We start from the raw sequence: 72,089 nt of genomic DNA, 5'->3' as shown, positions 1-72,089 counted from the left end.
TGCTCTTACAAACTTTCCTCGCCCCTCTTCCTGAGCCTTGGAGAGACAGAGGTGTGATGATCATGGCAAGATATTGACTTCTTGGGCCTCTCCATCATTCATCTTCAAGACATTGCTGCTGATCGTTCTTGGTGGTTTCTCACCTACTATAAAGGCAAATGGAAGGAAGCAGACAAACATGGGTGCAAATACAAAATCCTAGAAGATATCCCAGCAGGTGTATCTTATTATTCATGTTTGCAGAAGCTTCCCTGCTGGGGCCTATAGCCTTTACTGACACAGGGGGTTGGCCTGGTCTACAGCACCAGATGTGTGTTCCATCCTTAGGAGTGGGCCTTATCCAATTAGAAATTTGTCAGCTGTACATGTTAGTCGAGCTAATATTGCACCAGCAGGCATTACTTGGCATGTCCATAGTGTGCAGCATGCAGGGTCCATCTTTGGGCAGAATCATAGGGGATACTTTTTCCCCAGCCATCTGCATAGTGCCTTCTGGCACTATGAAGGCCATCCATGCATTGGCATGGAGTTTTCAGCTTAGTCTCAGCTCCATCTCTCCTCCCTGAATAAACCCTTTCCTCCCCAAGTTGGTATTGGTCAGATTATTTTGTCACAGCAATGGAGAAACAAACCAGGACAGCCTTGGTTAATTTGAGGACCTCTCTGATCTCTATGGCCAAGAGCTCATAGCAACCCACCCCTGGTACTGTAGTTTTTTTCTTAACAGCTGTGCAGTTTTTGAGCATTTATTTTTATTTTTATATAAGATTACATGTTGTAGGATTTTCCCTACCATTCTGGTGGGTATTACTTGTGTCTTACCCAACCATAAAGCTCCCAAGAATCTTACTGTGATAGCTGGCCTTCTTTTTTCTTCAGGTATACTTGATAACTTTCAAATGGGTCTCACATATGTAAAACACTCAAAGGTTAACATCATATAGTAAGTCAATCATAGCCAAGGTCTAACACAGCATGGAAAGGTTTTATCCATTTACATTAATTGCTTTCTCCATAGATCTCTGTTGGGTACAATAGCATGGGTAAGAGGGATTAGCTTGGTCAGTTCTTTTTTACCTTTAGTTATCCCATTGGAGTCATTCCACATTCTGGGGATTTTATATGGAGTCTCTTTGTAGCTTTTTACTCTTGATACATTTACAGGTGCTGGCTCAAATTGCCTGACCCTGCACTGGGCTAAGGAGGCAGAGGGTCTCTCTTATCCCCATTACACCCGTTGCTAGCTTTAGTTATCCCTTTGGAGTCCTGCATTCTGGGGATTTTACACGGATTCTATTTGTATCTTTTTATCCTTGATATATTTATAGGTGTTGGCTCAAGGTACCTGATCCTGGACCAGCTAAGAAAGAAGGTCTCTCTTGTCCCTGCTGCACCTGTTTGGGGATCCTTAAACACCGCTGGAACAGTTTTTATCCTCTGAATACCTTTTTGTGAACTGTTCTTCAGGTTTTAAAACCTTCTAGCCTTCCAGAAACTCCTTAGTACTGAATTTGGTTTTCTATCAAATTTTTTTTTTTCTTAATTTGGGCTCAACTTATATCTTGCCACATTTCTCTTCGAGTAACCCAAATGGACAATTTCTTCTGTCTGGTCTTTTTTATATCTCTTGTAGGTTGCTCTGTTATTCTACCAGTTTTACACTCTGGTTTGAGTCACTTAGATATGCCAAAGCCTCCCTCACTTTACAAAGATCCTGTCCTATTAAAGGATTTAGCAAAACCATTAAATCTCTGTACCATTCTTGAGGCTGCCAAAGCCTCCCTCACTTTACAAAGATCCTGTCCCATTAAAGGATTTAGCAAAACCATTAAATCTCTGTACCATTCTCGAGGACCCAGTTGAATTAAGCCTTCCTTTATATATCTGGTGAACACAGCCCTATCTGGCCCAATGAACTGGGCATTATATATTGTTTTTCTCATACCTAGTTCTCTCAGTAATGTCTGTCCCTCTTTTATAGTCCTCCAGCCTCTGCTAATCATGGGAGTCTCCATTGGTGATTACCATGTATCTTTAATACCTTACACAAGCCATTCCATTAGGGACTGCTCCCTCTCTCATTGGCCTAGGTTAAACAGCCTATATCTCAAGGCCAGATGGATGCTAAGATGCTTATGAAGGACTTAGACTAACATTATTTGCTCCCATGTCCTATATCCTCCTGAGACACATGGTGAGGAACTGTTTAATTGCTTGTTTGAAAGTCTTTCCTAGTCACAACAGCTCCAGTGTGGAGTATTTTCTCCTAGCTATGATATTGTTGTTAACTTTTTTCTCTTTTTCTATTAAAAGTTGAATCCGAGGGGCCACTTTAGCCACTTTTATTTCTAGGTTGTTTCTTTTCTCATTACTGTCTTCTTTTTTCTGGGTCCTTTGACTCCTGGTCCCCTAACCTTATGCAGTTAAAATGTTCCATTTTTCCTCTCTCTCAAGCTCTAAGGCTGAGACTGAATTTGCCAGTAACGCCTTAGTCTTTTTAGCTTCCCCTGAGGCTGTTGCTTTTGCCTTGCACAAATCATTTATTATGAAAGAAGTGGCCATGCCCCACTCTCTGGGTTCCCCATCTGCTTCCAAGGCTTGTAAAATGTTTTCTAGGTTCTCCATAAGCCTTATGGAATTCTCAGACACACGTGGCAGTGGCCCCCATTTTACAAGTAACAACTATTTTCCCACGTTTGTAGGATGGGTGCAACCTGGAGATTTCCCCCATTGAATCTGTCCATATCTTTGTGGCCCAAGTCATTTTAGTTACATATTTTATGATCCATTGTATAACCCACGTGACCTATGCTAACCACATTGCTTTTCCTGAGTTTCTGTAGTTTGTCTATCCTGCTGTGCTACACCAATTGTTTCACCATATTTTCTTCTCTCCCTTCTTGGGAGGCCTGTGCACTCACACCTGAGATCCCAGGGCTCACAAACCAACAGAATACCTTCTAATTGGGTTTTGCATAGTTTATGACATCTGGAAGGGGGTGACTTACAAAGATATGAAGTACTGCCATCTGCGTGTCCTGCCCCCAGTCTCTCTCAGTTTTTTGAGTGCCCGCTGTTTGCCTTTCCATTCCCCTGTGCTCAATATGGTGGTGGCTCCTCCCTTTCATTCCCACGTTTGCAGGATGGGTGCAACCTGGAGATTTCCCCCATTGAGTCTGTCCATGTCTTTGTGGCCCATGTCATTTTAGTTACATATTTTATGATCCATTGTATAACCCATGTGACCTATGCTAACCACATTGCTTTTCCTGAGTTTCTGTAGTTTGTCTATCCTGCTGTGCTACACCAATTGTTTCACCGTATTTTCTTCTCTCCCTTCTTGGGAGGCCTGTGCACTCACACCTTCTGAGATCCCAAGGCTCACAAACCAACAGAATACCTTCTAATTGGGTTTTGCATAGTTTATGACATCTGGAAGGGGGTGACTTACAAAGATATGAAGTACTGCCATCTGCGTGTCCTGCCCCCAGTCTCTCTCAGTTTTTTGAGTGCCCGCTGTTTGCCTTTCCATTCCCCTGTGCTCAATATGGTGGTGGCTCCTCCCTTTCATGCAACCGATTGGGTGAGAGTGGTGATGGGCTTCTGCCTGCTTGACTCCTTCCTCAGAGCTTGGGAAGGAGGCAGGACAATGGAGGAACTTCAGGTTACAAGGTCTTTGATGTCTTTGGTCAGGTGTATTCCAAGACATTTCTTTTTCAGCTATTGTGAAAGGGAGGGTTTTCCTTTACTCTTTCGTCAATTACTTGTTACTGGTATATAGAAAGGCTACTGAATTTTGTATAACGTAGTCACTTAGAGTTATGAACTTCCTTCTTAGGATTGCTTTTAAAGTGTTCCAGAGGTTTTGTTGTGTTGTATTAACATTTTCATTTAGTTCCAACAATACTGTTATTTCTTTCTTAATTTCTTCTTTGACCCATTCATCATTCTAGAGTGTGTTTTTTAAGCTCCATGAGTTTGTGTAGTTACTCGAGTTTCTTTTGTTCTTGATGATAAGTTTACTAGCACTGTGGTCTGATAGAATGCATGGATTTTTTTCAATTTTTTGTATTTGTTGAGGCTTTTTTGTGTCTCAGCATGTGCTCAATTTTAGAGAAACTTGCAAGAGCTGCTGAGTAGAAAGTGTATTCTTTCATGCTTGGGTGAAATAGTCTGTAGATGTCTGTTAGATCCATTTGATATATGATGTCATTTAATTCAGAGTTTCTCTGTTTATTCTTTTGCCAGTTGACCTGTCCTTTGGAGGTGGTGGAGTACTGAAATCACCTACTATTACTATGTTGAGATTAATCTGTGTTTTATATTCCTGAAATACTGTTCCCATGAAATTGGGTGAACAAGAGTTTGGTGTACATTCACAACTGTAATATCTTCTTGGTCAATTGTTCCTCTGATTAGAATGAAATTACCTTCTTTTTCTCTTCTGATTAGTTTTAATTTGAAGTCTGTTTTTTCAGATATTAAAATTGCAATATCTGTTTGCTTCTTAGTGCCATTTGCTAGGAATATTTTTTTATATGCTTGTACCCTAAAGTAGTGTCTATCCTAGAAGTCAAGATGAGTTTCTTGAAGGCAACCAAAAGATAGATTTTTCTTTCTTAATCCATTCCACTACTCTGTGCCTTTTGACTGGGGAGTTGAAGCCATTGATATTTAGTTATTATTGAAAGATGTGTATTGGTTACTGTAATCTTAATTTGTTTGTATTCCTGGTTCTATTTTGTGTTTCTGTAGTTAAACCTTCTGGTTTTTTTTTTTTCTGTAACCTCTTGGGTATACTCATTCCTATCTTTGGTCCTTTGTATTGCTTTGAGTATTCTCTGTAGGGCTAGCTTGGTGGGAATGATTTCTTTCTGCCTTTTCATGTCATGGAAAATTTTCCATTCCCCTTTGACTATATTAGATAGTTTTGTTGTATAAGGTGTTCAGGGTTGGCATCCATGGTCATTTAGACCTGAGAATACGTTGGTCCAGACTCTTCTGGGTTTCATAGTTTACACTGAGTAGTAGTTGTAATTCTGATAGGTTTTCCTCTATATATAACTTGTTGATTTTTCTCTAGCAGCTTATAGTACCCTCTTTGTTCTGTACATTTGATGTTTTTATTATGACATGCCATGGGGAGTTTTGTTCTGATCATGTCTATTTGGTGTTCTATGTGTTTCTTGAATCCTGATAAGTAAGTCTTTCCTTAATTTAGGGAAGTTTTTGTCTTTACTCCTGTTGAAGATCTGGTCAACGCCGTTGGCCTGAGACTCTTTTCCTTCCTGCATGCCTGTGATGCATAGATTTGGTATTTTCATGTTGTCCAACATTTCGTACATATCCATTTCCTGTGTTTTAAAATTTTACAAAGTCTTTGCTTAAGGAGTTCAGAACTTTCACACAGTCTTGATATTCTGTTTTCTGTTTCATTTATTCTGCTTGTGAGGCTTTCTCTGGTTGTTTCCAATTGACTTTCTGAGTTTTTCAGAACTTTCTTGTTCACTTCAGTTTTGGGTTACTTCAATATTTCTCCCTCTTTTATGAATTCACTTTTCAAGTTCTGCATTGCTTTTGATATTTCATTAAGCTGTATGTTTATATATTCTTGAGCTTCCAACACAATTTAATGCCTGCCCTCTTTGAGTTTTTTGAATTGTTTATCTTTGTTTTCTTTAAGTTCTTTGATCATGTTTATAATTGTTCTCTTAATTCTGTGTTGTGGGATTTCTCGGGGTGATCCTCATTGTAGTATACTTCTGTAGATATTCCATTGGTGGATTTTGTTGGGGACATATTGTGCTAGACAGCTTTATTGTCAACATGACACACCTGGATTGAGGGAGCCTCAGTTGGGGAATTGCCTCCACAGGACTGGCCTGTGGCCATGTCTGTGGGGCATCTTCTTGATAGTTGAGTGATGCGGTAGGGCCCAGCCTACTGTGGGTAGTGCCACCACTGGGCAGGTGGGCCTGTGTTGCATAAGAAAGTAAGCTCAGCATGAGCCAGAGGAGCAAGCCACTAAGCAGAGTTCCTCCATGGCCTGTGCTTCAGTTCCTGACTCCAGGTTCTTGCCCTGAGTTCCTACGTTGGGCTCCCTGAAGAATTGTGACCTGGGAAATGTATGCTGAATAAACCTTTTCTTCCCCAAGTTGGTATTGGTCAGAGTATTTTGTCACAGCAATGGAGAAACAAACTAGGACACATATTCTCTTGGTTTCTCATATTATGTGTGTTTTTGCATTGCCATTTGGACTTATTGATGTTTTTCTTGGTTGTGTGCCTAATATGAAATTCTATTCTTTCTCTGTTTACTTGAGTTTTAGTTCTGTTTATACTGTTGATGTAGCTGGGTTGTTTTTGCTCAGGTATGACAGGTCAGTTGTGTGCATCAGGTTCTCAAAGGATATTAGATTGGTCTCTGTAGTAGGCAAAAACGGTTAGAAGTCTGATCTCAGAAATCCAAGGCAAGGTGAGGTCTGGGACAGCTTGTAGAGGGGCTATCAAACTAGGTAGGGAAGAAGGCTGGTCTCAGGAGTCCAAGGGAAGGTGAGGGTTGGCACAGCCATGATATAAGGCTGCTCTCAGGATTCCAAAGGCAAGGTGGGGGTGGAGACAGCCTGCGAAGGGTCTAACAAACTAGAGTGATAAATTGAGCTGGTCTGAGTACAGGGGATCATGATGCAGTGGACAAGTCTGAACTAACAGGTTAGTCTGGAGATCTGTGATACAAAGAGCAACAGTAGGCCTGTGCCCAAGGCTAGAAGGGGAACAGGGTGTGGAGTCAGGGAATTTGGCATCAAGTGTCTGTGTAACACCTTTTTTTATTTTTAAATTTTTATTTATTTATTTATTTATTTTAATTTTATTATCTTTTATGTCACGGGTCAGTGACCACAATTCAAGCCTGATGGGCTTGGGGGCCCCGAGGTATAGGCACAGAAGAAATCAGAACGCAGGGGATGCAGAGGCGTGTGAACCAGTGCATGCTTTATTCTAAGAATCAACCTTATTTATAGTACAACAAGAGGAAGAGAAAATGTTCTTCTCCAGCCAAATTACCTCATCATGATATTTACAATACTTTTACAATATTTGCAGTACCTTTGTGTTCCCCGGGCTCAGCCCTTTTTGGAATCGTACCTATCCTTCCATGCCTATTAAACATTCTGTTCTTTACTTATAACTTTATTAGTTACACAGCCTTGTTATACAAGCTTACTTATGTACATTTAATAGGGTTCAAGGAACTGTCAGTCTCGTGATAGAAATCACCACAGAAGAACATCCAAGTTCTTAGGGAACTGAGCCTTCCCGGTCCAGATCTGAGTTTACTTCAGGTCAGAACTCACTCTGAATTTACTTCAGATCAGAGCTCGGGCCTTCACAGTGCAATGCCTGAAGAGGTCAGATATGGGCATCAGATCCCCTGGAACTGGAATTATGAATGGTTGTTAGCTGCCATGTGGGTGCTGGGAACCAAACTCAGGCCTACTGCAAGAGCAGCCAGAGCTCTTAACTGCTAAGTCATCTCACCAGCCCTTGTAAAATTTTTAATAGCTGTAGTAAATATGATTAAAATAACTAAATACAGCCTCTAGGAGACTCATGTTTAAAAATCTAAATATAGTTTTCCTAGTAATTTCTTTGAAGATGGTGTTTTGTTACAGAAATTATGCAATTCTCTGTATATAATATCAGACTTATGTCTTATATGTTTTACAATCATTTTAAAATTTATTTTTTAAAATAGTAAAATAAAGAAAATACACAAGAAAGAAGATACAGGTAAAGACTCACATCGATTCCATCATCATTGGACACAGAGAATGAGAAAGTTCACATCCCTGGCCATCTGATCTTTTTCTTTTCCGTGTTGGTTTCCATTTAGATGTGGATTTCAGGACACCTATACTTTGATAGCAAATATGTCAGGAAAGAGCTATTTTCTGAATATTGAATTGTATGAGTTCTTTCTAAATCTTGAATACTGACTCTATATTTCTTATATTATGCACAAATATTTTTCCTTCTGTGTGGAGCACTTTCTCAGTTTTAATTTTTTTATTATTTCATTTTTGATATAGAAGTTTTGGGTTGATGCAGTTCTATTTAGTTATTTATTTTCCATCTGAATTCTGGCCTAATACCAAGGAAGTCATTTCAAAGCTAGTATCCTTTAGGAGTCTTGATGATTTGGGGACATTTTACCCACTTTAAATTAATTTTTGTGTATGATATATAAGAAAGCTTTAACTTCACTTCTTTTATGCAGAAATATAACTTTCCTGGCAACATTTATTGAAGAAACCATCCTTTCTCATTGAATCTTAGACTCCTAGTTGAAAATGATTTCCATGTTCTCTACTTTGTCTCACCTGTCTGTGTGTTCGTTTTTATGCTACTACCGTACTGTTTAATTACCACAACTTTGCAATATACCTTTAAATTTAGCATGTTTTTATTTTTATTTTGTTTTTATTTTTGTTCTTCTTTCACAGAATTATTCTGGCTATTTGCTCCATACTAATTTTAAGATTTATCTTTTTTTTCTATTTTTATGAAGAATGCCTTTGAGCCAGGCGTGGTGGCACACACCTTTAGTCCCAGCACTTGGGAGGCAGAGGCAGGTGGATCTCTGTGAGTTGAAGACAAACCTGGTCTACATAGTAAGTTCAGACCAGCTGGGACTACCGGAGACCCTGTCTCAAAAAGACCAAAAAGAAAAAAATAAATAAATAAATAAAAAAGAAAAGAAAAGAAAAAGAAAAAAGAAAAAAAGGGATGTCTTTGAATCTATATATTTCTTATTTAACAATATTCTTTTGAGTTTTGAGTATTTTGGGGGGGATTCACACTGAAAAAATATGTTAATTTTCGTGCAAAAGTGTTATGCTTTCATTTTTGAATACAAAAATCAGATTATAAAATAATATGGTATTTTTGCAAACAATGTGTAGGGTTTGTTTTGTCTTTTATCGTGCTGGTGATTGAACACAAGGCCTTGTATGTGCAAGACAATCTACCACTGAACTATATGCCCAGATTATAGCACAATATACTTAAAATATAGCATTTTAAAGACTTTGAAGTGTACAGTTCACTGACATGGGATACACTGACATCATTGTGCAACCATTACTACCTCCAAGACCAATGACATATAAGGAGTATTTAAATAGTAACAGAAAAACTAACAGATGCACGCCAAAAGTATTCTTTTGATTCATGAACATGAGATATCTATCCATTTGTGTATCCTTTAATGTCTTTAATGATTTTTTTAGTTTTCAGTGCACAAATTTTTATAGCTTTTAAAACTTTTGTTCATAAGTACCTTAATTGATTCATAAAGTTTTAAAGTTTTAATTTTTGACTCTATGGCAAATGGGATTTTAAAATTTTTTAAGTACGTTGTTGTTTATAAAAATACCATGTTGATTTAATATTTTCCAAATTTACTGAATTCATGTATAACAGCTCACATATTTTTAACTTTTTTATATATAGGATTATATTATCTGCAAATAAAGACCCTTTTGCTGGGCGTACTGGCTTACACCGTTAATCTCAGCATTGAGGAGGCAGAAGCAGGGGAATCTCTGAGAGATGGAGACTAGCCTGTTCCAGGCCAGCTGTGGCTATAGCGAGACCCTGTCTCAAAAATCAAAGCCAGCTGGGCGTGGTGGTGCACGCCTTTAATCACAGCACTGGGGAGGCAGAGGCAGGTGATCTTTGTGAGTTCAAGGCCAGCCTGGTCTATATAGTGAGTTCCAGGCCAGCTGTGACTATAGCGAGAGCCTGTCTCAAAAATCAAAGCCAACAACAACAACAAAAAGACCATCTTACTTCTTCCTTTCAAATGTGTGCCCCTTTTTTTCTCCTATTTCATAGACTTGTTCTCAGTACTCCCAGTGCTGTGTAGAGGAGGAGCGGCAAGAGAGCTACGGCCTCCATTAGTTCCTGGAGGACACATTCCATTTCTCCCATTGATGTGATGCTAGGCATGGAATTTCCCTTTGCTGTCTAAACTACTTGAGATTTTTCAAATGAGTGTTGAATTGTGTTGGTTTTCTGAATCAGTTAATGTGATCACAGTTTTGTCTTTCTGTTCATGTGCCATAACACACCAATTGATTCTCAGGTATTAATCTAACATACTGAGGATGAATCCTGCTTGATTGTGATTCATCAGCTTTTCAATATATTGCTCTTTCTATTTACTAACATTTTACTGAAGTTCACCTGAGATATTGGTCTATCGTTTTCTTCTTTTGCTTTCAGTAGTACTTTGTTCATAACTTTGCTGTCTTGTTTAGTTTGCTTTTTTAAACAATGGTCATATGAAGCATATTTCACTATTTAGACTATAAACTACTCAGTGGCAGTAGGGGATATTTTAACCTGGAGGAAGATAATCATAAGACAGCACGTGTTTTTAGTTCTCTCAGGGAACAAAGATGTTTCATCTTTAAACTGAGTCCACACATACAAACTGTTTAAATTTGCTCCAACATGCTAGTTTCATGGACACTTGGGTATAGTATTTCACTTATTTCCTGGATTACTAGCATAATATATCATAAATTGTTTGTTTGTTTTATTCATAGGTAGGCTTGTCTTCTTCCAATTTCTCCTGCATCTTGCTGTCACATGGAATTTTCTAAACAGAAATCTGGTCTTCCTCTCTGCTACCATTGCTTTACTCACCAGGATTGGGACAAGAAACCAATAGTGCATGAAATAGGAGAACTGCATTTTGTGTAATAAGGGGGTCATTTTTGAAGATAGGAACAAGATTAAACAAATGATAAAACTTCAGGATTATCAGGAAGAAAGTTATACTGCTATAAGTCTTCTTAAAAAGAAAAGGAGTGTCTGGGCTTGGTAGAACATACCTGCAATGCCAGCACAACACACAGGAGGCCGAGACAAGAGGAGCTAAGAGTTGTAGGCCAGCCTGTAACCTGGGATACACAATAGGCTCCATCTCAAAATCAAAATCAAATATCCGAACTAGGGGAAGAAAATCTTTACCAAAGCCTGGCATATGAGGTAAGGATATGGGGAATGGCCACCAAATGAGACTGTGGTCTTTGGAAGAGGAACAGCTATTGCTACACCCCATCAGTTTAGAGCAGGGAACCCTGAGGCAAAGTGTCATAATTGGGAGTGTCAAACAAGTGACTTACTGAGGTAATGCTCCTGCCAGAAATCTGTAAGAGATTAAGGAGGGAAGGAAATAGCAGTGGATGAAATTGGACAAGAATATGATTTCAGTAGAGGCTGAGGCTCAATTTAATCTCATAGAAAATTCTAGAATATAGGTTATTTGTGTGTGTGTGTGTATGTGTGTGTGTGTGTGTGTGTGTGTGTGTGTGTGTGTGTAGGGGGGAGTCCAAAGAAAACCCAATGATTTTCTTGCTCACAGAAGAGATGAGCACTACTACATTCCTACCTGTCAGTCATTGGATACAGGGTAATGCTTAGGGGAGAAAAACCTAAATTCTCAAACATCTCTCAGTGAAATAGCTTCAGTTTTCTGAGAGTAATCATATAGATGAGGGTACCAGCACAAATGGCTATCAACTGGATCATGCGTCGACTGAGGGATGGCTGCACCACCAACCCAGCCAAGGCAATGAGAGAGGTACCAAGATCTTCTGCTAAGTTAGCAACTACTTCTCAGATACGTTTGCTCCTTTCCCCATTTGGCCCCAGGTTTTTTACAATAGGGCTGGTCTCAATCTCTGGAGAAGCTTGTAAGAGAGGCATTAGTGGGAAAAATTATAACCTTCTCTGCTACAATTAGTCTCAGGTCTGCAAATGATACTCATCTTCTCTTCCACCCACAATTCTCCACTCCTCATACCTGCAGATGGCCAGGTGGCTTGTCTGGAGCGGTAACTCAGATCTTTATTCCCAAGAAGGTTTATTTCCTAGTTACCATGTTTGTATCAGACAATGATTACTATACTACTTAATTTATAATTAAAGTTGGGCTGGACCAAGACATACCTGTGGTTCACCCAAGAACCAAAAATATTCTTCCATGCCCCTATTAAGTAACAGCTACTCTATCTCCTTAGTTAATTTAGCTAAATAACAATGTTCATATTAAAATATGTCAGTATATACAGACTGCCAATATGACAATTCTGTTTTTCGCACACTGGTCTGTTGAAGAACTTGAAGTGTCAGGCATCAGTCATGCTTTGATTTTTATCAATACTCTGTCTGTGTCCCTAAAGGAAGGTCCCTTTCTCTGAGAAGCAAGACCCCTAGACCCACAGGACTAAAGTTGAAGAGATGGGAATACCAAGTTTCCCAGTATGAGTCTTGAGTGATGTTGAAGCTCAGCCACTGCCTCCTCTGTCTCTCAGTTGCTGAACTAGCACATGTTTCTACTGAGGTCCCAGCGCTGTGTAATGGCTCCTGGATTCAGATGAATGTTCTGCTTCCTAGGGGATTGTACCCCCATCTCAGGCTGTCTTCTCCAAGCCACAACTGTAGCTACTCCTTAAAACAGGAACATTTGTATCCTATTGGACTTAGTGTGCCACAGAACTGGAGGAGCTCTGCTGTGTTTTCAGTACTGTGTGTCTTATAGTGAGCGAGTTCCCCAAGTCTGAGATGATGTCACACAGAACCATCTGTAGTCACTAGTTTTGTAGCTGTCACCACAATACATGACAAAATAAGTAATAGAAGAAAGACTGATTTTGGCTTGTGGTTTCTGAAGTTTCAATTTAAGGCTGTTTGACTATGTGCTAGGAGTAGAACATCATGGTGGTGGGAACGTTTGGAGTGGGGCAGAGTTGCTCAGATTACAGAAGATCAGGAAGCAGACAGTGAAGCTTGACTTAGTACCAGGTTGTAACCTCAAAAGCCTTTCCCTGGTGACCTACTTCCACAATCCAGAGCCCCACCTCTGAAGGCTCTACAGCCTTCCAACAGTTCCACTTGTGGGAAAGCAAGCATTCCTACTCAGGCCCATGGAAAACAGCTCCTATTCAAGCCATAACATCATCTTCTACTCTGTGAGCCCTTTCAAATGATGCTGTTGGGAAGAGCCAGTACCGTAACTCAGGATGCATGGCTTGACTTGGTCAAGATAAGAAGAGTCCAGTTTTGTCTCCTTGATACCAAATGTCTGTCTATTTCCTCAAAGGACAGCGTTATATCAGGGACTAAGCACAGGAATTTGTTTGTGGATAGAAGGGGCAGTTTAATTCAGTTATGGCATTACTTAGATCAGCTTCAATAACAAGCTAGCCCGTGCTCTCGGGTCCATGGCTTGTCGCTATCTCTACTACCATGATTATTGTGCTTGAGCCCATTCAGCTAGCAGAGGATAGCTTATAACATATTGGGCCAGACATTCTCATATTTAGTTCGCTTATGTCTCTTTGACACTAAATGCATAAGTTAAGTTCTGTGCCTGTTCACCAGCTCATCTTGTGATAACATGTAACTAGAAGTAACTTTATATCCATTCTAGTATGCCAGTTCTTCTAGTCCCCTTCTGGTGCTGTGATAACACTCTGGTTAAAACAACTAAGGGGAGGAAAGAATTTATTTGGCTTATACTTTCAGGTGGCCATCCATCTCCGAGGGAAGTCAGGGCAAGAATTCAGGCAGGAACTTGAAGCAGAAAGCATATAAGAATGCTGTTTTCTGGCCATTCTCAGGTTCTTAGCTTTCTTACACAGCCTAGAACCACCTACCCACTCTGGACTGGGTCCTCCTATACCAATGATCAATCCAGACAATCCCCCACACATAAATATAGACCAATATGGTCTGGGAAATTAATTTAGACTCCCTTTCAGATGACTCTAGACTGTCTAAAGTTAACTAGGACCCTGACCAACATTCTTTCCCCCTGAACCATTGTCTCTTATCTGCACCTCCCATGCTTTTCAGGGCAAATGAGGCATAAGATTGACTACTGCTTATATGTTTGTGTATAGACAATAGACCTTATTTTCATGGTTTTGGTTATCCAACATTATGGAGTGGGAAATGATATAGTCTGCAATTCCTAATTCACACTTTAAATTGTCTCTGTACTACGTTGAAGTTAGGTAAGAGGAGGAAGGCGCATTGGAGCACCAGTGCAGAAAAGGGTGACTGGGACTCATTATAGGGTACCAAACAGTTCATAAAGCTTGAGGAAGGATTTTGAAAGTTTTCACTGTAAAGATATGATAAAGGTTTGAGGAGATATATTAAAATGATTTAGATATTATAAATGTGAACATGCATTGAGCATTACATGGTACCCAGTAGTATGTATGTTCTTAATGTTTCTGTGTATCAGCTAATAACTGAATGCCATTCCGAGCAGTATGACAAAATCTGGCAGTAGCCCAATCAGAATGGAATTTGTCTGTGTGCCCTACCTGCTTGTTACTTAGTAACTGTGCTTGGCTAGCAGAGCTATTGTCAAGGATCCTGGGGCTTGTGCTCAAGCAACCCATATTTTAATTAATACTGCTTCAAATTTTAAGAACAGTGATAATGGCATTTGGATATGCCAAAGGGATGCCCTAATGTATTTCTTTTAAATGAAAAGGTGAAAGTTCTTTATAAGGAAATAAAAATCACATGCTGAGATTTCTCAGACTTCATCAGAACAAACTATCTTTGAATCTGTAAGAAAGGAAAACGAAATCTATGATATTTTTGCTGTTGTGCCTCAAACTATAAGCAACAGTGTGCATTAAATGCTTACTCAATATAAAAGGCACTAAATTTGTGCACATATGCACATAAACCATGACATACACACACATACATTTGTTTCTCAACAAAATTGGATGATGAGTAGCCTTGACCAATGTCATGTTCACTCTATCTTCTGTTATCACTGTGTTCAAGGACTGGTCCTGGATAGGGCTATATTGTTCTAGCAGTCCATCCTTGCCTCACACCAGTGTAGTAAGCTGAACAATCTGTAACTGAGTCCATTTTTTCCTCCTCTACTAGATAATTATAAGGGCTCTTCCATGAGGGTGAATTTAAGCTTAATAGTTATGTAAAATATATTTCTTTGTTTTAGAAATGTTTATTGCTGGTAGGCTACACAAGTTGATGATGATTTGAAGAATAAGTTTATTCCAGCTCTGGATAAGCAGTTTTCTCTCATGGTTACTCAACGTCTCTTGTTTACTTTCCATGCCAGAAGCCAGACAGCTAACTCCTGTTTTCAATGTTCTCTGTTGCACATGGCATGGATTTACTCCATAAGCTCAGCAGAATGCTTTGAAACTCTTGACAGGGCTTGCCTGAGATTCCACAGGGCAACTTTATCTTACAGAGATAATCCTTGTGCCACTATAGGACTTGTGCGGTCACATGAGCCATATGGTAGGACAGTGTGTACTGTACATACATAGCCAGACATGCCCTTTCTTGCTCTGGCCCCTGCTGAAACTGGCAACTATCCAGATTGTTTGCTAAATCCCTCAGTGCCATGCTCCCATGTGAGCTGTTCGCTGCAGTTTGCCTCCTTTTTAATAGTCTGATACATAAAAGCTGCAATAGCTTTATACTTTACTTTGGAAAGGCTTTCCCAGTGTGACCAAGACCACCGAGTAACTAAAAGCATCATAGATGTGAGCAGACACTAAATCTATGTGAGACTCATCTCCCATTCACTGAAGCACACCTACCTTATCATGATATGCAGTTTTACATAGGCTATAAATTAAACTTTTGGACTTCTACAGTTCTCACAGTTCAGCTTGGAGCCTGTTAACCAGGTCAGTATGATCTCAAGGTTCAGAAGTTCTCTGTCCCTCTCTCCAATGGCGAGGCACTCACAGGTGTTTTCAACCCTTTTCATCTTGGTAAGGTAAAACCCTTTACCAGAGAAGGGGAGGATCGTAGATCCCGCTCCCCTCCCTGGCCACTGAACATGAAGGCTGCAGCAGATGCTCCTAAAGCCACATGGATGTGGGGGAGCAGCGCTCAGCTCATCACACACTCCTCGAGCGGGACAACTTTGTGGATGCTGTCCTGGGTCATACTGCCCTAGGCTTGATGCCTTCTGATCTCTGCTGGGAAAGGATTCCTCGGCCTGGTTGTTAGAGTTGTGGTTAAGATTTTCTCCTGTCTAATAGGTGATCTGTATCTGCCGATAGGTTTGTTTTCTGTACAGAGACATAATTTCCTCGTCCTGTCCTGTCCTTGTCTCTCTCATCTCCTCCTCTCTCCTCTCTCTCCGCACCCCACACACATTCTCTCTCTCTCTCTCTCTCTCTCCCTCTCACACACACACACACACACACACACACACACTACCTTTGTCAGCAATCACCTAGTACTCATGTCTTTCCAATCTATTTATTTTTATTTAATTAATTTAATTTTTGTATCCTTGTGTATGGTGTTTGTGCATGTGTGTCCAGTGCACATGCCCATGTTTGCAGAAGCCACAGGAGGATGTGGATGTCCTTCTCCAGCACTCTTTCTTTTAGACCCTTGAGCCTGGGACTCTCATTGAACCTGAGCTTAGCTGGTGATCCACAAGCCTAGTGATCCTCCTATCTCCGCTGCACTCCCGGGACTGAGTTACAGGTGCACACAACCACACTGGCTTTTCATGTGGGTTCTGGGAACTTGAACTCAGGTCTCCATGCTGGAGCAACAAATGCTCTTACTGGCTGAGCCATTCCCCATTTTTTTGTTTCAATAAGATCCTTTATTTACATCTTCTGTAATACTTGCATGGTTTGATTACAATATTTCTCCTAGGTGCCCGTTACCTCCATTAGAATATCAGCCTTTTATCATTATATTTCTAATCCCTTACAAATAATGAATATTTGAAAAATGCAATAAATGACTGAGTACACGAATGTATCAGACAGTAAGAAACTAGAGAATCTAGTTAGAAGGGAATTATATTTTACTTTAATAGTATCAGAAAGTCATCCAAAATTATAAGGGGATTGTAATAAAAGTGATAGTCTATAGGCCGAACAACATTAAGACTGCACAGATAATCATACATAAATGACATACCAACAGATAGATAAGTAAATTACATAGCTATGTGTAATTTTGAATCTTGCAAGTGAAAATTTCTAATTGAAAAAATGTAATTGTAACCACAATGTTTTAAAGTAATACATACATTTAAGTTAGAGCATTTTAAGGTAGTCAACATAGCTAATTTGTTAACGTATTTAGAATTACGTAGGTCCTAAGATATTCAAGAATTTTGTTCTCAGAATCAATACCCTTCAGGGGCAATACATTACTTTAAATCACTTTTATCTGAACCAAAGTGCTCCTCAGACAACCTGAGATGGTGTTATTTCATCCAGAAATCACCTTCTTTCCTATTTAATGGAGGAAAAGCCTGCCACTCCCTCTGGGATGAACACAGTACTGTTGCATAGCAGCCTGCTGCTGTCTGGCACAATTCAGCTGCTTATGACCCCTGTCAGCTGCAAAGGTTGCTTTGCTTACTATTGAATAGCTTTTGACAGACCTGTGGCTCATGTGAGGGCAGTGGTCATGCTCCTTCTACACATCTGACTAAAACAAACCAGGGAAACAAAAAGCTGCTTAAACACTTTAGAATTAATAGTTAATACTATTCTAACCCAACTGGAAATATAAGTGGTCTTTCAATATTTCCTTTTACATATATTAATTTATTTATTTATTCAATATTTGAGTCTGTGCATGTAAGTGTATGAGTGCATGCATGTAGCACATGTGTTTGTGTGGAGTCAGAACTCTCCTTCCACTGTGTTGGTTGCTGAGACAGATCTTAGGTCATCAGGCTTAGCAGCAAGTACTTTCCCACTGAGCCACTTGCCAGCCCATCTCTTTCAGTCTTGATCCGTGAAAAGTCTGAACGATCACCACTGCTGGCTTGGTTACACCATTGCTGGACTCAGTTACTTACTATCTTGACCCAGTTTCACGACTGTGTGCCAAAGTATATGATGAATCATAGTTAGGCTTCCAGTTCTTTAGACTTCTTAATTTATTTTGAAGAAATCTAGACTACTTCAGAATTGCTCAATATCGTAGTTTTCCCATCTTTTCTGCTATCTTGTCAGGAAGAATAAATTTATGAGTGGGACCATAGGGAACATTTTATCTGGTTTCCTAATGGCATAAAAATCTTAAAATCTGAGACTGTACAGGTGAGTAAGCTACCATGTCAGGGAGAGGACGCTTTCTGATAAGATTCTTTCCATTTTCCTCCATTTATCTCACACTATTACTTAAGGCACAAGCAATGTCTCCACCCATACATTCATGAGTTCTAAGTAAACACTTTTTATCTTAGCCCATATTGTCTGGTGTGTTATGTTTAAGTTATTATCTTTTTTCTTATAATTAGTAATTTAAATAATCTATTATTTATAATCAGAATTTTATTATGTTAGAAACATGAACAATTTTCTGTAAAATATTTACATGACCTCTGTATTCAAGAAAAATCATTGTACACTGTACAGTATTTCCTCATCATGGTAGATAGAATATTAAGCTCCCTTTCTCAGAGATGCTCACATCTGAATATCTCACTGGGGAACCTATTATACTAAATGGAAAAACGAAGGTTACAGGTGGAATTAAAGATGTTTGCTATCAGTCCTGAGTTATCTGGGCAAGTCCAGTGCTATTAAGCTCCCTTTCTCAGAGATGCTCACATCTGAATATCTCACTGGGGAATCTATTATACTAAATGGAAAAAATGAAGGTTACAGGTGGAATTAAAGATGTTTGCTATCGGTCCTGAGTTATCTGGGCAAGTCCAGTGTGATCTAAAAACAGTCTTTGTAAGCATAAGAAGAGGGGAGAAGCTGGGTGTGGTGGCACATACTTTTAATCCCAGAACTTCAGAGGCAGAGGCAGGCCGATCTTTGTGAGTTCAAGGCTAGTGAGTTCCAGTCCAGCTGGGGCTACAGGGAGATCCTGTCTGAAAAGAAGGGAGAACAGGGCAACAAGGATATGCTTAATTTACATGACCTGCAAGAAAATAAAAAGAACTAGAAAGGTGGTTTCATGAAGCACATTTGGCTCCAAGCTGCTTGCTTTGAAAGTGGGAGGAAGCAGTCATGAACTAAGGAATTCACTAAGCTTCTAGAATCCCACAAGGAAAAAGAAAAATCAAACTTTCCAGAAAAATATATGATCCTGATGGCAATTTAAACCCAGTAAGATCTATTTAGGCTTTTTGAGTCATGGGAAAACATTTTAATTAAAAAAATTTTTTTGAGTATTTCATACATGACCACTGCACTTGCATCACCCCCACCTACCCTTTTTCCCTCTCCAGTTCTTCCTATGGCCCCACACTCCCCCTCAACTTCCTGACCTTCTTCCCTGCTCCCAATTACAGTCCTCTCCCATTTTTCTCATTTCCCCCATGACAGCATCTGTGTCCTACTAACCCCCTCTCTCTAGTTCCTTCACTCCCCCCATGGTCCCTTTCTACTTTCCTGACTCTGTGGCTACTTCAGGTTTATACACTCATTTCTGAATATTTGGAACTAGGATCCACAAATAAGACTCAACATGTGGCAATTTTTTTCTAGGTCTGGTTTACTTCACTCAGTATAATGTTTTCCAGTTCCATCCATTTACCTGCAAATTTATGATTTTATTTTTCTTTACAGCTAATAGAATTCCATCGTGCTTATGTACTGCATTTTCGTTATCCATTTACCATCTGAAGGACTTTTAGGTTGTTTCCGTCTTCTAGCTATTGTGAAAAGGGCAGCAATGAACATGGCCGGCAAGTATCTCTGCAGTTGGATATGGAGTCCTTTGGGGCTAAGCTATTATAGGCTATTATTTGTTGTTTTAAGTTATTAAATTTGTGGGAATTCAATATAGTAGCCACAGTAAACTAACATATTTAGAGAGACATAAAAAGAAAATTTCAAAAAATTTGAAACCTTTGTATTTATTAAAATCCATTTCAGACCTGTGATCAGAAGCTCTGACACAGTTCATACAACAAAGGCATTTGAGACCATAGCATGTTCTATATGTACATTACACACTACCCTGTGTGCAGCCCTGGGAAGGACAGCACAGGAACTCCATTTTATTGTTTTAGTGAGCTAATACTTAAATAGCCTCATGTGACTATTATTATCAAATTGTACAGCACAGCCTGGAACATAAGTATTTCTCCCTATAGCCTACCAAAGATTTGAAAGGCAACTTTCAGAAGATAATACCAAAGTGTATCAGAGACAAGTCTTATCCTATTCAATGCACTGGAACTGTGTTTAGCAAACTAAGTGCTCAGTAAATATTTAATGAAACGTGGGAATGTGGTGGTAGGCACCGTTATCACAACACACAGAGGAAGACAGTTACCAGCCAGAAGATTGCTGTTTATAGCCAAATTCCAGCCTGCTTAGCCTTTGCAGCAGTAAGGTCAGGCACTTGTAGCCTGAAAACTACTCTCAGTGATTGGCCCTGACCCCAATCATGTATGTTATCGGAGGTCAGAGTAACAGAAAGCCAGCTTCCAGTTCTCCCCTAACAGGGATTTTGCAATGCTGTGCACTTTGCTCCTTACATTTCTCACATTTACTCATTGATTCTGCTTTGGCTTAACCTTGGGCAACTCTTGTAGAGTATACACCCTTTCAAAAGAGAAAAATTAAAATGAGGATGAAGCCTGAAACAGTAGCAGACATTAAGATTTTAGATTTTTGTTTAGTTTTTTGTTTTTGAGACAGGATTTCATAGCCCAACTTGACTTCAAACTCACTATGTACCTGTGGATAACTTTGAACTCTTGATCTTCCTCCTCTACCTTTCAAGACCTAGAATTGCAGACATCTTCCATCATCCCTGGCAAGAATTTTTGTTTAAGAGTACATATATAGTATTAGAAAATTAGTTACTTTTGATTATTATTCTAGTGGCCACTGAATTTCCATTATTTACATATAATTTTGTGTCATAATGCTGAAACTTCTCCCACTGAAAAGTCTCTCTCCTTCACACATCTTCCCCCTTATACACTGATTCAGACCCTCCAAGATGTTTCTATGCCAATTACACAAGTTAAGATTGTGGATCAGTTAGTGTCTGCTGGGCCCTTCACGAAGCTTGTAATAACACACCTTTCATCACCACATGATACTAATGAGGCTGGAGAGCACAGGGACTAGCTTGGTAACTTAGCAGTCTGCTTGTTTTGGGTTATGCACCACACCTTTTCTGATAATGTACATGGTAATCTAGCTCCTGCATGAGCTATGTAACACCTCTCTCTAGACAATGCACCCAGCAACCTTGGACCCTCACCTACATCAAATTGCATGCACGCGCCTCTCTGAACAGTGGGATAAGTTTCTCTGCCCTTAGAGACCATCAAATTTGGATAGTTTCTATTCAAACATATTCCAATATATCCTGTTGTAGGGTAGAGGGGAGCTGGTCCAGCCTGAACTTGTTTTGGTCACATGCACGGTAAAGCAAAACTGTGTCCTAAAGTGAACCTGTAGGAAGAATCTTCTATTTACCATTTTATGACTAGGCATAATTGGGAATGTATATGATTAAAATCATGTACATTATGGGAAGGAACACGCACAGTAAAATAAAAAGGTCTTGTGATCAAATATGTCAATCAAAACAGAGAACCACCCTCAACATGCCCCTTAGTGACCAAACTCCTCCTTCTCTTGAACTATCAAAGGAAGCTCCAGACAGTAATCAGAGCCCTTAACTATCTCACTCATATGGACCTTGGCTCCTTTGCACTGTATTCTGATCTTCTCTACTGCTTTGCTTGAAATGAAGCTTCCTTCTACTGTTACAAATTTGTGTGGCTTTTTATCTCAAATTCTCAAATAAGAGGCCAGGGGCCTGAAAACACCCAATCCTGGTTCCAACCACAGTAGCACTGGTAACACTGGTTTTACTAATTTTTAGTGGGGAAAGTGAAGCATCAAGGAACAAATATTTTACTAAAGACTGCATAGCTAACAACATACAGAGCCAGGAATACAACTTTCCTGGCTGTTGTTTATACCTTGATTTCCACAGCCTCATCAGTGAATGGTTGGAGGATGGATCCCAGCCAACTGGTTAGTTACTTACTATAAAGTAGCATAGTTAACTTAATAGTATAATAACTAGTTAGCCTATTCCCTAGAACTAACATTTGGTAAATAAAGGGATGCAAATTTCTGCATCTAAAATCTCTGATAGAGCACTTAGTATAGTGAGCATCCAGTTAGAATGCCCTAAGTGTTGGGTATTTCAGTCTGAAGCTGGAAAGCATTTGTAATAGTGCACCTTGACTTTCATAGAATCTTGCCTTTGGCCATCTGCATGGTGAAGTTTTGTTCTACAATACTTCAGTAGTCCTTACCTAGACAGCTGACTGGTTTCTAGCATACCAGTGATCTAATCTCACCATATTCCTTTGGCTTTGTGGTTCTTGGTTTGCTCTCAGTTTGGATTCTTCAATCCTGACATCCATCTGTCACCCAGATTACCCTAGCGGTCTAATAGAAAGGCACTGTTGCACTTCTCAAATCTACCACCCAGTCCTTTCCCAACTACATATCCAAGTAATGTGATTAAAATGCAAATCTATCAGCTTATTCCCTAAGACTTTTTTTTTAAAAAAAATATTTTTGTGAATGTATGGGTACATATGCCATTGCCTACCTGTGGAGGCCAGAGGACTACTTAGGGGAGTGGGTTCTCTTCTTCCATCATGTGGTTCCCAAAGTCATGCTGTCACACTTGGCAGAAAGTGCCTTTACCCATTGAATCATCTCCCCAGCTCAGCTACAGATATTTTAATGTTTTCTTATCATCCTTACAAAAGATGTCCTAAAACCTCAGTACAAGTAGTCGCTTGCATAAATACATTGATTGGATATAATCTCTGAAGCCATTGTTCCTCACTGATTCCCTTCATCTGCTCTTATTATCTCTAACAATACATAGTTTCATCTCACTGAGTTAAATAATATACGGTATAATTCCCCTCAGAAGTTCCTAAGGAAGAAACCGAATCAGAAATTGACATATAGATCTAAAAGATCTAACTTTCTACCTTTAAAACCAAAGAACTAAGTCTATTGATCATAAGTAGATTTTTGCCAATCTTCCTCTCCAGTGCTTTACTGTGGGCTCACTCATGTTACCTCTGTGTTGTGTTGTTGCACAAAACTGCTCATAATAAGCACTTAAAGTCACATAAAGGTTTTCACCACTCCTCTCCACCCATCTCTGCTTGGCTCCCTGTTCTGTCTCCAGGTTCCCTGCCTTTGACCTTGTTCAAATCCTTATCCTACATGATTCCACAGACTACTCACTAAGTTACCCTCTACCTCTGTCTCCTTCCACCCAGAAAAAATACCTTCCTAAAAAGTCCGTTTAAGCTCCCTCAAAACTCCGTGATCACCTGATCACCTCTTCTCGGCTGCTACCCAATCAAGTTGTTGTGTCAGGTAGAACCCATGCCCACATTGACACTAAAGGTCTGCAGAGCTCAGAGAAGGAAGATGAATGAGGCAGGAACTTCGGACCCTGTGGAGGAATGGGAACACAGAGAGCACATCCAGAGCTGCACAGCACTGGCATGATAATGGCTGTTCTAGATGAGCTGGAGCCTATGCATTTAGAGAGATCTTGGAATTACATATGTGTGTATGTACATATATATGTATATATATAATATATGTATGTGATTTGATATACTGCTCACAATTTTGTAACACTGTTCTATATTTAGATACAAATGTCCTTCTTGACTCAGAGTATCCCCTACTCTTCTAAAGCCAGGAATTTAGTTCAAGTATTTATTGTCCTGAGTTCTATGTAAGTGGAAACTCATCCAGGGCCTCACAGCACATGCATCATAGATCAAACACTTTCCATGGTCAAGATAAAAGGCTCAGAGTTATACAGGAATTTCCCAAAGCAATTCGGTTTGCTTCCTAGAAGACACTATGAGTTACCCACATTTAGTTTGTTTATAGGTGAGGAAAAGAAAGAGAGATGAAGCAACCGGCCTGGCCTGTCTACTGCAGGGAGAAAGCAGCGTTGGATTGAGACTGTCTTGTCTCATAGACAAAGGTATTAAATGTCATGATCCTTATCATAGTCTTTGCTTCTTTTTAATTGGATTATTTTAATTTTTCCCGCAAAAACCAGAATCTCTTTGAGGATCAAAATTACTTTCACTCACTACTGTACTTCTTGGGTTTCAGATCTTCATGGCCCTCATTGCCATAGACGCCCAATCCTTTCTGAGCCTACTTTTCACTCTGACATGATTGAGTTATAGCTTGGGGACTCAGTTTGTGTTTGCCACTGCAGAGTGATCACGGAGTGGTAGAAGACAAACACTAAATTAAGCCTTCTGCCTTGGAAGCCACATTAACCCTTTACCAGCTATGTAATCTGGCATAAAACACTTTACTTACCTGGGCCCTGGTTTCCTCGTTGGTAATGACAGTTCCTTAACTCCTTGGCTTCTTTGTGTATTGAGCTTACATGAATCAGAATCTTAAAACTAAATGCTGGGCAAGCATTAGGTACTGTGATGATTAATTTTTTGTATCCATGTGGCCAGGTTATGATGACCTCTTGTTTAATCAACACTGGCCTAGATATGGCTGTCAAGGGTATGTTTACATGTGATTTAACATTTAAGTCAGTTGACTGAGTAAAACTGATCACATTTCATGATGCAGTATACCCCATACAATCAGGAAATGACTTTGATTTCTAAAAAGAGAAGGAATTCTCTAGACTACCAGACCAATGCTGATCCCAGTTTTTTACTCTCTCTCTCTCTCTCTCTCTCTCTCTCTCTTTCTCCATCTCTTCCTCCACACACACACACCAACAACAACAATTATCTTTATTGTATTGGCTTTGCTTTGCTAATAGAGATGGGATTACATTATGAAACACAAAAGTGAAATGCTGTATCTGATACGACCTTGACTCTGTCATCAAATTAGTTAGGTATTCTCTGGTATTTCTAATGATTAAAAGAAAACTTTCCCTATGTAATATAAGCAAAGGACAGAGAATGCAGTCCTTCACTAACTTAGTTCAAACCTAGATATTTAAGATGGAAATAGATTTTGAAGCTGTAATTCCAACTTTCTCCCATTTTGCTGAAGAGAAATCTGCCAGGCTAAGAGTTGGAGGAAAGCCTGAGGAGTTTAGCATTCATACAGAAGATATCTCACCATAAAATTTATACCCTAAGGAATTTTATTCCATTCCCTAACCCTTTGATGTCCCCACTGAGCTGTGGAAGAGCCATTTGATGTCACATCTCCACCTGCCCCTGTATCCCCACCCTCTGGAAGAGCACTTCAGATTCTTATCCTTCCCATGAGGCGTGCACAGCACTCAGAGGGGAGACCTGACTATAGCCTGGAGGAGCCTAGAAACCTCATCTAATTCATATCCCCATCTCTACTGACTTTTCTATTTCTGGCCACATGCTGATATCTTCTTGATAAAGAACTGCATTTTTTAAATTATTTACTTATCCATTCATTTATTTACATGTATGTGCATATGTGTATTGACATGCACATGTGCCATGTGCCATGGCAAGCATATAGAGGTCAGAGGATAACTTGTGGGAGTTGGTTGTCTTCATTCACCTTGTGTGTCCAGGGGATACACCTTGCTTGGTGGCAAGCCCCTTTACCTGCTGAGCCATCTCACAGTTCTGAGAGCTGCACATTTTTTTGTCACCATGACTTAACTGTGACATTAAATAGGACTGTAACAGAGTCAAGGCAGAAGAGGGTCTTTCTGAGAAAACCCAAGGTTCATTGTAAATGGTAGGGTGAGGATGAAGTGGCGGATCTGAGCAGAATAAGGATTGCTATTTCATGCGAGCTTGCTTATGTTTGGTAAGGTGCATGTATCATCCTTCTTAATACCCACAATAGCCCTAGACTTTGACTTATTTGAAAGGAGTCAACAAAGATAGTGCTTCAATTTCAGGAATTTCTCTATCAGTAAGCATACCAGGACTCACAAAATTGATGCTTTTAATATAATCTTTACTACAATCTCAAAACCTCCAAGGAGTTTCAAAAAGCTATTCTAAGAAGTTGTTAGGCATGTACCAATTGGTTTTAGTATCAGTAACTTTCCTATTTATACTCAAATCCATGTTGAAGATTCATGTATGAACTATGATCATTCTTACATGGAGGACTGTTCAGTGATGCATCCATCCACTATGCTTTTACTTCCTCGGCCATCCTGGAGTTGGCAGGAGCATGTGTCATCACCAAGTTAAAGTCTTTGAACCCACAGACTTCTGTTCTCTCATCATCATCCATTTCTGAGAATCAGGGGGTACTGCCCCTTGGGACCATTTGACTTCGTCCACTCTCTTCCCTCTCCCTTGCTTCCACTTTTGCTAGCATCTCTTTCTGTGTCTCTTCTACTGGTTGTTAGTCTCAGCAATGAGCCCAAGCATCAGTCATGTGTGCATGTGGAGTACCCAGTGGGCTCTTTGCTGCTCACGTACATACTTTCCTCCCCAGGAGCATCTCTCCACTATGTGACTCTGGATACTCCAGGTATTACAGCTGAAAGAGAGACTGAGAAGTCACTATCTCAGAAAGGAACATCTCTCACCTCCTGGACCAAGAAGCCCAATGGTAGGACATCCAGACCCATCCCAAAACCCAGTTATGTTCAATGGACTGGTTCTTACAGAGAAAAATTAGAGGATAGTGATCCAGGCATGAACTACAGAGAAAAACCACTGAGCAGAATGCTAACACTGCATTTTAGAAATATGACCCTTGACTAAGTGACTAGACATCTGTGACTATAACCTTCACACAAAAGTAGCACAGAAAAGACCGAGCTTCATATGTGACGAGGGTGTAATACTCACAAGTGTAAGCTTTAGACTTGAAAGACCACTTAGAAGTCAATCCTAATTTTTGTTGATTGGAAAATTGAAACAGAGAAAAGAAGTAATTTGTGTAATAGTGCATGGCAGACTTTTTCCCTGGTTACTAGGACCATTACCAGCCTTTTTAGAATCTTCTGGATCACATATTTTCTTACTATTTATGTTTCATATATGAAAGTCTGGTGTCTGTGAGTTGTTTTTCATCTTGGGTTAGTGGAGTTACATTGAGCTATTATCTCATCTGTTGCTGCTCTGTGTTAGGGACAGAAAACTAGACAGGATTAGGCTGTCAGAGATGAGCATGGAGCAGTGCAGTGAGTAGCTCACCGCAGCCTCACAAACACAGTTGTGGGTGGTGAAGTAATCAGCCTCACACAGACTTGGATTTAAAAAAAAAACAAAAACATAGGGCCCTGTTGACCGCAGAATTTATGCCTCTAATTCCCTGCCAATTGTAGCTTGATAGAAGCAGGTCCTAATGCAGACTTAAGTGACTCTTACCCAAACGCATTTGTTTAATTCAAATCTTGTCTTTTAAAAGCGAGCTTTACCCCCAAAACTGAACAAAAAACGATGAGACTGCATGATTTGCACAATGATGATCTACGGGAAATTCTGAGTACCAAACCTGATTGATAGTTTTATGTGCCCAGCCTTACAGATACCAGGAAGGTTTTCATCTGAACCTACAGAGTAGCACTGCTGCAGGCCCAGGATCTGAGGGCACAGCACTGACACAGCCTTGCCCTGGTGTCTTGCTTAGAGCCCCTCTGAGTTCTGTGGAGGCTGGAGAAAAACAACAACGCACACTTGTTTTAATCTTGCTGACTTCAAATTAAGTTGCTTCTTCCTGCTCCTGTGCCATCCTCTTGCTGCTCCCCAGTCCTGCAGAGCACAAGGCATTTTCCCTGACCATCTACAAAACAGGTTTGAAAACAACCAGCTGTGAGTGAGGGTGGTGGGGCTTAAAAAAAATGTCTTCCTTGTGGGGCAGTCTAGCAGTTTCCTCAGTGTACAGGGCCTCTCTTGTTTTCTCTTTCATGTGTTTATTTTTGTCTCCAAGTCTCTTGTTTTAACATAGAAACTTCTCCCATCAAGCCCATACCACATGCAAAAAATGGGGAGAAACATCTTCATTATTCCCAACCACAGCACAGACTTCTGGGTAAAAATGAAGAAGAAAGCTTTAGTGGCCTATACAGGGAAGCTAAGGCTGGATAGGCCTTAGGAGATGGCATCTCTGCCTCTGCAAGGTGCTGAACCTGACCAGGTTCCTCTACCCCAGCCCTGTTATGGTTCACTAAGGAGACTGTTAATATGAATTTGCAGAATTTCATCAAGTAACTCATCACTGGAGCATCTACACTAAACAACCTGCTTTAAGGAAAAGGTGTGTGTGTAGTGTGTCATGTGTTGGGTATGTGGGGTGTGTGTGTGTGTGTGTGTGTGGTATGTATGCATATGTGTGTGGTGTATGTTGTATGTGTGTGTGGTGTGCATGGTGTGTGTCTATGTGTGTGTGTGTGGTGTGTTGGGCGTGCTGAGCATTTTCAAAAGGAGGACAAGAGATCAAAAGACACATTTTTCCTTCAGAAGGAAGGGAGAGAGGGAAGGAGGGAGGGAAGGAGGGAAGGAGGGAAGGAGTTAGAAGTGCTCCTTAATAAAGTACTAAAAGATGGGTTTCTGCATGGCTCCATTTTTCATCTTTTTTTTTTTTTAACTGTTTTTAGTGTTTACACATACACAGTAACTTTTGCGTAATTACGGAGTGAGACGAAGGAAACCCATCAGGAGCTAGGAGAGAAAGGAAGGGGGACTGCACCTACCCCTGGCCCCCCTCCACTTACCTGCTCGCCCGCAGGATGCGCTCCCGGGAGCGCCGAGTGAAGGCTGGCGCACAGCACTCCTGTGGGGACAGCCCTGAAACCGCCAGGGGGCGCCGGTGCCTGGAGGGGCGGAGCTGCTTAAAATCCCCGCGCCGGGCGGTTCCGAGTCTCAGATCCGACTCGGACCCCGAGAACCGCGGCCACTTCTCGCATCCAGACTCCACGGCCACTTGGGACCTGAAGCCGCCGGGAGCCTGGGCCCTAAGGCGCAGCTAGCTGGTCCTGGCAGTGACTTGCTCCGCGCGGCCCCGCAGCTTCACCAGCCCAAGTGCGCACCTGGCCGACTCCGCCTTGTGCACCTGCCTCCGAGGGAGCAGGAGCCTCCTAGCAAGTCATGGCCAACGCGGGGCTGCAGCTGCTGGGCTTCATCCTGGCCTCCCTGGGATGGATCGGCAGCATCGTTAGCACTGCCCTGCCCCAGTGGAAGATTCACTCCTATGCGGGGGAAAACATCGTGACTGCCCAGGCCATCTTTGAGGGGCTGTGGATGTCCTGCGTGTCGCAGAGCACCGGACAGATCCAGTGTAAATTCTTCGACTCCTTGCTGAATCTGAACAGTGAGTGCACCCCTCAGCCCCGCCGGCCTCGGGGTCTCTTATCTCACCGAACCCCTGTTGCTTCATTCAGCCTGCACTGCTGTCCTGTGATGGCAGGATTACCCTCTCTAGGTTGACCCAGGTTTCTGACTTGTGCTCTGTTGTGAGAAAGTGGAAAGAACCCCAGCCTCACGCCAAAGGTCCAGTTTTGCCTCCAAGTCTCTGCTTGGCAACTTCTGTCCCTCTCAGTGTGGTTTCGCCTCAAATTCCAATCAGGGTGGGTGGAGTTGGAGAAAGAGTGAGAGCCAAAGCTGAGCTTAGGTAATTAGGCCCCTTCTACACACTAACGATCAGTAGAATTTGGTCAAGAAAATGGTACACTTTGGGTGGGCTTTGAGCAAAGTTAAGTAGATTATTCCCAAATATCAAATAAGAATCGTTCCAGCTACTTTGTCTCCTACAATATCTCCTACTAAAATTAAATCTTTGTCTCTTCACTTTTTCTCCTTGAAGAACCCGAGATCCCCCACACCTCCCAGGTTTGGCGTCTTGGGAAGTGGTAGACTGTACACTGTTGGGTTAGAAAGGAGATTGGTGGCATGTAGGGAAAGGGTGACAGAAGAGAAAGGTTTGCAACAGAGAGAAGGCACAGATGCCAAGTGGGAGCAGTTGAGGGAAGCAGATGTCAACCAGAGAAGGAGAGGCGGTTAGAGAGGAAGGAGTTTTCTCTTCCCAATTCCCATGTGATGGTTGACCAGTTCTCAAACATCAAGTTGGAAAGGATTGTGTAGAGAGAAATACTAGAGAAGCTAGGGAGACAGGTGATAGGACTTGCTCTCTCTTCCATTTACATAGTGATTTTGAGTGTCTTGTTTAAACAAATACATTAAATTCCCACCTAGATAATGCCATGATTTCACAGTTGGTTTAGCCTCCTCAAGAAATCAAAGTAGTTGTGTTCAGTGTCTCCCTGCCCTTTAACATGAAGAAAGCGCTCTTAGCGTTTGCCTGAGCAAGGCTCCTCAGCAGTCTCGTGTGGGCTAAGGTGAACAGTCCTAGTATTGTCCCCTCCTATCAGGGAGCAGCTTGTGTACATCTCAGCAAAAGCCATGCACTGTACAGTTATAAAACCTTTCCCAAATCTGTTGACACTCAAATACCTGTAGAATTTGGTCAATGTGCTTTTGTCTATTTTCATTTCATATTTTCAAGGTCCCCACATCAGGACTGTTTTAGATCAAAATTAATGTATAAGTTTAGTAAGTATTTGTTGGTTGTTAACCTCAGGCTACTACGACTGGGAAACAATAAGCTTTCCCATGGAAAGAGAACTTCATTAAAGGAAATAGTGTTGGGTACTTCCAATACCATTCATGGAACCTGCAGGTAGAGAGGTGCTATGGCAACTTCCCGTCCAGTTTTTTTCCTCTAACCCAAATTCTTCATTTGGTAGGTTTAACTTCCCTAAATGGTCAAATGGAGCAAGAGCGATTCATGATACAAGTATTCAATCACATAATCTTTGCCCTCAATACTATGTTAAAATATTCTATTTAATTTATACCTAATTAATATAGTTGTTATGTTTCCTAAAGCTCTGGTGCAAACAGTAGATATTTTGCACATTTTCAGAAACTTCTTGTTTGTTCATGTGCTTCAGCTGAGAACAGGTTTCCGCTTTCTGTTTTGGTTAAACTCATAGTTTATTCAAGATGGAGCCCAGACCTGTCTCCCTAAACCAATTCCCAGAAAAAGGAGTCTTGGCTCACATGGCCTCTCTCCCAGCTGAGCAGTGATTCACTGGATGCCTTTGGACAGAGCCCAGAAAGCCCATCTCTGCTTCTTTACCTGAGCAGTGGTGCTCACACCCACCTGATGGAGAGATCTGGGTGATGATTCATTGGCTGGTTTTGGTCTTGTTTTATGATGCCTAGAGATGAAAAGGATTGTCTGTGTATATGAGCAGTGTGCCTCATGAAAGGCCACGCTTCATGAAATGCTTTGAGTTGAGAAGGATGGCCATAGGTTTACAGAAATTGTACCTTGCCCTCTTTGCCAGTAGAGCCCTCTTGGCATCTTAGCATACAGATACAGGAGTATGCCAGTGTTATATAACTAGATATAAAAGTCTCCTTTTATCTGCTCTACCTGGTATCAGTTGTCAAAACTCTTACAAAGTATACAGAAAATGCTGTATGATTACACTCTGTACAGGATATACTGCACACAGCCTGAAGAGACTTGGCAGGCCAGAATTTAGGCAGCTTTTGCCAAGCAGTTTGCAAAAATGTAACTGAGAACTTTCTTGGAGAAAGTGTGTTACACTGTGAATGATGGTCTTAAATGGGTAATACAGTTTCCGTTCCCATCCACTGATGTTTATAGACATTGATGACCCTTGGGGCTGAAATTTGCAACATACAAAAGGGAGGGCCAGGTACAATCACAGCAGAATTTTCTTCATTAACATATACATTTTTCCCAGGTTTGAATTATACTTCTAAGCATTATGGGAAGCTGGTTTCATGCGCTTAGCTAATTGCTTCCTCTTGCTTCACTTTAACAGCTAGCACTGTCCAAAGATGGGGCTCTCCTGGGAGGCTGCGTGTTGGGAGGTACCAGAGCAGAGAAGAAGTAAGCGTTTTTGTAGGAATGCTCTTGGGAAGATCCAAGCACCAGACAAATGGGAGGTTATGCTAGACTCTCTTTAAGTCTCATCTACCTCTGAAATTCTGTAATTTGTTTATAAGCTACTCTAGCCTGTTAAACTTGCTCTGCATGAATCCACATGTGTGTAGGTGTGTTTAATGAGTATTGGTTGTCATGAGGTTTCCCAGCACTCTCACCATGATGTCAAGCTCAATCAGAAGAGCGAAATCACTGACTTGGACGTCTGTGAAGCAAGGCAGAGAGGAGGGTCCAGCTTAGGCTTCTCCAGAGCAACTCATGCCTGCAAAATGAACACTTAGGAAAGCCATTGGTCTTCAGTGTGACTCTGGATACGAGGGAAATTAGAAAAGACTCCAGGCCTAAAATGAAAACTTCTCTAATTCTCACTCCAGTTTACACTACTAAGGGAGAGCTATTCTCCCTGGTCTAAAACAGATTCACCACTTATAAAATAGGGCAGAGTGGGAGGAATGGAGGATGAATCAAAGATCCACTCATCCATTCAACAAACCTGAGTTCAGCCCTATTCTCACTTGTAGGAAGGCAGCTCAGGTGATTTCTAAGGTTCTATCCAGGCAATATTCTTTGTTACTAATTTCAGTGAGTTAAGGCGGGAAAGCAAGTAACACAGCACAAGTTTGCTAGGTTGGAATGATGATTGTCATGGAAGAGATAATAGAGGGCATCAGTTTCATCATGTGGTGTTTAAAGAAGCAAATAATAAATTTTTAAAAAACAGAGAGCAAACTCTTCAGGACTTTCTAAAAAGTTCTAGTCCTTCCTCATCCTGATCCACTTGGGCTACTGACTGTGCTTATGACCTGAGGTGCTTACCAGTTCATGCACCAGGAAAATGGACATGCTAAGGATGAGGGCTTGTGAAACTGAGAACATCAGCAACAGTGAAAGCCTTAATAATTGTAAAACCTCTAGCAGTATCATTCTGTAATGATCTGAGTAAGCTCATTTAGTTGTATGAGAGAAAGAGAATTTGTGTTCCAGTCACACTGTGGACAGTTCTTTATTCTTCTGATATTTATTAGCTCATACTATAATGAAGGACTGTGTGAGGACAGAAATGCCATTAAAATCTGTTTTGTTCATGATACATAGTACATAGGGTAAGACTCTGGTGATCGGTTTAGTAAGTAGCATAAAATGTCAGGCATTTACGGGCGTTTTGACTGCTTGGATGGCGAGTCTTTAAAGCTTTAGAAAAATTTTCATGCTTGTCTGTGCTTGTCTTTCTATACTGTGTCAATTAAAATAACTGTAGTAGAAGGGTAATGTCTAACTTATTTCTTGTCTTATAAGTAGAGGTCTTTGTAAGTATTTTTTAAAATTATACTTTCAGGTTGAAAGTGGTAAGAACTCCTTAGGGGGTCTTTAAACTACAATTACCACTCTGCTTGGGTGTAATTAAAAGGCTGCTTTCCTGTTTACTGCTGAATAATGCAGAGAAACAATTGTGTAGCTTTTCCAATATTTGCTACCCAGATTCTCCACATCTTTACTTATCATAATGTTATACTTATCATGTTATAGCTACAAATTTAAAAATCCAGGTGAAACATCTAAATGGTACCAGTTTTGGTCCTGTCGGACCAGTTCAAAGGTAATATTGCATAGCCGCGTCCCTGGTCCAACTATGTGTAGCTTTCAGACACTGTCTCAGCTTTGTTCTGCCTTTGTCATTCTGCTGAGAGAGAAGGAAAAGAGAAACTTCCAGAGTTTATAGAATGCATAACTTTAAAAACTAGATCAAATTAAGCAAAAAGTAAAAATATTCCTGCAATATATGGGCTTTTAGCATTTTATTTTGTTAATTTTTACAAAATCTTTATTGAGAATTTCATACATGTATATAAGGTGTTTTGTTCAATCTGCCCACTCTCCTTTCTCCAACCAGGGAGCAATGGGCTGGACCTCTGGTTTTCTGGTGCATCATTTTTTGTTTTTTCCTTCCCCCCTCTGAAGAGGTAACCCTAAAATCTTTTAAGGATTAAATACAAACTCCCAAATACTTTTGACATTTTTGACCTTTGGAACAGAGTATATTGCTATAAGCTCCCAAATACTTTTGACGTTTTTGGCCTTTGGAACACAGTATGTTGCTAACAGTCCCAAGGACGTTTTGACTTTTAGCCAAGACTGCCTAGCCAATTCCTACGTCCTGGACTGCCTAGCCAATTCCTACCTCCTATTCTTATCACACCTTCCTCTGAAGGGATTACCCAAACTGCCAATAGGGAATAGGGATGCTGATCACTCTGGCCCTTTCCATGCTGAGCAGGGACTCAGGGTAAGGCAACTGGAGTACCCCTTCAGTGGGTCTATCTAAAAGACTCCCAGATTGCATAACTGTTGTCTCTAAGGGAAGAAGAAAGTCCTTGAATCGTGAATAGGAGATGTGAAGGAGAAGTAAAGGCAAGAGTAATTAGCATTACAAGTTCTAGACAGGGAACTAGAAAAAGTCAGAACAGAGCAATTTTCAAATATTCATATGAGAGTCCATTGAAATTTCTTGACAAGGGCTTTCTAAAGCATCCCTTTATTGGGTTCTTCCTCATTATTAACCAAGTTTGAAATTATGTAGCAAAATTTTAACATCTCTTGGCACTCAGAGGAGGTGCTGATCAGATAAGTATTATTTTGAACAGTGAGTTAAATTAGCACATATTTTATGCATCCTGTTATCGCCATTGTTGGAGTATAAAGGCATCCTTCTAGTTCACATTCACCCAGGATAACTGAAGGAAGCATGCAGCTTTCCAGGTATCCTGAGCAGTGCTTCAGGTGGAAACAAGCTTCTGATTGCATCTTATCTGGGGACTCCAAGTTGTATACTTTACACCTCTGACTTGGAGCCTTCCACAAAACCTTCATATGAACAAATTCATCTAACTCCAACTGAAAACTGTGCAAATCAGATTTGACTTTCACATACAGTCCTTATAACAATAGTCTCTTGGTTGACTTGTGATTCCTCATTACATGTGCCCACTTACTACACTATATGCTATTAGGGTTCTCAGCCATTTCAACTATAATATGGTGAAAATCTGCATTATTTTTGTATTTTCTCCACGTAGCATTACAGTTAAGAATTGTCCAGTGACTCCGTTCAATGCCAATCTGATATTATAAAAAGAGAGAATTCAAAAGTCAGTGGCTTCCAGCGATAAAGATTGCTTTACCAAACAACATTCTTATTCTATACTGCTTTATTGTGTATGTAACTGAAAGTCACCCCTTGATGTCTATGGCTTTGTGATTACTAACCATTTTTTCCATTGTTTTCATTTCTGTGTTTTGGACAAAACCCACCATGTCTGCAAGGAAATGAAGCACTGTAGCGTTGTGAGCAAGCACAGAATAGAATATCTTTTATTTTCTCCTTGACTTTACAGAAGTTAAAAAAAAAGAAGGTGTGGCATGGAACATAGCTGCCTTCTTGCCAACAAAGAAGAAAATTTTCAAGCTTAAAATTGTGACTATTAGATGGTTCTAAGTGGGTGTAGATGGAGCCTCCAGTCGATTATGACTGTGGGCTCCTTCCATGGAAGATAAGAGGTTTTATAAATCTTATTCTTGTGACTGATCCTTAGGAATGTCCTGAAGGATGTCTTAGGCCTAGAGCTCATACCTTCAGGGCTATTGGTCTGCTGTTTTGACTTCATGAATGGCTCATAATAACTATTTTATGAGCTAAGTCAGGTAGTAGACTTTGTCACTTGGGCACAGTGGAAAATTTGCAGAGAGATCAAAGAAAGCACAAAAATCATTGATACAGGGTTAGCAAAATAAATATTTATGATAAAATAAAAAAGAGGTGTCTGTGAGATGAAGAGAATGGATGTCGTGGACTACCATAATGGTAGTGTTTTCTAATTATATTATCTCTGCACTGGAGGTCAATGTCAGGTCACCCCACCTTAGGATCTTCCAGTAACTTCAGATTACATATAGAATAGACTCTGAACCCCTGAACTCCTGGCTCTGGCCTACAAAGTTCATATATATGTGTATACATGTATGTGTATATATATATATATGTATAGATCATATTATGTATATGTATAATATTCCTTCTGCCCACTTTGTTAAATTTCATTTCCCTGCATAAATCTTGTCACTCATCAGTAGGATTACAGCTCCCCCAGTTTACTCTAGATCCAGGGACTTCTTATGATGCTGGACTGTTACTTGAAAATAAGGAGTGACCTGGGTTTTCCCTCTGAATTGGATTTTGGGACCAAATCTGAACTCGGTGTTATGTATAAGAATATAATTATTTAGCTTTTCGTTTTTCTTGTGAGTAATAATTGTCTTTGTAAACACTGCTAGCAAACGGGAAGGAAGTACACACCTTAACTAGGAGCCCTTGGTACTTTCCTCTTCACACCACAGCATGGTTTGTGATTCCAAAGAAAAGTTTCCTAATAGTCATGAGAGCAGCCCCTTCATTTCCTAGGAACGCAGTGAGCCGCAGAACACTGCTTTGATCCAGCAGTTCCTGTCTCCCTGCAATCTGAGATACGTGTGAGAGAGGGTGTACACATGTACTCATGCACACGTAGGAAGAGGTGAATTTGGAAGAGGAGGCAGAGAGTGTACTGTTTTGTATATTAATGAAAGCTAGTAAAAATTCCAATTATCATTGAACAACTGTAGAAATATTTTTCATGTTTCTAAGAAGGGGACTAGTGGGATTTTGTCATTGATTGTAATAAAGGGGTAGAGGTAACTATAAGCTAAAATGTAATGGTGTTACTGAAGTTGAACATAACTAGGATTGGTATCCTAACTTCGCAGTCTTGAACATGTGAGGACTGAGTCTGTGGACACATCAGATATCAGAGTTCTCATCATCTCAGCCACTCTGGAAGACCATCCAAGAGTGCATCACCCTGGCACCCTGGATAGAGATATCATGATTCTTACTTTATAAAATACAAACATGGTCTCAAAAAATACTAAGTAGTTTATCCAAGATCCTACAGTTTATTGCAATGTAAATGTCTTCATATACAAAGATCCCATTCACATATTAAGGCTGTCATTCAGTCGAAAGAGGAAATAAATCTATAATTTAAATAAGATCTTCTAACCCCCAACTCTATGCCTTTATATCACACTAATGATATTCAGGTTTTATTCTTTATGAAATATGCTGGCTTGATCTCAGACCTGGTCTTGTCTCTGATTGTGATTTAGCACACCAAAGATAAGAACAGGACATTAGAAAATTTGTGGAAACCTGAGAAATCTTAGGTAGGATTATTATGTCCGATACAATAGCATGAGAATATTAATAGTTTTTAAAACTGGTGGTGTCTTTTGGTATGAATCTTCTACTATATTCAAGGCAACTTCTCAAAGTTTGCTTGCTTTCTTCTAAGAATATAGCTGATGCATCCTTCCCCACTCAAACTGTTATAAACTAGTGCTAAAACGCGGTTACCTAGTCATAATAACATGAAAATTTCATTTGTGCCTCATATTCATCTGGTTTTTCTAAAGTTTAATGATTACAGACTAAAACTAGTGACTTTTATTAAAGATATATTTAAGCCATTTTAATTACAAATGGCAAATATTAAGCATAGTGTGTACGATTGTTCAGAATCCAAATACTCAGCTAGTAAGGCTTAGATATGAACTAGTTCAATGAGACTCTTCAACTGTATCCTTGGTTATTTTTACAGTTGATTTAAAAACAAAGTGTAGAACTAAAGTGCCTCCTATTCATCCTCTAGCCTGGGTGTCTTTCTAGAGAAAGTCTGTTGGCTACCAACAAAAATATCATTACAGCTGTGTTCTCTGGACTTCTTGCTGGGTTTTCTTTCTCCCATACAACACTGAAATACCACTCTTCCTTTGCTTGTTCAGGCATGATTTTTACATTTTCTAAAACATTTCCTACCAGGCACTTTGCAGGCCACCCGTGCCTTGATGGTGATCGGCATCTTGCTGGGGCTGATTGCAATCTTCGTGTCTACCATTGGCATGAAGTGCATGAAGTGCTTGGAAGACGACGAGGTGCAGAAGATGCGGATGGCTGTCATTGGGGGAGTGATATTTTTTATTTCAGGTAGGAGAGGCCAGGTTCCTCCTTTCCCCTTACCAACTTTTTCCAAATATGGTTTGAAATCTGGTTTTCAGTTACTTTAGGATATATTGGATTCATTGTATTTGAAGTTATTTCAACTCTCTTAACCTCTGAAGACATGGCCCACAATGTTAGTTGAGTTTCATGTTCTCAGTAGGAATCAAATGTAAGTTTGGCTTGGGTACACATATGTCAGGTATATCCATGAAGTTTCCAGATACCCACTCATTTGCTTTGCTCAGTCTCTGCAGGTGCAGAGAGGTGTCTGATACATGCTAACTATCAGGACCAATTTTATATGATTCAGAAAATGCTTACCAGATAAGGTGGTGCATGCCCATAATCTCAGCATATGGAAGATAAGTATAGGAAGATCAGGAGTTCAAGGCCAGCTGAGGATACATGAGGACCTCCTCACCCCTGTCTCCAACATACACACAGACAAGGAGACACACACACACACACACACACACACACACACACACAGAAACCCAAAGAATGTTGATAATGTCGTTCCATATATTTTGATAGAGAAGATAGGGAAAACTTAGAAAATACAAATAATATGTGAACCATCCAAGATTGGGAAAGATGGACTCCAAGCTATCAGAGAAAGACGAGGACAACATTCCAGATGGGTAGCTCTGATTCCAGAATAAACACAATGTATCCATAGACCAGAGAAAAGATAGGCCAATTAGGGTATAGGTGGAATGTTGACAGGTAGGATGCAGGGTTAGCAGAGCTAGGAAAGAAGTCAGTACAGAAAAACCTTTGGAACTTGTTGTTGATTAAAATAATATGGCTGTATGTCTCACAGAAAACAAGTAGGTATACTTTCTGCTTTCTTCAAATGTTCATTGACCCACAAGAAACATGTTTTCTGAGAAAAAGAAAACTAAAAGATGACGTGATTTCAGAACTTTATAAAGCTTATTTTAAATGTGATCCATAGTATAGATATACTCTGTAAATATCATTATATGTAGACATAATACATAGACTAAGTAATACACACACACACTCTATTGTATAAGTGTTGTAATCTATTGGTTTTGGAAAAGTATTGTTGATATAAATGAACTTCGAGAGAAATGAGAATTAGACTTTTTCTTCTTATTTCTCTTATTCACAGACTAGTAGGGGCTTTTGCTCCAGCACACCACAAGGATTTAGTAAAAAATGAAGGGTGTGTGTGACTTGCTAAAGATGTGGTTAAAATGACCAGCTGTTCTTTTTATCCAAACATAAATTCATTCCTACCTGAAAAGGTATGAATGGCATTTTATTCCTAACAGTTTGACCTTATACTGATGGCTGGGTATAGAACCGCTGAACCCTTCTCCATGATTCCCATATGTGACTATGGCCGTATATAACTTTCAATTCAATTTTAGGATGGTCTCAGGACTGTAGGCAGCAAGTCCATGCACATACACATCATCTTCTTGCACAGCCAGCATGATCTTGCATACTTGGACTGCTTTTTTTGAGAAGGCAGAGATTAGCACAGAATTAAACTATTCGCTATTGATCAATTTTTAGAATTGCTGTAGAAAGAAGTTACTTGGCTCTGTTTTAAATTTGTTTTGGAATTGACAATGGTATTTTGAAGTACATATACATTCTACAATGAATAAATTGTGACAGTGTATGCTTTGCCTCACTCAGTTTTCATTTCTGAGGTAAGAACACTTACAGCAACTCCCTAGCAGTTTTCAAGGATACTATAGTAACTATATTGTACATTGAATCCCTCAAGGTTATGCCTGCTGTCTAAATGAAAATTTGCATCTTTTGACCAAAATCTCTTTAGATTAAAAAATGAGATGGTTAGACTTTATCTACATGTTGAGTGAGTGGTATTGCCCAAGTAATTTCCCTGCAATACTGAATACAAAATGCCATGAGCAATTGGGTTCAGTTACATAAAGCAATCTACTGTGTCACCTCACCAAACGGTCCTAATGTTAGGTATTGCTTTAGACCCGGGTAGGAGGAATTTGGGTGCTCTGGTCTAATCTGAGAGAGGATCTATTCTCTGTGCTCCCTAATTCCTTGTTTTGCTTCTGGCCTAAAAGAAATATCAGTTTTGAATTTGTCAAGAAGAATGCAGAAAGGAATTGCTTTTGACCTTCAGTGAGAAACTCTATGCTAACACAATGTTGTTTTTTTTCCCCAAAATTGGTTTAATATACTAAACTACAATACTGTAGACCCTTTGAAGGAGGTCTTGAACCAAGAAGAACCTGCTGTTTCTAAAGAACATTATTTGTGCCAGTGACTTGAACTATAAATAAGATGTCATAACTAGCATAAACTATCCCTAACTTCAGCCTAATATTTTTGTAGCTCTTGGCAGAACAGTTGTAATAAATCATACCCAAAAAAGATTTATATTACTAAAAGAATCTATCAGCTCTCTTGATGAGATTTAATTCTTATAGAACACGTTTATGGGTAATAGTCTATTTATATTCAGTGTTCCATAGTAATTAATGGTCTTTTTTTTAATTTCTGTAGGTCTGGCAACTTTGGTAGCCACAGCATGGTATGGCAATAGAATTGTTCAAGAATTCTATGATCCCATGACCCCTGTCAATGCCAGGTAATGTTAGTCATGCATAAAATATTTTATTCTCTGAAAAAAATGCCCTTTTTATGTTTGTAGAGACCTGCTAGTGATATAGTTTCTCAGATTTGCTTTCAATAATTGTATGGAATTTTATGTCAGACTTGCAAACAATTTAAATGACATGACTCGTGCTAAAATGAATTGGATTATTGCTTTAACAGCTAGTATTGATGACAAAATGCACTTCAAAGGAGAAATGTTTAAATTTCTACCCAACTGTGTACTGTATCTATTTTCTCTCTCCCCCAAATATTATTAAAAATGCTAATATATGTGACATTCTTTTTGAAGTGTATTCTGATTTTTCCAACACCTAACTATGCTTACTTGTAGCTAATATACAGTTTGTGATTGATTGCAGACCATATTGCCACCAGAATGGTTATAAATAGGGCATCATTTCCAACAATTAATTTTTCTGTGTGAAACCATGATGTATTTTTCTAGTACATTCAGTTGCCACATTGAAATTTCACGTTCCACCGCAACTATCAAGTTGGCTTTGCAAAGGTCATCTTTCTTAATATTCCGAGCTTTGCAAGTTCAAGGGCTGAGTCCTGGCTCTTGGGTAACAATGCTCTTTGATTAGGGACAAGGCTTACTGTCTTTCTGTCCTCCCATCTTTAAAGCTTAATAACCACATTCAAAGCCAGGATGTTAAGATGTAATTGCTGTTTGTAAGTGCTATGGTGACCGAATCAAAAATCTCAGTGTTTGCAGAGATAAGTGTGCTTCTTTTTATATACTCACCCACGTACAGAAAAACATAGACTGCAGTGATTGTTGGAGCCCATCCCATAAGATTTATGATGCAGGGACAGAAACTGCTAGAGGTCAATAAGCCAAATTTTCAGTGAAGCAATAATATCAGCAGTGCACGTGAAAGTACGTTATAAACTGCTGGGCAGTGGACACTTGTTATTGGACCATGGCACAGGATCCTGAATGCTATCTAGAGAGGCAGGTGGGACCATGTGCTTCGAGGGAAGAGAGTGGGTGGGAATAAAGCTCCTGGTCCAGAATTGCAGCCAGTGAGCTTGCATCAGGCCTTGAGGCTTGAAACCTCTCCCAGCCCTTCTTTCTCTTGATGTCCACAGTCAGCAGAAGATTCTTCACCCCAGTAATGTGGTTTAATATGTCCACCTGTATCAACTTAATGCAGAATCAGTCATATGATATTCAGAAGTCTTTCTTTCAAAATATAAACTTTGTATGTCAGTTTTTGTGGGTACTGGGATCACCTATAAGGAACAAAGTGTTTTTCTTACAGAAATGGTTGCTATTTTTTTTTGTCTTTTTTTTTTTTTTTTTTTTTTTTTTTTTCGGGTTCTCTCAGCTGTCTTGAGACAGGGTCTCCCTGTAGTCCCAGCTGGCCTGGAACTCACTATGTAGACCAGGCTGACCTTGAACTCACAGAGATCTGCCTGCCTCTGCCTCCCGAGTGCTGAGACTAAAGGCGTGCACCACCACACCCAGCCTAGAAATATCAGTTTTGAATTTGTCAAGAAGAACGCAGAAAAGATTTGCTTTTTACCTTCAGTAAGAAACTCTATGCTAACACAAACAATGGGATTTGAGAATAGAATGACTTAGTGATAGCCTAGGACTGTGGCCCAGTCTAGGACTGTGGCCCAACCCTCACTTCTAAACATTTACACATACTTCACAAGCCTCCTTTATGTGGGAAAGTCTTTGGAAACATTTGTGTAATTACAGTAGTATTGCCTGTCTTATTGCTGATGAGCTGTTGTAAATTGTTGATAATTACAACACAAACATTCTTGTGTGGATATGCTTACACATCTTAGAACAGCTTCTGGTGGGTTATGGAGGTTATTTTTGATCAGAAAAAAATAATAATGTATAAGGCACTGATTTCCTTCTCTAAGTATGTTAGAAAACTTGCCAGTGGTCTGGGTCTACCGTATGTCACTGTCTTTCTTTCAGGTATGAGTTTGGCCAGGCCCTTTTCACTGGCTGGGCTGCTGCTTCCCTCTGCCTCCTGGGAGGTGCCCTACTTTGCTGCTCTTGTCCCAGGAAAGCAACCTCTTACCCAACACCACGGCCTTATCCCAAGCCTGCACCTTCCAGTGGGAAAGACTACGTGTGACAGAGCCAAAAAGAAGTGATCCTGTTGGAGCAAATACAAAATGGACATGAAAACTTTCATGGACATTGAAGTCTTAGACTGATGACTCTGGTTATCTGAACTGTGGTATTGTAAAAGAAAGCATATTTTTATAAATACCCATTGCTAGAAGGGGCTTAGCTGTGCCTTGTCTTCTTTCCTGAGTATAGGAGGGAAGCCTTTTGTATGTGAACTGTGGCTTCCTACTGAATAATCACACTCAAAAGAGGAAAGGGTGCTTCTTAAGTGTGTATAGATATGTATATATACATATTTTCTATAAAGATTAGATAGTAAAATAACCTCTTATTCTCATTATGTTGATACCACCATAATCAAAATGTCTCTAAAATATAAAGTATACATATGATTCCATATAAGCCTTCTGAGGTGTTATTCTTTCTCTCTATAAATATACATAATCACTCAAATACCACCGCTGTGATCAGCTTACAGTATCTTTGACACAAGACCAAATTTCTTTACCAAGTATGACTTTACTTTCTTTTCCATGATGTTCTTTTCATCACCATATTCAATTATTTTTTTACTCTGATTATTAACAATTGCTTTTCATCAGACACTTATTTTAGGAAGACTTGTCTATAATTTGAATATCTAATAGTGGATTTCATAGCCTACACTTTAGATCTAAACCAGTAAGAATCACTGCTTCCATTCTTGAGTTGAGGGGCAAATTTTCATGACCGATGATGTTTTCCTGCTGACTTTCCCACATGGTCCTTGCACTTTGGTCCATAGCCTTCTTGTTTACTTTAAAAATATTTGTTTCACTGGGTGGCTGTGCTACTAACCCCTGTGTTGAAACAGTTTTATTGACTGCATTTCTAAAGGTACTTACCATTCCATGTCCATCCGGCAAACCACTTTTTTTTTTCCCTTTCCTCAGCTGTGATGTTTTCTCGTGTATAATGTATATAATTATCATACGGTTTAACTCTTTCCCAAAAGGTGTGGTCTGTTTATCTACAGAAAGTGCTAGACTTGCTGGAGTGATAATCTGGTGACAAATATTCTCTCTGTAGCTGTGAGCAATTCACAATCTTTATACCTCTTTTCCCATCTGTCGAATTGACATAATTACATTTAACCAGCTGGTGGAGGTAATGTGACTATTAATTAGTTGATATGACTCTCATTCTTTGAACATGAAATATGCTTAAGTGGTGTTTTTCTTTGCTCAATTAGCAGTTTTGAAGTCTCTGAATAAAATCTTCATACATGCCTTCACACTGTTCAAGATCATCCTTCTTCTGTCAGCCCATTTCCTTCCTTTCCTTTCAGTGCTCTGGTTCATTTCACCAAGTGCTCTTACTTTTCTAATCTGGAGGAAAGGCTCCTTCCCTTAAGCAAGATAAATGTAATAGAAAGAGCGTTGGCTTTGATGTTTGGAGACCTGGGTTTGAATCTCCATGTTATCAGTTAATGACTGATTCTGGGCAAGGCATTTGGCTGGCCTAAATTTATCACTGCATCTGAAAAAAAGAAGTTTATTAACTCCTGCCATGCCTATGTGACAGGATGTGAGAGGGGACACTTGTAAACATGACTTCATAAGGTAAAGCAAGCTACTCTACAGGAATTAAAGTACATAGATTTTGAGATTACTCTTTAAGTAACTACAAAGAGAAAAATATTAAGAAATGGGATTCTTTCCTTATCAAGCCTCTCAAATGATGTGCTACTAAAGTGAACTTCAGCTCACTATTTTAAAAGGGTTTTAAAGAAACTTTTATAGCATGTTTGTTGTTTTGTTGAGACAGGACCTCAGTCTGTTGCCCAAGCTAGCCAGGAACTCCCATGCCACCCAGAGATCCTCCTGCCTCAGCCCCCTAATGCTGAAATCTCATAGGCATGAATCCCCTTCCCACTCTTAAGTTCTGTATGACTAGTGCTTCTGTGGTTGAGCAAATGTAATGGAGGAAACCAAAACCTGAGACTTGGAGAAGTCAATTGTGTGGGCCGTAAAGGAGTATGAGGTGGCCTTTGTGAAGTGATGTTTTCAGAGTTCTTGCTATTAGATGGTAGGTAACACAGCTAGGCAAGGCTGAGAATTGTGTTGCATGATAAAACCACATGTATGGTACTGAGTCTCATGAGGCTCTGGACTTGGACTAAGTTTGACGATGTGTATGTGTCTAAAAGTTATCATTCAAAGAGCTTTGTCACATTCATGGATTCTAGTGAGATATGAATGTCAATGCATATGGATAAATCTAACTGAACTTCATAGTATTCTCTATTAAAAAATAATTTCATGGAATTTTTATGCCAGAACTTACCTAGTTTTAATATTTTATACCTACTATCATACCTGGAATCAGACCAATTGATACTTGGGGGGCTGGAATGGGAATTTGTATAAAGCATTACTCTTTTTCAATAAATGTTTTTTTAATTAAAAGAAAAGCTTCTTGGCTTGTTTTCTAATGGCTTATTTTAAGACTGTTATGCTCCCATGAAGAGGATGCTTGCGGTGGGACCCTATTCACTATGTGTTTCTGTAAAACAGTCATGTTGTTATCAGGAAAATTGAGGTTTTTTCATTGGGTCTTAATCCTATAATAAAAGAATTTAGAAATAGTCTTAAAAGCAAATTTGAAGACAATCTTATTATTATCTGAAAGAAAAAACATTAAGCAGACAAACTGTAAATCTTAACAGTAGCCAGGAGGAAGGAAATGGAGAAGAGGAAGAAACAAAGTCATGCCTTTAAGAAAGTAGGCAGGTTCAGTGATGGAGGTCAGCAGGCAGGCACATGGCAGATGAGGGGCCTTCAGAGAAAGCTATGAGAATGCCCACAGTGGCCTGGGAAGCATGCCCACGCTTTGGCCAGTGTCCAAAGATGGGAAGAAGAAAAGGGGACAGCTATGCTTTCCTGAATAACTCACAAAAGTAAACAGACTGCTCAGTGACAAGACAGAAACTCTGCACTTGTTTGCACAGGGGAGGGGTCTCTGTGAAGGATTATTATTTTTTTAATATTTTATTTATTATTTTTATTTTATGCATATGAGTATTATGCACCCATGTCGTGCGATCTCCATGGAGGACAGAAGAGGCTGTTGGATTCCCTGGAACTGGAGTTATGGACAGTTGTTACCTGCCATGTTGGTGCTGGGATTTGAACCCAGGTCTTCTGCAAGAACAGTCAGTGTTCTTAACTGCTGAGCCATCTCTCCAGCACCAGTATATTATTATTAAGGGGAGAGTTCCTGACATATCCTTAGCACAGTTTCAGGTGGACCAGCTTTCCTTGGGGCTGGTCTTTTGGACAGTGATAGATTAATTCTTAAGAGAGGAGATGAAAGTATGCAATGTTCTAATCTTTGGAATATATCAGAATGGCATGTCTTCACCAAGGGCCGGAGGTAATAGCTTGCCATTAACAGGTCTCTACAGAACCCTTAATGGATTTCAACAAAGCCCCGATATTTATCTTCAGTGACCTCCAAGGCTATTGTAACATTTCCCCCCTCAGGAATGGAGACTCTGCAATCATTTAGGAGACAGACCAAAATTAGGGAGTAGACACAACTCATTTCCACTATGAAGATCCAGAGATCCAATTCCAAAGCTGTTGAGTAGTCAGCATCAGTGTCTGGACTGGAGTTTCAGTCACACTTTCACTATAACCTACACATAGGGGTGTCCATTTAGGAGAAGAGAAATAACAAGAAACCAGACCAGAAAACAAAACTATCTTCCTGCATCTCTGGTCCCCAGCCAGGACAGGACCAAGGACATTTCCAGCTTTGGACCAAGAATAAGAACTAAGCTGCTGCTTTTGGGGTCCCTGCCCTAAAAAGCCTGACTGGTTTCTCTCTCCTGCCCTCATTGGTACTGCCTCTGGCCCATCTGTCTATCAAACATTTGCATGGCTCCACACAGTACAGTGTTCATTTCTCTCAAAATGGTCCCCTCTCCTGGCTGGTGATCAAGATACCAAGAGATGTTACTTAATTCTTCTTCGGTTTCCACCCGTAAAAGGACACACAACAGAGAATGAATGAAGAGTAAAAGACATAGTGTAGAGACTCATTTTATTTTTGTAGTGGTTATCATGAAAACTACCTCTTAGTAATGAGTGATGAAATCATTCAGTCATTATCTTACTGTATCAGCCATGAGAGAACCTTAAGTGTGGCCCCTCCCTGAGTAATTTTCATATGAATGACACTGGGGGTGTGAGCATTAGTTTCAATTCTACTGTGCAGTCTCGTATTTCCAGGTTGGGTGAGAGACAAAAATCTTTGCCTGGCAGTTTGACTTCCCCTTAAATTGAATGGAGGCAGCCGAATCAGCACCCTCTGTAAAGGTGAGGTCCAGGGCAACAAAGTCTGAAGAAATAAAAATTTCTAGGTGTTTTAACTAGAGCTGGAGGAAAATTGGACTGTAAATCATCCCAAGGAGACCCATACCACCCTCATCCTCCTCTGAGGGCCTTTGTCCTACAGATCATGTTTTTTCCTTCCCTGGGTTAGTAGGCTACACACTCCCACATGCAGGGGAATTCCCACATTGTTTGGTCGATCATTAACATGTTACAATGATCTGATAGTGTGTTTCCCTCCTTTTTTTGTGTGGGAGGGATTTGTACTTTCCCATCCTCTTCCCCATGTATACCAGCTCACTCTAAAATCTCTTCATTTAGCTGGAAACTCTGAAAGAAGCCATCTTCAGGCTCAAAGTTATATGGGAATATCTTCTTGAGGACAAATCTCCACAAGCATCATGGCATTTTGTGTACTTGACTTTCACAGATCGTTTTCCAAAGTAGCTAATACTGGCAATTGGCCAGTTTTATGGGCCCAGCTCCATAAATTCAGGCAGAGTAAACAATGTGTTAAAATAATGTGCATGTAATGAGCATGAATAATGTGAAGGCTGTCCAGGTCCAGCAGGAAGAGAAATGACCTTGAAATGGTGCTCCAACTCTGCCCCTGACAGCCATGGAAATCTTCATCCACTGTTTCTGCTTCCAGGGGTGTACCCCAAACCAGTAGTTCAGAACCTCTGAGGGGAGGGTTCTCATTTGAGCTTCCCACTGAGTCCAAATTACAGCTGCCATTTGAACCACTGGGCTACACTATATCTTAAGACCAATCCTACCCTAATATGCTGAGTAAACACACATGAAGGCACATGGGGGTCTGCATTGCTATCTTCCCATTTTTTTCTCTCAGGTTACTATTTTATATTCTGATGTTGGGCTTTCAGCATTCCTTTCACTGTGTTTAATATAAGAGATTAAAGGATCAGAGGTCCTCAGATATATTTCCCATATTTCTCTGCCCCACAAGCTCTTTTCTTGCCCTTCTCTGTTATTTCAAATGTATACCTACAGTCATTCATGCACAACACAAACTGTTTTGAAGGATGGTTCTTCAATTGGCAGCTATGTGATCTCAGGTGAAGAAGTGACCACGTACAACATGGGTCAGAATTATTCTTATTTTAAGTGAATTTTCAGGAGAGTCTTTACCTAAACCTAAATCTTAGTCTTGCTTCATGTGTTTTAAAAGTGAATGATATTTTTGTTATTTCTAATTTATATATTTCCTCATTTCTGTGACGTACTGCTTTTATCTACCCCTCCCCCCACAAAGAAAAGGAAAATAGGAGGCTGAAGAAGTGGCTCAGTGGTTAAGAGCACTTGCAGTTCTTGCAGAAAACCCATATTCAGTTTCCAGTACTACATGGTGGCTGACAAACATCTGCAAAGCCAGTTCCAGGGGGATCCAGTGTCTTTTCTGACCTCTGCAGGCATTGTACACATGTGATTCACATATATACATATAGGCAAAACACTCATATACATAATTTTTTAAAATCAAATTTAAAAAGAAAAGAAAGGAAAATAGAACTCAAGAGCACACACACACACACACAATTAAGGAAATTAAAATTTGAAAGCTGGCTTATTATTCCCTAATTGACCTGAATTAGAGCACACTGTTACCTCAAGTGATATAAGGAAAGTGGGGGGCCTTGCACTTAGTGGAGGCCTTTTTTTTTTTTCACTTCAGGTGGGCTTTAACTCAGAAGTTAGAGTGCCAAGTGCTCCCAGTCACACAAAACCTCCACTGAGTCAATGCCTTTCAGGTTCTTGTCTCTGAATTTAAAGAATGAAATTCAGGGTCCACCAAGGGTGAGTTTCAGAAAAAAGTTTATTATAGATTCAGAGGTAGGAGCAAGGGGGGTGGGGCAGAGCTCCTATACAGCAGGAGTGGTCCTAGAAATAGGGTACCATCAGGCTGGTAGTCTGGGTTTTTTTTTACAGGACCATCAGGCTGGTAGTCTGGGTTTTTTTTTACAGGACTGATGGCAGGAACAATACTGTTAAGCAGACATTTTGGTGAAGTTTACCACTTACCTGAAAATATTTCTTCAAAGATGAAATTCAAGAATGATAAAGATCATTCAATTCAGCAGGGACAGGGATTTTCTTTATTTTGATGATCTTTTGGCACGTTAATTTTTCTGATAAGATTAAAATATATTAATGGAAGTAGGAAAATTAATTTGTTTTTTTAAAATATTTTATTTATTATCTTTTATTTTATGTGTATGAGTGTATTGCCTGCATGTAGGTAAGTGCACCTGTGTTATGCAATGCCCACGGAGGACAGAGGGGCCATCATGTCCCCTGGAACTGGAGTTACAGACAGTTGTTAGCTGCCATGTGGGTGCTGGGATTTGAACCCAGATCTTCTGCAAGAACAGCCAGTGTGCTTAACTCCTGAGCCATCTCTCCAGTCCCACAAAATTACATTCATATTTGTTCATTTTGTGCTACAGTACATGTATGGAGGCAATGACAACTTGCAGGAGTCATTTTTCTCCTTCCACTACGTGGGTCTCAGGGATTGAACTCGGGTTGCCAGGCTTGGTGGCAGGTGGCTTTCCCTGCCCAGTCTCTTTACCAGCCCCTAAGAAATAATTTAAGGGAGACAAAGAAGCAAATCAAGGGGTTATCCTGTGGGAAACAACATTCTACATACAGTAGGTCCTAGGATAGAATCATAAACAAAATGCTCAAGAAAGAGTAGAGGCTGGGGTATCACAAATGGATTAAGCCAGGGAATGATAATAGGTCATGAAGTGATAGAAGAAAGGGCATTCTAAAATATGCAGACTATGGCAAGCATTCTAAGGGCTTCACCCTTCACTTAAAGTGGAAATACATTGTTGGGTTTTGAACAGAGGAAAAACAAAATTATCTACATTAAAATGTTATAGGAGGGGCTGCAGAGCTGGCTTAGGGGTTAAAAGCCCTGGCTCCTCTTGCAAAGGTCCTGGGTTTGGTTCCAAGCCCCTACATGGTGACTCAGAACTATCTGTAACTCCAGTTTTAGGGGTTCTTACACCTTCTTCTAGTCTCCTTGAATACTGTGCATATGTAATGTACATACATACGTGCAGACAAAACATTCATGCATATAATTTTAAAATAAATCTTAAAAGGTGCTACAAGATCATTTTTCCTGCTGTGCTAAAAATATTACAAAAGGTCAAGATAGTATCCATGAGTCCAGACTGAGGGTGATTGGAGTTATCATGGCCAAAGCTGGCTGGGTGATAGGAATGAATGGGAAGAAGTGGTTAATCTGATTATCTGAAAGTAGAGCCAAGAGAGTTTGCTGGTTTACTGGATATGAGCTGTAGAATTAAAGAAAATCATTCCCAAACTTGGCACTTGTGTACCTGACATGATGAAGCTGCCACAACAGGGAAGGCTGTGGAGTGGAGGAGCAGGTTTTGAAGAGAGAAGTGAGAAAATTAACCTAGTGCATGTTAAGTTTACAATATATGTTGCACATCCAAATAAAAATGTTTAGTAGGTGGGAAAAGACAGGACTGCAGAGAGCTAGAATGGAAAAGGAGGTTTTCAAGGAAAACCATTAATCATCAGTTTCACAAACTGATCAAGTTTGAAAAGCTGCACCTATCTTGAAACATTTATAACTAAGTTAAAAGATTAGTAGGATGATGGTGTAAAGTAGATTACTCATTTTTAAAATCTGTCTTTTATTTACTTTTAGTTTTTTCAGCCCATTTTTCTCCTAAGAAATATCATTGAAGACATCGATGTTTCAGAGACTTAGACAGCCCTGGATGTGCATTTAAATGACTGTATTTTGGTAATTTAATATGACAGAAACCAAATGTGGTGGTTTGAATGGGAAATGTCCCCCATAGGCTCAAGTATTTAAATACTTTGTCCCGAGTTGGATATCTGGGGCTCGTGGAATCTTTGGAAGGTATAGCCTTGCTGGAGGTGCCCTTGGGGGTGGGCTTTGAGAGTCTGGCGCTCTATTCCTCTTGAGTTCTCCTTCTCTGTTTCAAGCTTGCAGTTCAAGATGTGAGCTCTCTGCTTTTGGTTCCTGCTGCCTTGCCTGCCTCTTGTTGTCCTGCCTCCCTTCCATGGTGCGTTCATATCCCTTTCCAACTGGGAACCCAAATAAACTCTCCCTTCTAAAAGTTGCCTTGGCCATGGTGACCCATCACAGCAAGAGAAAAGTAAATACACTAAAAATGTACATTGTGGTACTTTGGGATGCCAAGATAGAGTTAGAACTGACAGAAATGGATTAATTATGAATTCCTATGAAAGAAAACAGGAGGAGACAGAAAGAGCTTTTGTTTTTTGTTTGCTGTTATAACACTTTCCCCCAACTGTCCCTAGTTTGTAGATGTCCCACTAAATTTTCTCCTTCCTGCTTTCTGTTTGACATGCCCTCACTCTCTTCAGGGTCTCTTGTCCCTGGTGCTATTAAACAAACCACATAACATCTCTATCTGAATTTCTCATAGTTCATATCTTTGTGGGAGGGAGAAAGACTTACAAAGAAAGGAACACCCAACACCCTGCACCTGACTCTGGGTGGCTCGGCACCCGTTCCAGATCGCTTCTGTGCCCACCCACGGTCTCCGTTTTGTCCACACATCATGGATCCGCAGTCTCGCCCCAGGTCGATAAATGCCCCCTCTCGTGTCCACACGGGTGAGCCACCAGGGCCACCTTTTCCCCATCCTTGCTGCTGCTTCTGTCCAAGATGGCATCAAAAGCCCCTCCCTCCACGGCTAACTCTCCTCAGTCAATTCTTCCCAGCAGGCCCTGCCCCTCCGAGGAACCAGGCTCTTTTGGGAGACAGGAGACCTTATTAAAACTAGGGTTGAAGTCCAAGTTTGGCTCATGGGCTTTGATTAGCTAACAGGGCTTAGCCTGACACATGTAACAGGTGAATGGGAAGACAGGAAACTCTTTTGCAGGACTGATGAGCTTTCCATGGGGCCTGCCAACCAACTAGAGAGTTCTTGTAAAAAGAGTGTTCACAGGATCATGCATTGGGCAGACATGTTCAGACCTTAGCACTCCAGATATTCAGCTGTTCATCCAGAAAGCTACAGTAAATGCCAACAGCACTTCAGCACAATGCTGTTAGCAAGCTGTCTTCCTGTGGTAGATCCTCTACTCTTGACTGTCATATGAAGTATTCAAAACTTACCAAAGAGACTTGCTTGTATGTTCTTTCAGGTCATCTAGATTAGTTAGTATGGGGTGGCAAGATGTGTGATAATATAAAAACTTGGGCATCTTCTATCTCCTTTCTTTTTCATTCTTAATTTATGGTTTCATCCTTGTGCTTGCTTTGTGACTTTAAGAAGGCTACTTCATCCTCTTCCCTGAGGACTAGCTCTCATATAAACAGAAAGTGTTATGCAAGTTCCAAAGGGAGAAAAGTCATCAATAATCCTACCCAGCAGTAAAGTCTATGAATGACAACAATGACTGCTCAGTAAAAATATTCCTAACGTTTACAATACTGGCCCTTGTATTTAGAGGTATTACCAACAGTTATCCAATTGGACTTAAGTCTTGCTCAATAGGAGGAGTTTCTCGACAAGTACTGTAAATGCAGACAAATGGTCATGGCTGGGGAGTTCATATGCCCTAGAGGAAAGCCAACTACTGCCACTTTTGTAAACCAATATAACTTCTAGCCATATGCTAAATACTTATCCTTATATCTACAGGTAAGTGTAGCTCTCACTACTCATCAAAGAAAGCTTCTTTTGCCACAGATGGAGACTATTACGAAGTTCCATAACTGGCCAAAATACAGAGAATAAGTAACCATGGGGAGCCAAGTCCCAAATTGTTATATCTACAGTGCAGCCCCTATACCTAATTCTCAGGGAACATCATGGAAGAAGGGGCAGAAGGACTGTAATAACCAGAGCTCTAGATGCTTGCTGCTAGGTAGTGTCTTCTAGACATAAGAGTGAAGTTGTAGCCATGAAAGTGCAGCAATATGGTTGCCTAAAGAAGATCTGCATAAAGGCAACACCCAGTTGGCATGCCAACATGGATGGGGGAAACTTCAGAAGGTCCTACCTCTAAATAAAGAGCTACAGGCAATCAATAGCTGCTGAAGGAGAAAGAATATGCACACACACACACACACACACGCACACATACACATTCATATACACACCAACATACACACACCAGCACACATATACCAGCAAACACACCAGCACACACACACACACACACACACACATGCACACACACACACACACAAAGTGCAATGCTCTCTCAATTGATCTAAAAAATTTTTAAAGCATACTAATGTTATACTGTAAATACCTAAATTCATATTAAGTGAAATAATGGTTAAATACATTATAGTGCTCTTGTACACAACTAGGAAACATTTGCAAGACTGACAAAGCTGAAGTAGTTCTTGAGATAGGTTCTTCCCATAGGCCCCAGTTGGCCTGGATCTCACTACATAAACCAGGCTGGCCTCAGTCTCAAAGAGATCCTGCCTCCTGAGTGGTGGGTCTAAAGGAATGGGCTGTCAGGCTAGGCTACAAAGCAATTTTCAAAAACAAGAAAAGTGAAACCTTTAAAATACTTATGGGTGGACTGATAGCTAGTAGTTTATTTATATGATGGAATATTTTATAATGATGAAAATGAAAACATTACAACTGTACAAGACATGATGTCTTTTAGAAGCAGTTTTTGGGGAAAAACAAACCTCCCAAAAGGACACAGTGAGCATAATACCATTTTTTTAAAACTCAAGAGTCAGGAAACTAAGGAATATGCTATAGTGTTAACTAAGTATCATTGTTTGAATATAAATAAAATAAAACTTTTGGAAAGGAATGACACGGGAGTGATTGATGTAAAACTGGGCACGGCGTCACCTGTGTGGCACTCCAACAGTAGGGTGGGATGGGAATGTGCAGGCATGTTGATGTCATTGGAAGTCTCTGTGTCCTTCAGTTATGTGTTAGGTTAATAGGCATTCAGTATGTATTGTTCTTTAAACTTTATATATATTGCACACATATTATTTTGCTTATATCAAATGGGTATGGGAAAGTCAAGAAACATTTGTTTAAAATTAAAAAAAATTTTTTTCAATAGACTTCCATTTAGCAGGATATGGTTTCCTGTGATCATATCCTGCTAAAGACTATTTAAAATGTTTGATTTCACAGATGGGCACATAGCTGTCCACTCCAGTCGGCCTCTGCCTGCCTCACTAGTTATGGGACCATGACCAATTCAACAATACCTTTCAATATCAGCAGTAATGTTTGTCCAAGTTGATTCACAGGTTTCAGAAAAAAATCAAGCAATGTGACATAAATGAATGCCTACTGTAAAATGAAAATACTAAAAATAAACCAACAAGGAGTTATAGTTCTCAGGTATTTTTGTGAAACAAAATCCTTTACCTTTGTAGTTTCACACATTTAGCTCTTTGGGTAGACTTTACTCTCTAATTTTGGATATAACCCCATTTCAATATCTCTCATGCAGATTAATAAATGGACTCAGCATTGATAATTATACGCTAGAGAATTTAGAAGCTAGGTTTCATAATATACAACACATTTCCTCATCTTGTGACTTCAGAAAAGCAGGAAAAAGCAGAAACAGAAAATTAAATAAAGCAACGACTTTCAAATAAAGTACTGAGCAACTACAGTGCACATGTCAGACAGAAAGTCCAGGATTTCAGAATTCAAGGAAGTTATGGTGTGTCAAAGAAGATGGAGGCTAGGAACTTTTCCTACCACCCCAGAGCAGGAGTGAAGAATTCTTGGTGTTTATAAACCCTATGTCTTCTGGAGTAACTCCAACAAATAAACACAACCACTGCTCAAGTGGGTCTTTTGATTATACCATTATCATCTCTGTCTCTTAAAACGTATTCTCTATCTGTGTCTATCTTACTTCACTAAACAATCTCCTCCAGGATCATCTGTGTTTCTAGAAATGACTTCAGTCATTTGTGAAATGTAAAGAAGTTGATCTCATAGGAGAGTCGACTAGTCAGCAGAGGACAAAGAGGATGAGGGAGGAGCAGTGAAATTAGTTCAAAACCATAGGAAGAGAGGAGGCTGGGTGCCGGTATTCTATTGTATGGTAGATAGCAATACTTCTCAATATTGTACTATTTCAAAATAGCAAGAAGAGACTATTCTGAACTTTTTCACCACTAATGGATGTGCTAAGCAAATAAATTTTTTAAAATAAATAAGTAGGGCTGGAGAGATGGTTCAGTGGCTGCTCTTACAGAGGACCTGAGTTTGGTGGCACTAAAAACCACCCATAACTCCAGTTCCAGGGGATCTAATGTCCTCTTCTGACCTCCATGGGCACTGAAGGACATGGGTGCACTTACATACATGCAGGCAATACACTCATACAATATAAATTAAAAATATAAATAAATAACTAAATAAATAAAATGGTCAGGATATAATGATGATTATTCTGACTTGACTTGTCAGAATTCACTTGAAAACATGATGAATCTGTTTATAGCATCTCCCTGGGTCTTTAGGAGCATTTTCACTTATCTATTCATATCAAGGCACTCCCCTTGTCTATGTCATTTGGCCCATCCTGCCTTTGGTCTCACACAGCCATTGAGGCAGCTCTTCAGAGAGGTGAGGACAGACCTTCCCCATTCTTCTTCCCATAATGCCTTTCTCATTGTGGTGAAATGAGGTCAAGACCCATCTTATCCTAATCACGCATCTCAGGTCACAGACTCGCCTGCCAGTCTTGTACTTCAGAGCCAAGGGAAAGAACAATGCTGTGGTTGTAATCTAATCAGACATGAAAAGCATATTAACTAGTTATTCAAAGGAGAAATTATATTAAGACTAGATAACTAGTTTTACTAGTAGCCAACAACTATGCCATATACCTGTACACCTAGTGCTTGGGAGGCAGAGGCAGGAGGACAGGAGGGTCATGAGTTTGAGGCAAGCCTGGGCTACATAGTGAGATCTGGTCTGACATAGGATGAACTAACCAAGGGTGAAAGGAGAAGACTAAGATCTGAGCTACAAATAAAGTGGCATCATCTCAATACGTGTTTTATATATCTTACATTTATAGATTCTCATTGCTTATCTATTAAGCAATTTTACTTCTTTAGGACTTCATTAAATTTGTTCATAACAGTTTCATATATGTATAACAATGCATTCTATTTACTCTCACCTCTATCTTCACTTATCTCCTTCCCGTCCTTATCAACCCCTCCCACATTCGTGTGCTTTTGTTTTGTTTTGAGACACACTGAGTTTAACCAGGGTTGTCTGTGCCACCCTGGGTTTGGAGCTATCCATTGGAGCTTAGTAGGGTCACTAGTGGGTACACAACTGAAGGCAATGACTGCCCCCCACCTAGAATCCATCAGTATTCAACAGAGGTAGGCACTGTGAGTCCCTCCCCCATCCATGACTGCCTGTTGATGGGCTCAAGCTGCCATAGCTGCTGTGACATCATGACTGATTTGGCTGTGCCATGCCCAAGCCACAGTGTTTCACAGCCCTTTCTCCTGTCTCCTGGCTCTCATGTTGTTTCCTCCCCACTTCTGTGCTGGTTTTGAAAATTAGCAGGAGTGGTACAAAGGATCCTGCTTAAGGTTGGACACTCAAAAGTCACTCTCAGCACCTTAAGCAACCCTAAGCTCCACATTCACCACTTCTTACTAAAAAGAGAAGATTCGCAGGGTGTGGTGGTGCACACCTTTAATCCCAGCACTCGGGAGGCAGAGGCAGGCAGATCCCTGTGAGTTCAAGGCCAGCCTGGTCTACATAGTAAGTTCCAGGACAGCTGGGGCTACAGAGAGACCCTGTTTCAAAAAGACAAAAAAAAAAAAAAAAAAAAAAAAAAAAATAAATTTATGGGAGAATGGGGAAAGACTAAAATAGTATATTTCACTATGGAATGAGATATAGTCATCACTTGGACTCAATCCAGTGATGGTCCAGTTTCTGTCTCCCACAGACACAAAAATCCACAGACACATCCCTTGTCTAAAATGGCATGATATTTGCATAGAACTGAGGCAGGAAAGAAAGACAGGGGAAATAGGGCCTAGTGAAAGCGTGAAAAGGCAGTTTGCCTGTCCTGCTGGCGGAGGCAGGAACTCTCTCGGGCACTACTGATAAAGCCCAAGTCGTTTGTGTTTTCCAAAAGACATTATGGAGGACAGTAAATAAACTGTGATTATTTAGGGCCAAAATGATGTGTAGCCTTGAATTTCTAGCACACCTGTTTCATTCCTAAATCTAAACAATACCCTCCATAAATCCTCCTTACCACTTCATTTTTAAAAGAACATCCTTTAACTTTTCACCTTCTAAGTCACACTCTTTGAGCAATGTTTTTAAAAAGCAGAACAGGATGATGGGTTCTCGGCAACCTTTGGAGATGTAACTTGAGGGGCTAGAGAGGTGGCTCAGTGGCTAAGAGCACTTGCTGCTCAATCATCAGGACCAGAGTTTGGATCCCTACACCAAGGTTGGGTGGCTCATTAATAGCTATAACTCCAGTTGCAGGGAATCTGATGCCCTCTTCTGGACTCTTATTTTGATATATCACAGTGAAAGATTTATCGTCCTCTTTTTTTTTTTTTTTTTTTTTTTTTTTTTAAAAAAAAAAAAAAAAAAAAAAAAAAAAAAAAAAGAGAAGATTCATTGACTAATGGTGAGAACAGCATTTGTATGTGGCTGTAAACCCAAATACTTAGACAGCAGTTTGGTACCATGTTGATTTATGTAAGCAATATACTACCTACCTCCCCTTCCTCCTAGAGTTTAAGACCTCCTTGGCCTTGTGTTTCTTTCTGGTCAGTTTACAGTTCCAGCCATAAATTCTGTCCTTTGGAACAGAAATCAAACAGTTGACTGCTCCCTCGACAGTCATGCCATTATTGTACCAGTAGGTGCTTTTTTCCTGGAAGGTTGTCATTATAGCTCATAGGGTTCACAGCTAGGGTAACTATTGATAATCTTTTTTTTTTTTTTCTCCTTTGGCAGCTTGAATAGCACATTCTGTACTCTAACCAGCAAGGAGGAAGCTTCCAGCTCAGTTCCAACTTGAATTCTCTCTATTTTGTAATGAAGGTGTGTGGTGTCTTCAGAAGTAGAGTCTTAGCAACCATTATCATGGAAAACCAGGAGGACTGACAAGATCCTTTACTGTTCTGAGAGGCCTCTGAGACCTCCCAGAGCATGAATTTCTAAGGAGCTACCCAATACGTAGCACTGGAATTTTTGTTCAATAACCCATGGCTTATAGGAGCAATATTATCCAGCCATGCAGGATATCTCCCTTCAAAATCTGCTCAGGATAAAAGCTCTGGAGGGAATAGGGATAGAGGGAACATATTCCAATATAATTTAGGCTATATACAACAAACACAGCTAAAATCATGCTAGGTGGGAAAAAAAAAAACAAAACAACACAAAGCAATCCTATCAAAATCAGGAACACGACAAGGTTATCTGCTCTCTCTGCTCCTATCAAATATAGCACTCAAAGTCTTAGCTAAGAGCAATGAGATAAAGGGGAATCAAAAACGATGCCAATAGGAAAAGAAGAAAAAAATCCCTATTTGTAGATGACATAAACGTAAGAGAACCTAAAGACTCTACCACAAAACTCCTAGAACTGATAAACATTTTCAGAAAAGTGGCAGAATACAATATCCACATATGAAACCAATAGCCTTTTTAGATACCAATCATAAGCACACTGAGAGGGAAATCAGGGAAACAATCCCGTTTACTATAGCCTTAAAAATATAGTGTAGAGAAAGCCTCACCAAGGAGATGAAAGACCTGTACAATGGCAACTTTAAAACTCTGAAGAAAGAACTTGAGAAAGACACTAGAAAATGGAATAGTCACCCATGCTCATGGATTAGAAGAAAATATATCCTGAAAATAACAAATCTACCAGCATAAATCCACAGATTCAACCAAAATCCCTGGGCTGTTCTTCACCAAAGTAGAAAAAAACATAAACAATTTAAATTTATATGGAAGCATAAAAGGCCCCATATGTTCAGAGCAATCTTGATCAGAAAGAATGATAAGAGCATTACCCTGCCAGATTGCAAGTTGTGCTACAGAACCATAGTAATAAAAAACAAACAACAACAACAACAACAAATCAAAAACAGCATTGTATTGGCAAGAAAACAAACATGCAGATCAATGGAACAGAAGACCAAGATAGAAGAAGTCCATGTAATTATAATCACCTGAAATTTGACAAAGAGGCCAAAAAAATATACTGGAGAAGAGTTCTTCAACAAATGATATTGTGAAAATTAGATTGTTTGCTAGAACAGAAGGTGGGAGTACACTACAACACAGGTAAAGACTCTCAGAGGATACTCATCACTCAGGAAATAAGGTCAACAATTGACAAACCAGCCTCATGAAACTGGAACTCTTCTATATAGCAAAATAAATGGCCAACTGAGTGAAGAGGCAGTCCTCAGAAGGGAGAAAGATCTTTGCCAGCTATGTGTCTGGGCTGGATAGCTTTGGTGTCAACTTGACACACCTGAGTTGAGGGAGCCTCAATTGGGGAATTGCCTCCATTGAACTGGCCTGTGGCCATGTCTGTGGGGCATCTTCTTGATTGCTGAGTGAGTGGGAGGGCCCAGCCCACTGTGGGTGGTGCCACCCCTGAGCAGGTGGGCCTGTGTTGCATAAGAAAGTAAGCTCAGCATGAGCCAGAGGAGCAAACCAGTAAGCAGCATTCCTCCTTGGCCTGTGCTTCTGCTCCTGCCTCCAGGCTCCTGCCCTGAGTTCCTACCTTGGGATCCCTAATGAACTGTGAACCAGGAGATATAATATAAAATAAACCCTCTCCTCCCCAAGTTTGTACTGGTTAGTATATTTTGTCACACCAATTGAGAAACAAAGTAGAACAATGTCTAACATAGGATTAATGTCTAAAATGCACCAAGAGCTAGAAAACTAAGCATCAAGAAAACAAACAGCCCAATCAAAACCTGGGCAATAGCTATGACCAGGAAATATTCAAAAGAAAAAATACTAATGGCTAGTAAACATTTTTAAAATATTCAAAATCACTGTCCATCAAAGAAATGTAAATTAAAATTACATTGAAATTTCATCTCACCCCAGTCAGAACAGCTATCAAGAAACCTGATGACAGCAAATCCTGATGTGGAAAGAACATGCATCCAGTGTTGATGGGTATGCAAACTAGTACAGCTACTGTATAAATCAGACTTGGAAACTCTTCAAAAAGCTAGAAATAGAATTACTACATTACTCAGCTGTACCAATCCTGGGCGTATACTCAAAGGATTCTGCATCCTGTATCTTATTGCAGAGATACCTGCTCATCCATGTTTACTGCTACTCTATGCACAATATCCAGGAAATGGAATCAACCTAGATGCCCATTAACTGGTAGATGAATGGTACATACACTCAATGGAACTTTATTCATTTGAAAAAGAATGAACACATGAAACTGTAAATAAATGGATGAAACTGGAAAATGTTATACTAAGTGAGGTAACACAGGCACAAAAAGACAAGAGCTGCATGTTCTCACTCATATGAGGACCTTAGATTCAAATCTTTAGATCTGTGTGTTTAATGTGGAGTAAGGGGCCACTGGCATGTTAGAAGAACACAGGTGATATAAATGTCAGCAGTAGACTGGGGTTGAAAGGTTTAAGCAAGGATGGGGGTAGGGATTAAGCAAACGAAAGGCTATGTAAAAGCCATATGGAAGCTTACTACTTTGTAAGCCAAGTATTACTTTTAAAGAAACTAAAACTCAGATGTACAAAGTTCTTCCCTGTTTCTGAACCACCACTTTCAATTAAAAATTGTCCTTTTAATTATAAGAAGGATTAGAAAGGAAAATATTTATATTGACATATGCTGAAGTCCAACACATAGGAAAGAAGGAAGGAGATTAGAGGGTTAGAACTTTGATGCTCACATGCAAATCCTACATGAGGAAATTGTCAGGTATGCATGGCATGCATACACGTTCAGGGAAAGAAGTAAAGAGTCATTGGTGCTAGAACTATCTTAGCAAGCTTCTCAATGCAGAGACCCATACAAGGCAGAAAATTCTAGGCAGAAGAAGCAGCCAAACAGATACTTCACAACATGGAATATCAAAGGACATTCAGGAGTCGGATAGGGAGAGGGTGAGAGAAGGGAAGGAGAGATTTGGCCACTGGCTGAAAGTCAAGGGAGGAGAAGGTAACTAGCAAGTCCCCACCCTTTCCCAGACTCTCCCACTGTGCTTTGGCTGATGCTTCCTCAGTGTTGTGACTCAGGACGGTAATACCAAAAGATTTGGTAATATGTTTTGGTTAATACCAAATAACATTTCACAGTTATCAGGCTCATTCTTGGGCCTAGAGGGAATCCTCTTTACAGATTTCCTAGGCCTTCTGGTAAAACCTTGAGTTACAAACATATATATTGTTTGTTTGCTGTTCCTATTTCTGAAACAAACAGCTATGTAGCTGAGGGTGGCCTTGAATTCTTGGTCTTCACAGAACTCTACCTGCCTCTGCCTCTGCCTTCTGAGTGCTGAAATCAATGGCATCTTCCACCATACCAGGTACTTTGTAATGGAAAAAATATTAATATTTCTCTAGAGCTGAAGGGAAGTTTCTGAAATTTTATACTAGACAACTTTTTCCATCTTTATGTGTCTACTCTCTACTTCCTCTTTCCAAAACAGCACTGTGGTTTATTATAAGCGTCTTACTTCACTTTCTGTAGATGTGGTTTGGATGGCTCACTCCACCACCCACCTCCAACTCGGATATAGGATCACAAATCTACCCAATATTCCTAGCAGAGCTGTAAGTGTCTTTATCAGTATAATGACACAATATAGAGGAATAGTGCCAGAATCCTTTATGTACGCATATACAGCATCACACTTATATTTCATTGTAATTCCAAACTTACGACTTTTGTTCTTCTTCCTGAAGGACATTTAATCCATCAGGAAGAGATGGTTGGCTCTGTGCTCAAAATTTATTGTGAATCTGACAATTTTCTTCACTAGCTACTGTGAAACCACCATCCTCCCACCTGAGCCAGTTCAGTGACTCCCAACTGATCTCGCTCTTTCCCATCTTGGATCCTGCAACTTTTTCTCTCTGCAGCAGCAAGAGCAATCTGCATAGACTTAAGTTAGGCTATTCTCTTATCACTCCACTGATCACAGTTCTCCAGGATTTCTAACTGAATTAAAGCAAGAGCTAGCCCGATTTACTTCATCCCTACTCCTCACAGTGTCGTCCCACCTCACCCTGCCTCTGTTCTCTCCTCCTGAGAAATAAGCTTCTGAAAGGTGGCAGTTCCTAAGCTTGCTGCTGTCCTGCTGACTTTCCCTTCCTCCTAGAAGAATCTCAAATATTCTGCACCAGAAAGGACTTATCTGATCATAGTGCACAAAATAGCTCCTCATCATTCTCCACACCTCCCTGCTTGATCTATTTGTGAACCACGACAAGAATCAAAGAGCTTAGTAATTTCATCACATCTTAGTTATATCTTCTGACGATGAAGGCTTTTTAAATAGAAGGACTTCAATATGTTCATTTACATTTATTTTTATTCATTGTACACTACCTGTTACCTAATAGAGATACAATAATGATTGGTAATAAATGTATATTCATTAGTTTAAGGAAAGCATATAACCCATGTTTGAAAAATTAAACTATATTTGAGATATTTTATTATAAATCATAGGAAAGGAAACTCTCTTTGCTAAGAAGTTGCTAGATTAAATGAGAAAACCCCTAACTGAAAAATTAATAATAACAGAATCAAAGAAAGCCAGCCTTATAAGTAATAAGCTGAGAGGTGGAGAGAGGCAGAGCCTGAAAATTTGAGCACCTGATTCAGCATGTCTAGAGCAACTTAGAACCCTGATGTTTTTAGCCATGTGCCAAAACGAATTCTGGGTGTTTATAATATGCTTTGGCTTACATATCTGTCATTTGTTTCTGAAAGAACTTGACCAGTACAGTCATCAGCTTTTTTTTCCCCCTTTTATGAGGCTTTACATATACAACCAGAAAAGTGATTCAACTCTAGAAGGATGCTCTTTTGACATGAAATCCAACATTTTGAAATCTTTTTCTCAGAAATGCTGCTTCAACTTTTACAATCCTAATGTTTTCATGTGTTCAGATATTTATATGATGCCTAATGCGCTAAATAGTGAAGGCTGTAGCAAAGTAGAACATAACTCTCTTAAAATCTAATAGTCTAAAAACAGATATTTTCTTTTCTGTGTAGGCAGCTATGAAGTTGTCAGGGAGTAACTGTCCATTTGAAAGAAACTTATCATCCTTGCCTTGATCAATTAATATGTCCATCTGGGAACCTGAATAGCACTTCCCAGGACAGGTTGTACCTTAAGCCAGACATTTACTTTTATCTGTTCCCAAATATCCACTAAAGGCTCTTTTGCCCCAAGGACAGAGCACTTGGTTGCAAAGGGGAGCAAATGCTGACACAGATTTATAATTCCCAGGATATTTCCAAAGCACAAACCAGAGCTCTGTGGCCTCCCATGGAGTTACCAAAAACAAGTGTGTGTGTGTGTGTGGGGGGGTGGTTCCACTGGAAAACTGGCATTTATAAGTTGGGGTGGGGAAGCCACCTTGTTATATGAGAGTGCATGCTGTAGTTCATTCAGAGATTCAGTGGCATTCATATGAAATCCAGTATCAGTGCCTAAGTCCAGCTGTAATCTTTAATGGTGCAGACTCAGGGGCTTGTGTCTGGGACCATGAAAACAAGGCTGTGCTCTGATATCCTTTGCTGTGAAATTTTATTCTGTGCAAGTTAAGTCAGACAGCCAGCACAATGCAGGGCATTTTACATTCTCTGCCTTTGGTGGTAAATAGACAGCAAATTTCATTTTGTATTTCAGTTCAATACTGTCATGTTCGAAAACTTTCTTCAGTACTTCAAAGCACATGTTGCTGGAAATGTTTCAGTGCTGTCCTCCTGTGTGATTTCTAGTTAGCTGTTTTTTGTCTACACTAAAGAGCAGATGATCCCATTTCACCTCAGGCAGTTGCAGGAGTAATCAGACAGAACACACCAGAAGGGAAGAGCAGAGCTTTAACCCAGCCTCCTCTTTAAAAATAAGTAGATTGAGGCTGGCAAAAAAAAGGTCACAATCAAAGAAATCCCTGAAAGAGCCAAACCCAGGCTTGGCTTGTATGCCCAAGCCTTGATTGCTTCCCACTCTACTGCTGAGCACAAGTTCAGACTGTCCTGTGGATTCTGCTATGCATTTGTAAAACAACACAATTTTCTAGCTAGAAATCCTAGGAAGTTAAGTAGGCTGAGATGAAGTACCAGTGTTATCCTTCTAAATCTAAACTGCCACCTCATTGTGCCAGAGCCAGCTCAGAAAAAAAAAAAAAAACAAGAAAATATCAGGCTTAATCCTCTCAGTCTAACTTAAGCTATAAGTTTGCTAAGGAAAGAAAATTGCTTTTATAAAAATTTGTTTCGCCTTCAAATTCTGTCGTAGTCATGCTTTTCCCCAGGGCTTATTACAGGTCATACGGTTTTTAAGTCCCTGCATCCTGGTGGACACAGGCCAGCCACTGTTTCTGTGCTCTGCTGTGCACCTGACAGCCCCCACAGGCTGCTATCCGGTTGCCAGAGAATCCAGAGGGCATCCAGGCTCAGTTCCTGGTAGACTGCAGTCTGCGGATACCCTCCATTCTTTAAATACGAACATGAATGTTTCTTATTTATGGCATAAAGTTTGTAGGAGAGTTGCTTTATAGTCTATGATTTTAAAGTTCTGACATAATCCGTGTACTGGATCTCCATGTTTTCCATGTGTTGTGTATTAGACAACGAATAAAATAAAGCCAGAAGGGGCCAGAGCCTCTATGTTACGTTCTAAGCTTGCTGGAGAAAACATGAAATTTCATGACGGACTTTCTGTTTTAATCCCCAAATTTGTTACATTCTTACTGAGTTTTTGAGATTCTTTTAGAAATGCTACTTAATCCGATTTTTATAAGCAATGTGGTTTATAGTTTGTATTAAACCATTTAATATGATAGGAATAATGTAGGCAAAGCCTGAATTTGCCAGAACAAATGACTTGATCTTTGAAATAAAATTAGGGTTAAGAATGCTCTTTAGCTTGGGCGTGGTGGCATGTGTCTGCAATCCAGCACTTGGTAGGGGAAGCAGGAGGATCAGGAATTCCAAGGGCAACAATGAATTTGAGGCCAGTTTGTTCTACATAACATACTGTCTCAGAAAGTTTAAAAAATGAGGCTTTCTTTTGATGGAATTGTTTTAAAATTAAAATATAAAAGTAATGCATATTATGTATTTCAATCATTTGTATTAAACTGATATTTTAAATACTTGAGTATTTGAAAAAGTCTTTTTTAGTTCATTAACTCAGATATATTGACATGTATTGTTATTATCAATAGTACTTGAAAAAGTCTTTTTTAGTTAATTAGCTCAGGTATATTGAAATGTATCCTATTTTCTAAAAAGAAGAAAATTAATAACAAATGCTCTGTAAAAATCAAAAACTGACTTTATTTGCATTTATATTGGAATTTCATAGCGTACTTTATCACATTAATTATTAATACATTATCCTTCTGTATCAGCTGAAATTATGAATCTAGTGCTCATGACAATAGAATATTTGCAGTAGGCTCTGAGCACTTACCTAATACTAACAACTTAAATTATTTAATTTTTAAGTTGAAGTGTCTATTCTGACGTAGTAGTAATGTCAATACTAGCTACGCAAATTGATTAGACATGATTAAAAGTTCAAGTAGATTCTAAGAGGGTGGTTTTAGTTAAAGAAACTACCCAAGCTGAAAAATACCCCAGACAGAGTGAGGTGAATCCCAACAGGAAACAACACCCAGAACAGTGGACAGCCTCCTTGGGTTTCTTCTTCTTCTTTCAGTTCCTCGCGTTAGCCACCCAAATTGCCCTGCTTTTAAGGCTGCAGGCTCAACCTGTGGCCTGAAATCCAGGCAGACATGTCGCTACCCATTCAGCATGTTCACTAGAAGTCTGTCTGGAATAACTACTCTCCTCCTTCAGCCCCATCCACTTTCTTCATCACCACCACCAACATACAACGACCCCAACGTTGGCCTCTTCTAACTACTACTGCATCCCTTCTATTTCCTGAGATGAGAGACTCACAGAAACCCAGGGCTGAAGGCATACTAAGGAACTTCAGACTCTGTCTGGAGGATCTATCAACACATTCTGACACTTTATTTCATTATCTCTAGAAGAGTTTCCTGTAACGTTCCTAGGGAACACTGTCCACATCCTCTGTTAGTCATGTCATTAAGCAAAGGTGAGAGTTGTCATAGAACTGAAGTTCACTGTCAAGCCCTGCTCTCTGCCCAGTCTCCAGGCCCTGCAGCAGGAATGCTAGGCTTTCTGTTCCTGCTACTCAGCTCACAGATCCAGTATAGAAATGTGTGTATCTGAAGAGCTCCCAGGAGATGCTCTTTTGCCAGGGTCTCATACCACATCAGATTATGAGAGAGGCTTGACAGTGCCAACGACTAGTAACGTTTGCTGCAGATACAAGAATGAGCCACCTGCTTTGACCTGAATGGTCTCTAGTCTCTCTGGTCTGTTCTGGAAACTATGATGGCAGGCTGATGACTAAGCTCCTAGTACTCTGACCTTGGGAAGGAAATTTATCCTCCAAGTTTCCTTGGCTTTAATTGTGGATAATAATATTGTTGGGCTGTATAATTCTGGTCATAGTAGTCACTAAGCAGTCATTGCCTGTGATTATTGTTACATTTTTCTAAATAAGAGCACGCAGGAAAATGAAATGTAGATTGATTTTCCAGCATTCTTTGCTGTTGTGTTGAGTGAAAGCTCAAGAAGTAGAAGTAGCTTTAAGTTTAGACATCTCAAAGTTAGTTTAAAAATGTGAATTAACAAATTATAGTGTCCTTCTGTGAGCTGGAGCTATCGTCTTCCCTATGAGCTGGAGCTGAAGTTCGCTTCCCCTGAGCCTGGAGTCATGGTCCCCTCCTGTAAACTGGAAAATGTGGTACCCTTCCATGAATCTGGAGCTCAGGTCCCCTCCTGTGACCTAGAATTGTGGGCCCCTTCTATGAACCTGGAGCAGTAGTCTCTTCCCATCAACTTGGATCTATGGTGCCCTCCTGTGAGCCAAAGTTATGGTATCTTCCTTTGAACCTGGAGCTATGGTCCCCTTCTGTGAGCTGGCCCTGTGGTCCCCTCCTGTTAGCCAGAGTTAGTTATATTTCCCTTCTGTAAGCTGGAACTGTGGTTTCCTCCTGTGAGCAAGTGTTGTGGTCTTTTTCTTGTGAACTGGAGATGTGGTCCACTCCCATGAACAGGGGATATGGTCCCATCTTTTCAGCTGGAGTTGTGGTCTCCTTCTGTGAAAGTGTAGTCCCCTCCTAGAGGCCCAAGTTGTGGTCCCTTCTTGTGACCTGGAGCTATGGTCCCCTTACATGAGTCTGATGCTTTGAACCCCTACCATGAGCCAGGGTTCCACATTCCTCTGGATTTAGACTAATGGTGGAGCAGAGTAGCACATGGAGGACTTCCTGATGTTGGGCAGCAGTTTCAGTCTTCTCTGAGTGACTACATTCCCCACAGCCCCCTCTGCTGAGGTCCCAGGTTGTGCATAACAGAGGCTTTGCCTCATGCTGGGACAGTGGAGCCTTCGGTTATTTGCAGAATCTGGGCTTGGGAGGACTGATTCTCTGGAACAGATGTCCCACCTCCCCTGAGGCCCAGTTGTGGTCCTCGCTCCACATGTGGTCCTGGGTATGCAGGTCTTCATGCTGGACCTCTCCCATTAGCAGGCATCACAAGGTTTACCACTATCTTTCTATAACTCTTCTACAGCCCCAGTATGCCTCACCTATGCCCTAATTGAATTTCTACAGATAAAAATCACAGTCTGGGAAAGTAAAAAGAAAAAAGAAAAAGAAATAGGAAGCACTTTACTAACTAAACTATATTTCTCAAACTAAAAATATGTAATTACATCCTAGAATATAAATGTGAAAGTCTATATTTCTACTATAATTTTTGAATTTTGTTTACTGACAAGACTATACTACCAAGCATCAAAAATAATGTGAAATTTGTCACTGTTCCTATAATGTGAGTTTGCCCTTCACTATTTTTCCAAATTCTCCAACCTACACAGTCTTTCAATGTAATCATGTTTCTTCTGATTTTTAAATACTTTAAAATTTTTCTTTAATTTTACTTTATGTGTATGAGTGCTATGTCTGCGTGTGTGTAAGTGCACCTGCATCGTGCAATGCCCACAGAGGTAAGAAGAGGGCATCGGATCCCCTGGAACCAGAGCTTTTAACCATTGAGCCATCTCTCCAGCCCCTTCAATATTTTTTTAAAATTTTTATTTAATGTGTATTGCCTGCATGTATGTAAGTGTACTCCTGTCATACAGTGCCCACGGAGGTCAAAAGAGGGCATCAGTTCCCCTGGAACTGAAGTTACAGGTGATTGTTAGCTGCCATGTGAGTGCTTGGAATCTAATCCAGGTTCTCAGCAAGAGCAGCCAGTGCTCTTAACCACTGAGAGACATTTCTCCAGTCCCTCATGTTACTTCTTAAAGAAAGCAATGCTAATAAAAGATTTTTAAGTTAAAAAAATTAAAAATAAATAAAATAAAAATATGAATTATTGATCAAATAGATTTTCTTATAAATATGCTGTTCAGGTAAATGTTAATCAAGTACTTTGAGACAGTCCACTTAACAAACAATGGCATCACTAACAGATAAAACATTTGCACTCAATTAACAGATATTTTGATAACATCAGTTTTCTTCACTATTTTCAATACTATTTTCAGTGTTTGTCCTCCATGGTAACACAGTGTCTCTCATAGACTATGACATAAGTTTTGTTGCACAGATGGTGGAGTCTTGTATTTGTGATAAGAGGAATCATAAAATCAAAGACTTTTCCAGGTCTGTAGCATAATTACCCAAATTCAGTGGTGTCGAAGTTAGTTGCTCAGGCTTCTGAGGCAACTGAGGCCCACTCAGGGGTTGTGCAAAGTCAACTCTGTTTTCATCAGACTCATGACTCCTGTCAGTGTTTCTTCCACTGGCAATGGGGAAGCCCTAGAGGGGAGAGGGTTGGCTCTTCACAGTGGTTTCAAGCCTCATTCACGGACACATTGGCTTCATTCATTAGAGAATGTTCTCTTGAGGCCATGAAGAGCTATTCGTTCTGTTACCTGCCACGTATTTGCCGTATGTGAAAATAGGATAGTTCTCCCATGAAAGCCCATGTGCAGTGTTTGGGTTGCAAGCTGACCCAGCTGTCTTTTCCACCTAACACCGTTTGTACTTGAACGACTAGAAGAAAAACCGTCATCATTCTGACTTCTTTACCAGATAAATGCTTTCTTGAACATGAAGATGAAGCGAGCCTATCACTTCAAGGAAAGCACCAAGAGTGTCTGCAGCCAGCAAGGACATCTGTAGTTTCAAAGGAAAATGCTTTTCTGTGTATAATTTAGAAAATGTGTTTCCTCCACCAGAAGCTTGAAAGAACTAGTGCTTCGGAAACATTCTGATGAAGCTGACAATATTAACAAGCGGAATTTGTTAATATTATAGAATGAAATGATCCATTATTTAGATTTGTTTAAATTAGTGAAAATATTTTTCAAATGACCAATACATCATGCAGGGAAAATATCCAAACAAATGTAAAATTGACTAATGGATTTTGTGCAAGAAAATAAAAAACATATCGATACACTTTCATAGCCTACATTTCTATTAATCTTTGTGAAACTATTTGTCAGGCTATTGGTTTAGTATCAAAGTACCTACAGTAATCAAAATGGCTATGAAATACTTTTCCCCTTTCAAGTTACATTTCTGAGTGGGCTTCTGTCATTTTTCATACACTCCAGACAAACTGACATGTTTTAGCTGACTGAGGGCAGCATGAGCTACAACTCTGCGGCCTGCTGTAGAGATTCACAACCTAAAAGGCCATACTGCTTTCACTAACAGTTTTTTAAAATATTTTATTTATTATTTTTATTTTACGTGTATGCATGTATTGCCTGCATGTAGGTGAGTGCACCCATGTCATGCAATGCCCGCAGAGGACAGAAGAGGCTGTCAGATCCCCTGGAACTGGAGTTACGGACAGTTGTTAGCTGCCATGTGAGTGCTGGGATTCGAACCCAGGTCTTCTGTAAGAACAGTGTTCTTAACCGCTGAGCCATCTCTCCAGACCCATTAACAGTTTTTGTTTCACAAATAGTTTTTGAAATAAAATCACATTTTTTATGTTAACATATAGAGTGTGGTATTGATATTTTTACATGAATTAATAACTATGATTTTTAAATTTTATTTTAAAATAAACCTAAAGTGAAGTTTCTTAGGCTCATTAAAAAATAGAGAAGTGGTAAAATTAAAAATTTAAGAACTTATTCCAAAACAACTCCAACTTTCTCTTTTTTAATATTTTGTATTTATAATTTTTATTTTATATGTATGAGTGTATCACCTGTATGTATGTAAGTGCACCTCTGTCATGCGATGCCCATGGAGGTCAGAAGATACTGTCAAATTCCTCTGGACCTGAAATTATAGACAGTTGTTAACTGCCACATAGGTGCTGGGGATTAAAGCCTGGTCTTCTGCCAGTACAGCCAGTGATCCTAAATGCTGAGCCATCTCTCCAATAGGAACAAATATATTCTTATTAAGGGGAAGGCAGGATGTAAAATTTTAAGGACAGTAGAGTTTCAGGAGGTTATTCACACTCCCATCTTCATTTCAGTCCACTTCATGCAAAGTATGGAAATGAATTAATGCCCATAATTGGCGAGCAAATAAAGTTGTTTTGTGTATCTACATTGGCCTGTGATTCAGCCTTTCAAAGGACAGAAACATGACACATGAAATGAGGACTTTATGCCAAGTAAAACAAGAAAGACACGCAAAAACAGCATCACTTTCACCTGGGGAGGGACATCTGGATGGCTTCCAGTCTGGGCTCTTGTTCACAAAGCTGTAAACATTCCTACATTTATATTTTCATTTCTCTGGAGAAAATGCCAGGCGTGCTTTTAGGAAACAAATGATTGTTTAGAGTGACTGTCATTGTGCATCCCACCAGCAATGCATGTGTCATCCACTCTCTCTGCACAAGCATTCCATGTTATCTCTGTTTTGATTTCCTTAAAGAAACAGAGCGTCTTTCTTTCCAAGTCTTTAACATAAAAGGTAATGGGTTTCATCATGGTACCTTACACATATGTGTCATTATACTTTGCTCCTGTTTGCCCCTCTGCCTTTTGCATGCACCATTTCCCATTCCAGCGGTTCCCTTTCTTGCTTCCGGTTAGCCCCAGACTCTGATTTTTATTCATGTATTCAATTAACCTCCCTTATTTTTTTAATTTACCAATCCTAATAGGCTTGTAAGAGTACTCTGTGTGGTTTTAATGTATCATTTTGTTGACTATGCTGCTGAGCATCTTTAATATGCTGCTTTGCCCTTTATAGGGCCTCATCAGTGAGGTAGGTCTTTATGCTTTTTGGCCAGTTGGATTGCATGTTTAGTTACTACTGTGTTTGGGGATTCTTTTTTATGTTCTAACACTAATCTTCACATTAATCCTTTTTCAGACGCAGTTTTCTTTTTCTTTATTTTTAAGGGTTTATTTTAATTTTTATTTATGCATATGTGTGTGTGTTT

General features: G+C 39.9%; 1 protein-coding gene and 1 pseudogene across 1 annotated transcript; one reads left to right on the top strand and one right to left on the bottom strand.

Annotated features, from left to right (window-relative positions):
- The first annotated feature begins 28,935 nt into the window (after nt 1-28,935).
- Nucleotides 28,936-45,327, top strand: Cldn1 (claudin 1). Its single transcript, XM_008839689.3, has 4 exons — nt 28,936-29,378; nt 37,957-38,121; nt 40,663-40,747; nt 42,722-45,327. Exons 1-4 carry the CDS (start codon nt 29,156-29,158, stop codon nt 42,882-42,884), a joined length of 636 nt encoding a protein of 211 aa, XP_008837911.1. The 5' UTR covers nt 28,936-29,155; the 3' UTR covers nt 42,885-45,327.
- An 18,181-nt stretch (nt 45,328-63,508) lies between these two features.
- LOC103739345 lies at nt 63,509-64,290 on the bottom strand (annotated as a pseudogene).
- Between the last annotated feature and the right edge of the window lie 7,799 nt (nt 64,291-72,089).

This window comes from Nannospalax galili, unplaced genomic scaffold (genome assembly GCF_000622305.1).
Source record: "Nannospalax galili isolate Female #2095 unplaced genomic scaffold, S.galili_v1.0 scaffold559, whole genome shotgun sequence".
NCBI classification, from domain to species: domain Eukaryota; kingdom Metazoa; phylum Chordata; class Mammalia; order Rodentia; family Spalacidae; genus Nannospalax; species Nannospalax galili.
This window is presented reverse-complemented; position numbering and strand designations above follow the sequence as displayed.

Coding starts and splice junctions, on each gene's coding strand:
- Cldn1 (XM_008839689.3), top strand. CDS start 29,156: ATGGCCAACGCGGGGCTGCAGCTGCTGGGCTTCATCCTGGCCTCCCTG. Junction 29,379..37,956: donor CTCCTTGCTGAATCTGAACA/GTGAGTGCACCC, acceptor ATTTCCTACCAG/GCACTTTGCAGGCCACCCGT. Junction 38,122..40,662: donor AGTGATATTTTTTATTTCAG/GTAGGAGAGGCC, acceptor TAATTTCTGTAG/GTCTGGCAACTTTGGTAGCC.